The following is a 69,338-nucleotide window of genomic DNA, read 5'->3' as shown; positions in this document are numbered from 1 at the left end:
GAAGGAAGGAAGGGTAAATGGAAGGAAGGAAGATTCTAGCCAACCACAGTCTAGCCCCATGCTGTTTTCAGTAGCCCTGTGGCTGGAGCTCCTCTGTAACCCTGCAGCTCAGCAACACTCCTGGGGTATCCAGCCCTACGGCCCCTTTTCCAGGCCCAACAGGCCTCAAGGCCTCCTAGGACAGAGTCTGCCCTGCTCCCTCCCACTGTCTGTGCTCTGCACCATGCAGGGTGGGGTGGGGCAGACAGCCCCAGGCTCCCCACCATGAACGTGTGTTCTGGTTCAGTGGAAGGACCTTAAATGCACAGACAAGGACACAGCAGTAAAGGATGATGTGGCCGAACCCCCCGGTTCCACGGCGAGCAGACCCCAGGTGTGTGATCGGGAGCAGTTAAATTTCATCATTACCCTTTCTCCGATGGTGTTTTTTATAGTCTTTTTTACTACTGGCACTAAAGGTTCTGGACTCATCCTGGCGGACTGGAGGACATCACTCGTCGAGCTGACTGCTCTGTGATATAAAAAAATGACAAGTCCTGGCTTAATCTTTCTGATAACTGTGTTCCGCGCCTCCATCCATCTCCACCAAGGGGTTTGGGCGAAGCTGGAAGACAAGAGCATCCCAGCATTTAAGAATGAAAAATTAAGTGCCCTTTTTAAGCACAGCGTGGAGCTCCCTGGCTTGGTGCTGTTCTAGAGGTGGGGGGAGAGGGGCAGGGGAGGGGAGAGTAAGTCCAGCTGGGTCTCCTTCAGGTCCCGGGGTGGGGGGATGGACAGCGGGTCCCACACGGTGTCGTGGGAGTGCCAGGTGTGAGCACGTATACTTGGAAGTGTGCACATGTCTTGTGCCCCCCGGGTGGCCCCTTGTGCCTGAGCCTCTGTGGCTGTGGTTTTCTGTGTCTGTATCTGGTGGTGTATGTCTAATATGGGAGAGTGAAAATAGCCCTGCACTGCAAGTCAGGATGCCTGGGTTGGATTCCTAGCTTAACTTTATTTTAATTTTTTTTAAGAGAGCCTCCCATGTTGGCCTCGAACCTCTGGGCTCAAGGGATCCTTCTGCCTCAGCCTCCCGAGTGTCAGCTCTACTGGCTTTAGCTATGTAGCCTTTTGGCAAGTCGTTTTCCTGCTCCGGGCCTCAGTTTCCTCATCTGTAAAATCAGTGAGCTGGGATCGCCCGGAGCCAAGGTCTTCAAGCAGCACCCACTGGCTGGCTGATCCCAGGCCTGTCACACGTCTATTTTCATCTGTTTCCCTGTCTGTCCCAGGAGACCTTTGCTCCAGATGACCTCCAAGGCCACCCAGGATGTGACAACCCTAGAGCCAGGGAGCCAGCAAGACCCCTCCGGGCCCAGGTTCCCGGCCCAGCATCCCAGCTCTGGCCCAAAGCCAGCTTCCAGGTGTGGCTCAGACTTTTCTGTGCCTAGGAGAGCAGCCACCTGTTTCCTTTCCATGCCCCAGAAAGGGCCAGAAGCAGGGGCGGCCCTTGGGAACAGGGTGCAGAGGGCAAGAGCAGAGGCTTTGCTTCAAACCTGGCCTTTGATTCTAGTCTTTCTTACCAGTTGTATCGTGACCTTCTGAACCTCAGTTGTCTTGCCTGTAAAATGGAAATGAAGGGGATGGTTAGCACTCCCACTGGATCAAATAAGCTGCACCTCATACATAGTAAGTGCTCAATAAATGGTGGTTAGTATCAGATGTCCCTGAAGGAGCAACCCTCCCTCCCAAGCTTTTTATAATCACCAAAAGCTCTGAACAGAATTTGCCTGTCTGCCACCCCCTAATCCCATCTCCAATGCCTTCCTCTCCCTCCCTTGGAAATCCATCAGGGGGGACAAATGGCCGTCTGGTTTTTGATGAGAGAGGGAGGGGGAGCTAGTTGGGAGACCCTGGCTGCCAGAGGACTGGCTTGTCCCTGAAGGGGCCAAACATTTGTTGTAAATAATAGTGAGAGGAAGAAAAACAAAAACCAAAAAACCTGCAAAAGGCTCCCACCTGGGCCCCAGCAGATGCAGCCCCCTACACAATCCCTTTATCACCAGCGCCTGTGGTTTGGAGAACAAGATGCCAAGCCGATAGGGCCTCGGTTATCTGAGGCAGGCAGTGTTTATCTGGGCAGTTTCCGCAGGCCAGGGTCCCCATTGGTGTGTGTGTTATCTGGGCCAGAGGGGGAGCAGCGGGAGATTTGGCCCCACTCCCCCACTCGGCAGAGTCAGTGGGAAGCTTTAGGATGGGGAGGGAGGTGGGCAATGAGGACCTCTTGTGCAGCTGGGAAGATTTGTGGTGAAGAATGGCCAAGGTCCCCGCAGGCCTCAGGCCCAGGCTTCCTTACCCTGGGGCATTTGGGGCTGGTGTGAACTTGCCCGAGAGATTCGGTGTCATGCCCATGCCAATGGAGGTCAGTAATCTTATTTACCCTGTGTGCGGGGGGAGCCATCCCATTCTACAGACAACGAGTCCTGGACAGGTCGTGTCACTTGGCTAAAGGCACCCAGCCAGTAAATGGCAGAGCCAGGATTTGAACTCTGGTGTGCCTAACTCTAAAAACGCTGGCCTTCCAAAACAAATCCTATGACCTGAGCAGAGTGGACCCCAGTCCCTTTCAAAGGAGTGGCACATACATTCTCAGAGACTGTTTGTGTCCATTCACTCTACAATCCCACGCCAGACTTGGAGACTGGGAGTTTAATTAAGCTTTATCTTTTCCCCCATTTTACAGATGAGGAAACAGAGACCCGGAGAGATACAGTCCTTGGCCAGTCAGCCAAGTTGGAGCATAGCTTGGACTTTGAACCCAGTCTCCCAGCTCCCAGTCTGCCTGCAGCCCTGTCCCTCTCCACCCCCAAGCCCTGACCAGAATTCTCTTCTGTACATCCAGAAGGGCTTTCCCATTCCTCAGACTCTCTGAGGCAATTACAGTCCCTACCACTCATGTGGCCCTTAATCATTTACTGCCCTTGCAAACAGCCTGTGGTCAAAAGCAATAAAGTTCGGACTTGGACAGATCAGACCTCGTGTGGCTGTTGTTTGTGCACACGGCCCACCTCCTTTACTGACTGGAAGAGCTCAGAGGGCAAGAACCAGGTGGCTAGAGGTTTCCGTGTTCTCCCTGCCCTGCTGCCACACTGAGGGGGTTTGGCGAGCGAATGCACACGCTTGGACCTGGTGCTTGGCACATCAGCTGGGGAGGAGGCATAGGGTCAGGGACACGGGAGGAGCTGGCTCCTTACACTCTAGAGGGCCAAGGTTAAACCCAAGGCCTGGCCCAGCCCCATTGGCCAACCCTGGCATCCTACATGTTAGTGACTGGCACCACAGCCACTCCTCCTCTCTCACTCCACCTTCTCCTCTCCTCTCTCACTCCACCAACCAGTCATTTCCAGCTCCCATCAGTTCTGCATCTGAAATACTTCTTTTTGGTCAGGCCACCAGCTGCACACCCTGGACTACTCCACCAGCCTCCTGATTGGCCTCCCTGCCTCCTGATTGGCCTCCTTGCCTCTGGTCTACTCTCCAGTTGCAATAAGAGTGATCTGAAAATGCAAACTTCAGCTTGTTCCTCCACTACTTAAATGTTCCTGGGTCGGCCAGGCACGGTGGTGTGAGCCTGTAATCCCAGAGTTTTGGGAGGCTGAGGCGGGTGGATCATTTGAGGCCAGAAGCTCGAGACCAGCCTGGGCAACATGGTGAAACCCCATCTCTACTTAAAATACAAAAAAATTAGCTGGGTGTGGTGGTGCATGCATGTAATCCCAGCTACCCCGGAGGCTGAGGCACAAGACTCACTTGAACCTGGGAAGTGGGGGTTGCAGTGAGCTGAGATTGTACCACTACACTCCAGCCTGGGCGACAGAGCAAGACTCTGTCTCAAAAAAATAATAATAAAATAAATAAATGCTCCTGGGTCATAACTCTCCTATGACCTGGTCCTAGCCCACCTCTCCAGCCTTTCTGCTGGTGCTCTTGGCCACTCTGAACTCTGGGTTCTTCAAAATGACCCCCACACCTTGCCCTGGGTCATGGCACGTGCTGTTCTGTCAGCGGGAGGAACAGTCCTCCCTGCCCGGGCTCCCCTCACTGGCCGGCTCCTCCTCCTCTTCCTGGTCTCGCTTGGCATCACCTCCTCCAGGAAGCCTCCCCTATCCCCTACTGAGGTAGGTGCCCACTTGTCCAAGCCAGCTTTTGCACGAACCTATTATGGCCCCGAAAACACGGATGGGGAAGTGCCTGTCCTCTGTCTCTTCCATTAAACTCCAGGTTTCATGCAGGCAAGGGCTGTGCTGCTGTTCACTGAGGCTGCTTCTCAGTTAGTGTTTGGGAAGGAGCACGTGCTTGACATCGCCTCTCTTTCCTGATTCCTTTAACCCCTCAAAGGAACTCAAACAGAGAGTCCCTGGTGCTGGGGAACAGAGCGCATGGAGCCCACGCCTCTGCCCCTGGGTTTCCTGGGTGGTTCTGAACGATGATCTTCCCCTCCCAGTCCTGGGGCCTGTGGCTACCCTGTCCACTCCTACCACCCTCCTGTGACCACAGTGCAGCCCGCTCCCCAGAGATGGAGTGGGCAACAAGGCTCCGGCTTGGGCCTTCCTCTACGGAAACTCTGAAGTCACTCCACCTCCTGGTGGAGTCAGGGTGAGGAGTACCAGAGGCCTTCTGGGGGAAACTTGGGGCCCTGGGGCCGGCGGAGCATTCCCCAGGCCTCCCCTTCTTCCCACCCCCCTCCTGGGAGCCTCACCAGCCACTTCACTGCCTTCCCTGGCCTCCCTCTCCCCTGACTGCTGGGCCCTGGCAGAGGGCGTGGGACCGTGCATCCTGGTATGTGTATCCAGCTGCTGCTCGCCACAGCTGGCTGCATCGGCCTCACCGAGCCAGGGAGGGCACGCTCTGCCCCCCACCATCCCACCTCCCTCATTCCTCCACCCCCAACCCCACTCCCCGACCCCGACCCCCCTGCTCCATTGAATGCCCAAGATTGGAAGAGGGTCAACAGAATGTGGGGCCATTCATGGGTGGGGGCAGGATGTAGGTGTTCAGTGCCAGCCCCCGACTTACATGGTCCCTTCCTTGTTGGACACCCTGAGCCCCAGCTCTCCTGGCTGCTCCCCTCAGGACGGTGAGAGGCAGCAGCGTTCTCCCTTCTGGGGCCTCGGTTTTCTCTTCCGTTCAATGGAAGATAGGCTGCTTTGGGAAGGCCCTCACCTTGCAGGGAAGAGCCTAGAAAGTACAGCGAGGATATATGCACTTCACTGAGCAGCTCAGGGCATTGTGGGAGAGGCTGCAGGTGGGGGAGGCGGGATTAAAGCCCTGCTTGGGGGAGATTATGCCTGAATTGGGAAGGGGAGCAGTGAGAGGCAGGGCGGGCTTCGATTTGTGGGTAGAGTACAGAGGAGGGAGGCTCAGAGCACCTGGCCCAGGGCTGCAGGGATAGCATGGGATTGCCTGTGGCTGCAGACGGTACCATTCTAGATGAAGCGGCAGGGCGGGCCTCCGAGGGTCGGCTGGGGGAGCTTCCCAGCAACCTACCCACCCTAGCAGGCCGGGACCCCCGCACAGGACACCCATCCTGCCAACAAGCCAAGAAGCATTTGCGGAATGCTACCATGTGCCAGGGAAGAGACAAGTCCCCACACTTGGCCGTCAGAGAGTCCAGCACAGCAACAGGAACTGCCGCTGGGCAGCAGTCATGAAGTGGCCCAGGGAGAGGGCACGCCTGCGGTGCCAGGCCCCGTTTCCACGCCCGTTTCCTGCACTCATGGCATTAGCTCCTTTCTAACTCTCATGACACCTCTCTGAGGTATGTGCTATTGTCTTCATTCCCATTTTATGGATAATGAAAGTGAGACACGGAGAGGTGAAGTTATTTGCCCAAGGGCACACAGTTGAATCCCCAGGAGAAAAGCCTGAATCCAAACTTGGCCAGCTGGCTTCAGGGTGTTCTTCTCAGGCCTATGCCACTGACCTCCTCCCCAGGAGACAGGGAAGCTGTCTCCACATTTTGCGGATGAGGGAAGCAAAGCTCGGAGTGGAAGTGGTATAAGTGCCTCCTGTTACCTGTGGCACGCTCTAGCATTCATGACCTAGAGGTCAGGGTGCAAGGTTTCTTTAGGAGTGGTGAGTTTCCTTTGGACAAAGGTGCCTGAGCCAGCTGAGTCAAGGTTGCCGGAAACATGCCGCACATTTTTGTGCGTGAGTGTGTGTAAATGTATGAATGCTCGTGTGCACTGTATCTTATAGGCCTCAGCCAGCTCCCAAAAGCCTCATGGGGATGCCTCCGCCCTGCCCCAGGCATGCTATTCTCGGGACAGACACAAGCCCATCTGTCCCAAGACCCCTGTGCCCAGCTCCTGCAGCCTGGCCTAACGCTCCCCACCCACCCCCACGCCCCAGCCTCTGCTAGTGCCATCTGGCGGGTGGCAAGATGCCCACCCCCGGGGAGTGGGTGCCAGGGGCCAAGAGGGGAGCAGCTGGGAGGTTGAGCTGACCCCACAAGCAGCAGCACAGCCCCAGGCTCTGTCTGGGGAGCTGTAGCAGGGTCACTGCACCTCCTAACCCACGAGAGACACACTGCGAGGGTCTTTCGCTGGCCTCAAGACACAAGGAACCAGCTCGAACTGTTTACCATTGGGAATTCCCATCTCTGGGGACTCACCCCTCCCCCATAACTCACTCCAGAGAAGGAACGCGGGGTGCAAAGTCTTCCCGAGCACCCCCACCCAGAGCACTTAGCTCCCGCCGCTGCCACTGTCTGTTTCGCAACAACGGTTCATGCTTTTGCAGCTCTTATTTCGTGGCAGGCTCTGTTCTCAGTCCCTTTCTGTTGATTGACACCTTTAATCTTCACGCAACTCTGTGAGATAGATGTAATCACTACCCCCATTTCACAGATGGGAAAACGGAGCTACGAAGTGCTTAAGTAACATGCCCAAGGCACACAGCTGCTAAGTGGCCGAGCTGGGATTAGAACCCAAGCAGTCCAAGTCCTTCACATTGATTTTGCGCCTCCCATGGACCAAGCACTGTTCTGAGTGTTTTACATGAAGTAGCTCATTTAATCCTCACAACAGTGTTGCTATTGTTTCCATTTTACAGGTGAGGAAACTGGGGCACAGAGAGGTTGCATGACTTGCCTAAGGTGACACCAGTAAGAGGAGGAAATAAGTAGTGGGATTTGAACCCAGGCAGTCTGGCTGTTCACAGGATCCCAAGGTTCATGGGTGAAAGGTTCACTCAGTAAAATGCTGTAAGAATAGATGGAGATGGGCTCATTCGGCCTCCGCTCTTGTCTCTCCTCTCTGCATTATCCCATTCTCGGTAGCCACAGCCAGGGAGACAAGGCGGAGGGAGGAGAGAGCATCTGTGAGCTGGGCAGGCGGGCAGGCAGGCAGGCGCGGGCAGAGGCTGCACATGCTCACAACGTCTCTGCTGTGGCCAATTAAACAAATTGCAGCAAAACAGCATTTTATTAGTATTTGCCCATAGCAGTCTGGAGCTGCAATAAATTTCCTCCAGGCTGCGGCACTGGAGAGGCAGGCGGAGGGGTGTGTGTGAATGGGGGAAGAGATCGGTGCCATTGGAGGGGCATGGGGAGCAGGGTGTGGGAGGGAGACTTGGCATGTTAAGCAGTGGATGGTGGAAGAGAAACATCAGGAACGGCCCTGGGGGCTGTTGGGTATCAGAGTGGCTGTCTTCCCAAACAACCGCTCCGCTTCATCATAAGCACAGTGAGTTATGAGGCGGTGTTGTGCGCTGCACACGAGCAGCGGGGACCATGAAGCTGCCTGTCCTGGTTAGGCGGGGGGTGGGCAGGTGGGTGTGGGCAGGGAAGCCCAGTGCCTGGCTGAGGGTCCCCCCAAAACTCCATGGCAGCTGCCCTGGGTTCAGCCCTCATGATGGGATACCTGGGTCGCTGAAGTGGCCGCCTAATTGGTCTCTCCTCCTCCAATCTTGATTCATTCATTCACTCAAGAGGTATTTATTAAATGCCTGCTGTTTGCCAGGTCCTGGAGTAAACTGTCTGTAAACTATATCATTCTTCTATTTAAAAAACGTTTCCCTGCTGCTTTCAGTATCAACCCCAAGCTTCTGAGCCCGGTGTTCAAGGCCCTTCCTACGCAGGCTTCCTCCTCCCTTTCTAGCTTGTTCTGTGGCCACTCCCCTCCACCTCTCTGATAATAATAATAATGATAGCAGCTAACATTGATCAAATGCTCACTATGTGCCAGGCACTGCTCTACGTGCTTTATCATGTACAGTCGTGTGTTGATTAACGATGGGGATATGTTCTGAGAAATGCATTGTTAGGCGATTTCATCACTCTGTGAGCATCAGAGAGTGTGTTTACACAAACCTACCTGGTAGAGCCTATGACACACCTTGGCCGTATGGCATAGCCTATGCTCCTAGGCTACAAATCAGTACAGCACATTACTGTACTGAATACTGTAGGCAGTTGTAATACAATAGTAAGTATTTGCATATCTAAAGATAGCTACACAGGCTGGGCACAGTGGCTCATGCCTGTAATCCCAGCACTTTGGGAGGCTGAGGTGGGTGGATCATGAAGTCAGGAGATCGAGACCATCCTGGCCAACATGGTGAAACCCTGTCTCTACTAAAAATACAAAAATTAGCCAGGCATGGTGGTACATGCCTGTAGTCCCAGCTACTCGGGAGGCTGAAGCAGGAGAATCGCTTGAATTTGGGAGGTGGATGTTGGAGTGAGTGGAGATTGTACCACTGCACTCCAGCCTGGGTGACAGAGTGAGACTTCATCTCAAAAATAAAATAAATAAATAAATAAATAAATATTTAAAAAAAGAAAAAGAAAGAAAGAGGGAGAGAAAGGGAGAAAGAGAGAAAGAAAGGGAGGAACTGGAATGCTGGATGCAAACCAGGCATTCTGACTCCGCTCCCGCACAGCAGCCCACTGTTTCTTACACCCAGCCTTCCTCACCCCTGTGTGCTGTGCTCATGCTTTGCTTCTGCTGAAAACGCCCTCCAACCACTTCTCTGTCTGGCAAACTCCTACTCAACCATCAAGACCCCTCTCAATACCCCCTCTTCTCTCTGGTTCCAGGTAAAGAGAGCTGTTTGCATCTCTGTGCCTGCATAGCACCTGGAGATGTCACCCCTATGGCACTAATTGCACCCCCTTGAGGAGTTCTTGTGCCCTGCTGAGCTCCCTCAGAGCAGAACCTTCTTTGCATCCTTGGTGCCTCGCCCTGGCATTGGACCAGGATGGGCTGCCTGGCGGAGGTTAGGGGCAGTAGGCATTGAGGCTTAGCTGTAGAGTGAACCTTCACCTCCTCTCCATTCTGGAAGTCCTTGGGCCTAGGCCCTCCCTCCCTTCAGACCTCAAACTAAGGATCCTGATGGGAGATGAGGCTGGAGGAAGATAGGAAAAGGCAGGACTCTGGAGGGTGGCCTGGGGAGGAAGTGGCATTAACCCCTCAACCCCCCAGGGCCTTCCCAAGGGCATGGCGGGGTCACCTGATCCTGGGACCTATCTTCTGGCTTTGGGCCCAGCCAGTCAGGCTGTTCCAGTTGAGAGCTCTCAGCCACAAACGTTTTTTGGTTTTGTTTTGTTTTAACTTAAACTATATTCCCTCCTCTCCCTACCCACCTCCAGGCCCGCCATGGGTAACTTAAATCAAACCAGTCCCCACCAATTGCTTAGGGGTATGGGGGGACTAGTCTGATCTAAGTTTGATCTAAGATGATGGCATTTACAGGTGCTGTGCAGGCACAGAGAGAGAAACAGCTTCCTTTACCTGGAGTAGGATGCTGAGGGATCCCCTGGCCAGCCCTCCTCCCATTGCTAGGGAGGTTTCCATATGTAGGAGACCAGCAAAGGGCATGGGAGGCAGGACACCCCCTACACTCACTGTGGACTGCCAGGGCATCTAGGACTCAGGCCACATTGTTCTCCCAACCTCCTGGAAACAGGCAGCCACTCAGCTCCCTCCTCCTCTTCTCACCTCCCTCCCTTCCCCTCCCCGCCTCCCCCAACTCCAGTCCTTTTCCTCCAGGAAAACATCCTTCTTTTCCCCCAGTTTTAGTGAGATGCGTTGGCAATTAAAAATTGCATATATTTGGCTGGGCACAATGGCTTACACCTGTAATCCCAGCACTTTGGGAGGCTGAGGAAGGCAGATCACTTGAGGTCAGGAGTTTGAGACCAGCCTGGCCATCATGGTGAAACCCGTTTCTACTAAAAATACAAAAATTAGCCAGGTGCGGTGGCGCGTACCTATAGTCCCAGCTACTTGGGAGGTTGAGGCAGGAGATTTGCCTGAACCCGGGAGGCGGAGGTTGCGGTAAGCCAAGATCGCACCACTGCACTCCAGCCTGGACAACAGAGTGAGACTGTCTCAAAAAAAAAAAAAAAAAAAAAGCATATATTTGAGGTGTCTAATTTGATGATTTGATAGATGTATACATTGTGAAATATTCACCATAATCAAGCTAACACATCCATCACCTCACAGGTACCATTTTCTTCTCTTTCTTTTATTTTGGTGGTAAGAACACATAAGACCTATCCTCTTAGCAAATTTCAAGTATACAATACAATATTTTTCACTGGAGTCACATTGCTGTACCTTAGATCTTCAGAACTTATTCATCTGATGTAACTGAAACCTTATACCCCAAGACCGACATCTCCCATTTCCCCCTTCCTCTAGTCTCTGGTAACCACAATTCCACCTACCTCCGTTTCCATGAGTTTGACTATTGCAGATTTCACATGTAAGAGAGGTCGTGCAGTATTTGTCTTTCTGTGTCTGGCATAACCTCCTCCAGGTTTACTCATGTTGCTGCAAAGGGAGGATTTTCTTCTTTTCAAAGGCCAATTAATATTATCTATATCTGTATCTATATCTCACATTTCTTTATCCATTCATCCATCGACAGACAAAATGTTCTTACTTTTTCTTTGGGTGCCTTCCTTGCTCATGTCTGAGCCCAGAGGCTGACACACAGAAGGAATTCAGTGAGTATTAGCTGACTGCATGAATGAATGAAAAAAATTCCATTCAAAGGAGACATTGCTTTCCACCCCATAGCAGAGAAGCAGAGCCTTAGAGTTCCCATCTTCATCTTGTCATTAAAAGGATCATTATTTTGCTGATATCTAGCCATTCTGCCCCAAATCTTAATTTCTGAACCCCTAATGTTATGTAAATCTTCCTGGCCTCACAAGAACCGGGCAACCAACTACCTCCTCTTGCTCTCAGCAAAACTGTACTAACATCCCAGGAAATACACCCTCACCTGGTCAACCAAGCAACATTTATTGAGCACCCACTGTATACAGGGCTTGTTGCTACGAGGGCCACAGACAAGGAGGTCCTATCACTGTCACTGCCCTGACTGCCTACGAGCCTGGAGGGGCTGAGTCACATGGGCTCCAGTAGGGGCAAGTCCACAGGGTTTCCTAAAGAAGGGCACAGACACAGAGGAAAGGAACACCAAGAGCAAGTCTCTCTCTTTCTTCCTTCCTTCCTTCCTTCCTTTTTTCTTTCTTTCTTTCTTTCTTTCTTTCTTTCTTTCTTTCTTTCTTTCTTTCTTTCTTTCTTTCTTTCTTTCTCTTTCTTTCTTTCTTTCCCTTTCTTCCTTTCTTTCTTTTTCTTTCTTTCTTCTTTCTTTCTTTCTTTCTTTCTTTCTTCCTTCTCTTTTGTCTCTCTCTCTCTCTTTCATTTTATTTTTATTTTACTTCAAGTTCTGGGATACATGTACAGGACATGCAGGTTTGTTATGTAGGTATACATGTGCCATGGTGGTTTGCTGCACCTATTGACCCATCCTCTAAGTTCTCTCCCCTCATCCCCCACCCCCTAACATACCCTGATGTGTGATGTTCCCCTCCCTGTGTCCATGTGTTCTGATTGTTCAACTCCCACTTATGAGTGAGAACACGTGGTGTTTGGTTTTCTGTTCCTGTGTTAGTTTGCTGAGGATGATGGATTCCAGCTTCATCCATGTCCCTGCAAAGGACATGATAATCTCATTCCTTTTTATGGCTGCATAGTATTCCATGGTGTATAGGTACCATATTTTCTTTATCCAGTCTGTCATTGATAGGGATTTGGGTTGGTTCCATGCCTTTGCTATTGTAAATAGTGCTGCAGTAAACACAGGTGTGCATGTGTCTTTATAATAGAAGGATTTATATTCCTTTGAGTATGTACCCAGGAATGGAATTGTTGAGTCAAATGGTATTTCTGGTTCTAGATCCTTGAGGAATCCACAAACTGTCTTCCACAATGGTTGAACTAATTTACAATCCCACCAACAGTGTAAAAGCATTCCTATTTCTCCACAGCCTCACCAGCATCTATTGTTTCTTGACTTTTTAATGATTGCCATTCTAACTGGTGAGAGATGGTATCTCATTATGGTTTTGATTTGCATTTCTCTAATGATCAGTGATGTTGAGCTTTTTTTCATATGTTTGTTGGCTGCGTAAATGTCTTTTTTTGAGAAGTGTCTGTTCATATCCTTTGCCCACTTTTTGATGGGATTTTTTTCTTGTAAATTTGTTTAAGTTCCTCGTAAATTCTGGATATTAGACCACATTTCTTTCTTCCTTTTCTTTTTCCTATATATTCCTGTATTTAAGTGTCTTCTAAGGAGCATATTCTGCTCTTATAAGTTTTCAAACAATATTGGATTGTTTTTACAGAGAAGGCATGGCACCCATACATGGGAGAAGGTGGGGTAGAAGCGTTCTCCTTCTCAGTCATCTTGGGAGGTGTGGGACCATTGATTCTCAGACAGCAAGGCAGGGAGGCCAGGTTCAAGGCCTTGGATTATTTGGGTGGGAGCAGAGGTGATAGACCAGGGCCATAGGGCCCAGAGAGCATGGCTAGGAGGTCACATCCCAGCCTGGCTCAGCCACCCAGGGTGTGGGGACCCAGCCGGGGCTGGTTGAAGCAAATGGGAATGAAAGCCCCATTCTCCAATAAATCAAGTCTAGGAGTCCAGCATTGCAGCTTCCACCATTGACAAATCAGGGGGTGGGGATGGGGCAGGGTGTCAACAGAGTCCTTGTCCACTCTGGTTCTATCTCTGCACCATGGCTAGGATGGCATTAGAACATAGTGAGACGACTGTGACTGGCTGTGAGTAGCGGGAAAAATGTAAATATATATCAGGTGTGGCCCGTTATGTTTACAAAGCAATTTCACATTCCTAAGACAACTTGTCACCACAGCCCAATGAGATGTTGTTAGACTCATTTTATAGATGAGAATCCCGAAGTTCAGAGAGGTCATTTGCCAGCGATCACGTGACTGGTGATGAGCTGAGTCTTAACCTAAGTCTTCTGATTACAAAGAGTGTCTTTTCCTATGGAGTTTTTGGGGGCAAGGAGGACAAAGAAACAGGTCAGCTCAGCTTCTAGGCCCCCAGACTGCTGCTGCGGGGGAGAGCAAGGAAAGAACAGGGTGTCATGAGTTCAGTGGTCCTACTGCAGAACACACTGCGTCCAGGCTGTCTTCCGGGACACACTGACTTTCAGTCTTGCACAGGAATGACATTCGGGGCCTACGAGATGCTCTCTTGGGCTTCCTGTGGGCCTTAAACTGTACAGGCTTGAGATGGGCCAAAGCTGGTAAGACTCTCCATGTTGAGGACATTTAAACTCAGAGAGACAAAGCAATTGGCCCAAGGTCACACAGCAAGTCAAGGTCTGGGCTGAGATTAGGAATCTGAGTATGTGACTCAGAGGCCCTTCCTTTCTGGGTCTTCTCTGAGTCACCATCCGTCTTCCTGCCTTCTTTCCCATCTCTCCCCGCAGGGGCTGGGGCTGGCAGTTTTGTTGCATGTTTTTTTTTTGTTTTTTCTTTAGAGATGGAGTCTCACTCTAGCCTGGAATGGAGTGCAGTGGTGCAATCTTAGCTTACTGCAGCCTTGACCTCCTGGGCTCAAGTGATCCTCCTGCTTTAGCCTCCTGAGTAGCAGGGACTACAGGCATGCACCACCACGTTGGCTAATTTTTTATGTTTCTTATAGAGACGGGGTCTCATTATATTGCCCAGGCTGGTCTCAAACTCCTGGCTTCAAGCAATCCTCCCGCCTGGGCCTCCCAGAGTGCTGGGATTACAGATGTGAGCCACGGTGCAAGGCCGGAAGCTGGCAGTTTCTGAGCATCAGACTCTGCTATTTTCCTTCCTCTCTAGATAACTGGGCCTTTGTAGAGCATTCCCAACCCTTTTCCAGAGAGAACCTCCAAGAGTCTAGCCTAGGCCCTAAGTGGCAAGACTGGCTAGAAGTTTGGGCCAGAGGTGGCAGGTTCCTCTAAAGACCTGGCTGGGTAAGTCCTCCCTCAGGGGCCCCTAATCTCACCTCCCTCCTTGTTGGAATAACCAGTGGTATCTGGACCCGTTACTGGATACCTCCCCCTGCTGGGGTGTGCATGCCCCCACAGGCACTGGGTGGGGGTGAATGACAGACAGTAGCAGGCCCCAGTGGCACACTGAAGATAACTGCTCTTGACAGATGAAGATGCAGCCCAGGCAAAAGCTACATCCTATTTGGCTTTTAATTTGGAGGCCCCGAGAGTGAATTCGGAAGCTCCCACTCTTGTCCTCACGTGCAAAGTGGATCTGACTTTCAGGAAATGACCTGAAGTGAAACCACATTACTCATCAGCACGTCTCTCAAATTCACAGCCTTCACGCTCCCGCCCCCATCCCTGGAGGGATCAGGATTTCCGCTCACTTGTTCCTGTCCCTTCACACACATACCTTTATCTTATCGAGGGGCAGCTGGTGTGGCCCAGGTCCCTGGTAACCTCAGGAGTGAGTGGGGTGGAGGGGACGGGGGAGAGCAGATCTGGGCTGCAAGCTTGGAATTGGGAACTTCACCTAATCCAGGAATCTGCAAATGATGGCCCATTGGCCTACTCCAGGTGGCCTGCCCCTGTTTGTATATGGCCACGAATGAAGGATGACTTTTTTAAAGGTTGAAAAAAATCAACAGGAGAAATGTTGTGACATGTGACACTTATATGAAATTCAGATTTCAGCATCCATAAATAAAGCATTTATGGAGCACAGCCACGCCTACTCATTTATGTTACGTCTTTGGCTGTTTTTGAACAACCACAGCAGAGTTGAGTAGTTGAGACAAAGAGTTTATGGCCCATCAATCCTAAAATATTTACTACCCTGGCTCTCTGTTTTTTTTGTTGTTTTTTTTTTTTAATGGAGTCTCACTCTGTCGCCCAGGCTGGAGTGCAGTGGCACAATCTTGACTCACTGCAACCTCCACCTGCCAGGTTCAAGCGATTCTCCTATCTCAGTCCCCCGAGTAGCTGGGATTACAGGTGCATACCACCACACCTGGCTAGTTTTGGTATTTTCAGCAGAGACGGGGTTTCGCCATATTTGCCAGGCTGGTCTTGAACTCCTGACCTCAGGTGATTCAGCCGCCTTGCCTCCCAAAGTGTTGGGATTACAGGCGTGAGCCACTGTGCCCGGCCTACCCTGGCTCTTTGCAGAAAAAGTTTGCTGATCTCTGATCTAAACTCTCACCTCCCCATGTTGAAAGCATTTAAAAATCAGTGGGTGGGCCGGGCACAGTGGCTCATGTCTATAATCTCAGCATTTTGGGAGGCCAAGACAGGAGGATCACTTGAGGTCAGGAGTTCGAGACCTGGCTGGCCAACATGGTGAAACCCCGTCTCTACTAAAAATACAAAAATTAGCTGGGCATGGTGATGCTCACCTGTAATCCCAGCTACTTGGGAGCCTCAGGCACGGGAAGAGAATCACTTGAACCTGGGAGGTGGAGGTTGCAGTGAGCCAAGATTGCACCATTGCACTCCAGCTTGGGTGACAGAGTGAGACTCCATCTCAAAAAAAAAAAAAAAAAAAAAGTCAGTGGGTGGCTGAGTGCGGTGGCTCAGTCCTGTATTTCCAGATCTTTCGGAGGCTGAGCCTGGAGTTCCGAGGCTGCAGTGAGCTATGATTGCATCACCTCACTGCAGTCTGGGTGACACAGTGAGATCCTGTCTCTAAAAAGAAAAATTAAAAATAAAAAAATCAAAAGCACTGGGGCGGGAACAGGGGAGGAGTTGTCCTGAAACCCCATCTGCACCCCCACTAGGCAGGATGAGGGACCTCTGCTAACTCTCCTCCCATCCTCACATCTCAGAGGGTGAAATGAAATGCGATCATCACACATTCAATGTGCACACCAGGACCAGCTCTACGCAGCCTCTGCTGCAGGTAGAGGAGATGGGAAGATGACTTAAGACCTGCTCTCATTCCCAACCTCCCGCAGCCCACCGAGTGCAGGGTTAAGCCCAGGGGGCAATGGTGAGTGCCCCTGGCCCTAAGTTCAGGGCGTTCACAGTCTGGGGTGAGAGGTCTAGACAGAAAGGTAAGCAGAAAACTACCCTGTCCTGTGATAGGTGTGACCTGTGGAGATCTACCTCAGGAGCTGAGGCAACAGAGGGGGTGGGTCTCTAACAGCCTGAGGCATTAGGGAAAGCCTCCTGGGGCACTTGTAAGAGGGCTTTGAAGACTCTGCCCAGAGCCCCCAGAGATTCTGGCTGCATCTTCTGCGGTGGATCCTAGCTTGGGAAAGTGTGTAGAGTTTCCCAGGGGATCCCAACATTCAGCCAGGGCTAAGTGTCTAAAGAATTAGCAGGAATTGGCCAGGCTCAGTGGCTCACGCCTGTAATCACAGCACTTTGGGAGGCCGAGGCGGGCGGATCACCTGAGGTCAGGAGTCCGAGACCAGTCTGGCCAACATGGCAAGACCCTGTCTCTACTAAAAATACAAAAATTAGCTGGGCATGGTGACGCACACCTGTAATCCCAGCTACTTGGGAGGTTGAGGCAGGAGAATCGCTTGAACCTGCTGGAGGTAGAGGTTGCAGTGAGATCGCACCACTGCACTCCAGCCTGGGTGACAGAGCGAGACTCAAAACTAAATAAATAAATATAAAGAATGAGCAAGAATTGGCTGGGTGAAGTGGGCAGGAAGCAGTCCAGACAGAGGAGGGACAGCCAGCGGGAACGGCCAGGGGTCCCGGTATAGATGGCTGAGCTACCCGGTTGGTAGGTCACTTGGGCCCTCCCCACGGCATGCCCCCCACCCCCAGGTCCTTCTCTCCGCTGCTCCTCCCAGAGGAAGACCTCCCTCCACCCTGATAACCCCCTTATCTCTCCAGGAAAAGTGCTGATCCCATCAGATTCATTCACAAACTGAGCCAATTCCGGGGCTCAGGAAAAAGAATGTCCCTTGGTGTTAAGATAAGGAAGGAAATGGTAATCTACACATCATTAGGTCAAATGCCCTCCCACCTCCCTCCCCACACCCAAATCGTGCTGTGATTTAATCCCAGGGCAAGGAGCTCCCCAGGCACAGGTAAGCGGAAGCCTTGAGCCTCCATTTCCCCTAACCCCTCAGGAATGAGGCCTGAGAGGTGGCAGTGGGGCTAGTCCAGGCCTCATCTTCCTGCCTGGCCCTGCTCTTGGTCCTCCAGGCGCTGTCAGAACTCTCCGGACTCACACGCCCTATCTTTGATCGCTCAGGTAATGGCCTGGCCTGCTCTCTGTGGAGACAGGGAATAGAGTTAGCACCCACGCTCTGGGAGCCCTGACAGCCCGTTTAACAAGGTGTCCAACATCCCATTTCCTCTGCACTTCCTCTCGCTTTAATCCTTTTATGTGAAACCCACTCAGGAGCAAGCCCTGTGAAATTGATGCCTCTCTGTACACATGGCCTGGCTCGCTCCCTGTTTCTCACGGAGCACAGACCCCTCCCATTCCAGACACTAGGAATAGCCGGGCCTGGCGTGGGGGGAGCCTGGTGCCCCAGAGGGTCACCCCCAAGCTCTGGAGGGTGGGGTGCTGATGAGGCACCTCAGAAATGGCTTAGAGTTGCTGGCCCCGGGTTGGGGCTTCTTGGAGCTGCAGCTCAGGACTGACACCCAGGCCACCAATGGACTCCCCTCCTCCCTAGTTCACTGCCCCTCCTGGACTAGAAAGAAAGAAGGAAGCTCCTGGTGGCTCCAAGGAAACCTGTGACCCCATGCCTGCCCCCCAGACCTATCCCCTCCAAGAAAAACAAATCATTAACTTTTCAGCTTGAACACCCAGGGGCGGGAAATGAGAGTCCTCCAGGCCATCCCAGCCAGGGCAGGAGATGAGATAAGGCCCAGGCTATCTCCGTTGATGGTGGGGAACATAAAATGCTAATGAGAAAGGAGAGGGACTGGAAAAGGAGGGTGGCCCAGCCCCCCACTTTTTCTGGCTTGGCTTCCTTCTGACCTTCTAGCCAGCCCCCTCCTCGCCATCAGTTCCATCTGCCCTTCCCTCACTTGCCTCATGAGAGTGGGATGCCTCAGTTTCCCCTGGGGAAAATGAGGCCCAGACTCCTCTCTGGCTAACATGGGAGAGAGCCTGACACCCTGTAAGCACCAGCCTCTCTCCCTTGGCTCCTCGAACCTGGCTCTGCTGTGGACATGTGACAGGTGAGGGCCATACCTGGGCAGTTGGCCGTGATGAGCAAAGGTACTTTGGCTTGGAGAGGGGGGCTGTGGCAGGGGCAAGGGACCAGATGGCCTGCAGCTCTCCCCACCCCTTTTCCTCCCTGGGGCCCAGGGCCTCACAGCCCAGCCCAGATCACAGACTGGTGGCTCTGCCAGTCTTGCCCCTGCCCTCTCCCCTCTCTGTCCCCACGGCCACCTGGAGACACGGAGCAGGGCCTGGCCTGTTGTCAGCGAGCAGTGAGGCAGAAGAGGGCAAGGGATTTCCAGGAGCAGAAAAACCACACAGACAAATGCGGTGCCGAAAAAGGGACCGTGAGATGGGAAGGGAGATAGAGAGACCAGGAGAAGGAGGGGATGCGAGAGAGAAACAGAGAGAGAGGAAGATGGAGCAGCCTCTAAGGAATGCTGATCTTTAAAGCTGACTGATAAAAAGCTTGTTCCAAAGACAAATTCTTTCAAACCAACAGCTCCAAAGAGACTTTCCGTCATTCTCCCTATCACGGCCTGGCCCCTTCTTGCCAGGAAGAAGATGAAAGAACATCTTCATCTGCCCTCCGCCTCCAGAGTCCTAACCACCTTCCTCCTCTCAGCACTGCTATAGCCAAGCTCTGAACCTCCCTCCCTGGGAGGCCCTCCCCCATCCCCCACTATTCTGCACCCCTGCCCTGCTGTCCCAACACCCATTTCCCACTCCCCCCACCCTAACTTCCTGTTTCTCTGGGTCAAGGGGTCCTCTGGTCCCTGATTCTCTTTCCTTCTCCCCACTCTTGTTTTCCCTTCTGCACTGTCATTGCTTCTGACATCACCACTGCTCCCCACCATGGCTCCTGAGTGATGGCTCTAGGCTTTCTGCCTTGGATTTCTGAAGCAATCCTATCAGCCCAAGCTTCTTGCTGGGGAAATCGAGGCCAGGAGGGCACCTTCATCTCATCTCCTCCTCCATCCTTACTATCCCAGCCCCTCAGAGGCTCTGGGCACCGGGCCTGGTCCCTGCCTGGCCGTGAGCACCTAAGCTGGGTCTCCTTTCAGGGATAAGGGGTGGGCATTCTCTCCTCACTCTCTCCCACTTCCCAGCTACAGCTGAGTCCAGACACCTCCCCACCACACTGCTCCAGCCTCTCCCTGCTCCCCACAATTAGCTCTACCCGTGCCCACATTTGAACACATCCTAGATGAATCCCATCCCGAATTGCTTAACAATAGCATCCTGGCCCAAGATCCAGGAAAGAATTCTGTCTCTTGGTGTTCCCATTCAGGGTCTCTCCCCTGTCAAAATATCCACTCTGTTCAACATCTCTCCCTCTTCCTCTGGAACAATCCCTACTTATTCTTCAAGACCCTACTGACCTGCCACCTCCTCTAGGAAGTCCTCCTGACTCTCCCAGCTGCTCCTTCTGAGCTCCATTTGCACAAAATAGCAGCATGTGCATTGACCCCTGATAAGACTGAATTCCTTGAAAGCATCAACTTCATCATTTTATTTAATAAACACGTATTGAGCACCTAGTTTGTGCTAGGTGTTGGTTTGGTTATACAGAGATTCATTCATTCAACAAGCATGTATTGAGCACCTAATATCTGCCAGGCTGGGGATATAAAGGTGACCAAAACAGACACAATTCCTCTTCTCCTGGGGCTTGGACTTTAGTAGGAGATACAGACGTACCAGTTACCATGTAGGATGGTAAGCGGTGTGATGGGAGGAAGTAATGGGCACTCCAGACCCTCAGGGAGGGCACCTGACACAGCTCGGAGGGTCGGAGAAGCTTCCTGGAATGGGGCTGAATGGGATCTATTCAGGTGAAGCAGAGGGGAGAGGAGGTCCTGGGCTTAGGGCATGGAAAGTATGAGAGAGCATGGCTTAGATGGAGGCCACCAGGAGGTGGGTAAGTCCTGCCTTTGGCAGGAGTGGCAGATGGGTAGAGGTGAGGAACCATATCTGAATCATCATCTTCCTCCAGCCCACGGTAGGAGCTGGGTTAATGTCTTTCTTTTTTCTTTCTTTCTTTCTTCTTTCTTTCTTTCTTTCTTTTTTTTTTCTTTCTTTCTTTCTTTCTCTCTTTCTTTCTTTCTTTCTTCTTTCTTTCTTTTCTTTCTTTCTTTTTTAGAGATAGAGTCTCGCTCTGTCATCCAGGCTGAGTGCAGTGGCATGATCACAGCTCACGGCAGTCTTGAACTCCTGGGCTCAAGCAATCCTCCCACCTCAGCCTCCAAATAACTGAGATTATAGGTGTGTGCCACTGCACCAGGCTCAGGTAAATTTCTTGCCATTGAATGAAGGGAGTCCAGCTTATATACACTAATCAAGTGTCTGCCATGTGCGGGGCACCAGAGCTTGGGATAGAAGACAAGATTTACAAGGATAACAATAAAGAACAAAAGCCAACATGAATAAAGCTCCTCACAGGTTGTGGGTCAAGCACTGTGCCAGGGTTTCCTAGGTGTCACTTCACTTATTCCTCATGGCCACCCTGTGTGGGATGATTTCTATGATCCCTTGGCCTGGTGGGCTCAGAGAGGTGAAGGGAACTTCCCAAAGCCACACTGGAGCCAATTTTTTTTTGAGACAGAGTTTCACTCTTGTGGCCCAGGTTGGAGTGCAATGGCGCCCTCTCGACTCACTGCAACCCCCACCTCCTGGGTTCAAGCGATTCTCCTGTCTCAGCCTCCTGAGTAGCTGGGATTATAGGCGCCCACCACCAGGCTCGGCTAATATTTAAAATATTTTTAGTAGAGATGGGGTTTCACCATGTTGGCCAGGCTAGTTTGGAACTCCTGACATCAAGTGATCCACCCGCCTCTGCCTCCCACTCCCAAAGTGCTAGGATTACAGGCGTGAGCCACCGTGCCCAGCCTGGAGCCAATATTGGAACACCGGCTCAATCGCAGTCCAGTAGCCTCTCCCCAGACAAAGCAGGGACTGGCCTTGCCTCCTGCAGAGACCCTGGCCCCCCAGCCCTCTGAACTGCTGCCTTCCGTCCCCTGGGAACTGCAGCCTTCCCGGGAAACCCAGCACATCTCCCTCCCTCCTCTTTCTTTCCTCTGCCCCCACAGCCTGAATACTTCAGTTCCTCCCTGGCCTGTCCCCTCCCCTCAAAGAAAGAAAAAATGGAGAGAAAATGGATCTTTAAAGATACATGTATCCATCACTATTATTTACATTCTAATGTGCGTCTGTGGCTCGGCTCCAATGGGGGAAATGTAAATCAGGTGGACACCGCTCCCGAAAGCCCTAAAGAGCTTGGCTCCCCCAAATTAGAATAGAAAATGCTCTTTTAAAATGCACCTTTAATATGTAAAAGCCCGCCGACCTGGGCTCTAAATAAACCAAACTTGAACCAGATGCCAAATAGAGTAGATGAAGGACAGGTGCACAGAGGGTCCCAGGCTGGGGAATGAGGCCTAAACAGCTATTTATATTAATGCAAAGAAAGTTCAACATTCTTTCCCTTGATATATGCTGCAGTGGGAGGTGGTTTTTGTCCCACCAGCAAGAATAAAACGCACAGCTCATGATGGGCAGGGTCACGTGTGCAAGATAAAAAGCTCTGGGTATAATATATGTCTCCAGCGTGCATTCTCTGCAGGCTTTGCGTTAGATCTGTGGATGACAACAAGAAAACACTTACTCAAGGTTAGACTCCATTCGCCAGGCTTCCAATCACAGCTGTCTGTCCTGAGGGAATGCAGCTGCCTCCAGGCTGGGCTCCTGGGGCACCCACTTGCCTTGGTGTTGAGACTGCGAGTGGGTCCTGGTTGGGGCTGGAAGGGGGCTGTTGGCCAGGGCCAGGGAATGCCTGCATGTGCCAGCAAGAGGGGGAATGTGTGTCCTTTTCACTGGGGACACCCTGACCATCCAGACTCCCTGAAGACAGGCTCACAGCTGCCTAGGCAGTTTACAAAGCAGGCTTATGTGAATGAGGGAAGAGGTAATCTTTAGTTTTTTTCTGGATGTGTTACATGAATTCCTGGTCTCTTCTTTGCAGATAAGTCAGAATTCATTTATTCATTTAGTAATTTCATGAAGGCAACATTCAGTCATTCAACAGAGTATTACTAAGACCTTCTGCAGGACCATAGGGAGGCAATCGAGTATAGAGGTTCTGGAGGATCTAGAATAGGACAGTAATAGTGATTGTTCGAAGAGATCAGCTCTGAATGGTGCTTCGCCCAGTGCAGGGCAGTGGTAGGCAGTCAATAAATATTGGCCTTCTCATCATCGTTGTTGTTAGACAATGTGTTGGGGTGAGGAGAGAGATGGAAAGACGACAGAGATGCTGCTAAAATGGTTACTCTCTACATCTACATCTGGATAGATAGATAATGCATCTTTTTTTTTTTTTTTTTTTTTTTTGAGATGAAGTCTGGCTCTGTTGCCTAGGATGGAGTGCAGTGGCATAATCTCAGCTCACTGCAACCTCCACCTCCCGGGTTCAAGCAATTCTCCTGCCTCAGCCTCCTAAGTAGCTGGGATTATAGGCGTGCGCCACCACACCCGGCTAATTTTTGTATTATTAGTAGAGATGGGGTTTCACCATGTTGGCCAGGCTGGTCTCGAACTCCTGACCTCAGGTGATCCGCCCGCCTTGGCCTCTCAAAGTGCTGGGATTACAGGTATGAGCCCCATTGCCCAGCCAGATAATGTATCTTATAACATCATGATATAGGCCTTAAATATACACAATACCATTTTAAAACATTTTAAAATCAGTATCTCCTCAGGAGGAGACGTGAGAGGAACAGCGTTTTAGACAAAGGGAACAGCGATGGCTTGTGACAGAGCTGATGTGATAAGGGAATGAAGAGAAGCTCAGTGTCTCTGGGGCCTGAGATGCGAAAGAGGGTTGGGAGAAGAGGAAAATGTGGTTGGAGAGAGGTAGACAGAGAGCGTAAGCTCACTGAGGGCCTTGTAGGCCAACCTAAGAAGTTATATTGCATTTAAGAAGAAGTTAAGTTACATTTATTCTGGTGAGTAGGGGAAGCTTACACATTGAAGAACTGTTTTCCCTGATTGGGGTAGTGTAGGCATCTGACCTAAAGGCAGCTAACCCTCACACTGGCTCAGTGAATGGTCAAGGAGAAAATAAACAAACAAACAAGTTCACAGGATAAGCCTGGGCAAAAAGATAAGCTGGACCAATCAGAGGCTCTTTCTTGGTGGATTAGTCAGGACAGGAAAGGTTATGCTGTGGTGACAAACATCATCAAAATTTCAGTGGCTTAACACAACAAAGGTCTACTTTTTGCTTAAAAAAAAATCTTCTGTGAGTCTGGGCAGCTTTCTAGGGAAGCTGCCACCATGTGATGACAGAGATTCCAGGCCACCTCCACCAAGATATCTTCCTATCAACATGTGCTTCCATGGTAGCCGAGAGAAGACATGGAGAATTGTACCTTGGCTCTTCAATACTTCCACCGGAATGACACATACCACTTCTGCTCACAGTTCATTGGTTCACACAAAACACAAAGGCCATGACTAACCTCAGTGGGGTGGAGAAGACCATCTTGTTGCGTGCGCAGAAGGCAAGTAGAACTCAAAATAGCATCCAGTGCTTGCAATGCCTATCACCATTGGGAAGTACAGAAAGAGCTGGTTTTCACTGGGAGAAGAAGCTGAGAAGAGACTGAGAAGAAGAGTTTCCATAGACACCTACTCAGGAGGCTGAGGCAGGAGGGTGGCTTGAACCCAGGAGTTCAAGGCTACAGTGAGCTGTGATTGCACCACTACACACTTTTGTAATGTTCCTCCTGGCTCTAAAACTTGGAGACTCTCAGATTTCACAGAAGTCTTGTGACCTCCAGGAGTGGGGTGGAACACTGGTGGTACCAAGGAAGGGGACAGGGGCCCAGACAGAAGTTGGTCCTTCTCTAACCAAAATTTCAATACACCTTGGAAAACAGTTTGATTGGCCAATGGGGCTGGTAGTGGGAGACACGGGTGCTATTCCAGGCTCAGGTCAACATCTTCCAGTAGATCTTGATTCATGTTAGAAACCTCTGGATGGGGCCAGGCGCGGTGGCTCACGCCTGTAATCCCAGCACTTTGGGAGGCCGAGGTGGGCGGATTACCTGAGGTCAGGATTTCGAGACCAGCCTGGCCAACATGGTGAAACCCCATCCCTATTAAAAAAAAATACAAAAATTAGCTTGGCGTGTGGCACATGCTTTTAATCCTAGCTACTCAGGAGGCTGAGGTAGGAGAATCGCTTGAACCTGGGAGGCAAAGGTTGCAGTGAGCCGAGATCGTGCCACTGCACTCCAGCCTGGCCAACAGAGCGAGACTCTGTCTCAAAAAAAGAAAAGAAAAGAAACCTCTGGATGGTAGAAAAGGGAGATGTGGGTGGAAGAGGCAAGGGCGGGGCTGGGTTTAGAAGGCCTGAGCCCAAAGACTTAATTCCCCTGAGGCCTGAAGCCAGTGGCAACAGGCTTGGAAGGGCCACAAATAGCAGTCAGGGCCAGGATTCTCCCACTCCCATGGGTGCCAGGGCCCTGGCAGACGAGTGCAAGGCAGACATAGATCCTTTCTAGGGCATTTGGCCAGCAAGGCAAATACCACAGTCCTCTGCTTGGCCCGCAGAGGAGGAAGGGTGGTGGGAGCAGGGGTCATCACCCCGACCCCTCATCCCCTCAGACACCTCCAGATTGCTTCAGGGTTTGGCTCCCTAGGGATATAACTGATGCCACAAATCACAGGGTGGCAGGTCAGGGTGGCAGGTCAGGCTAGTTCTTTACAATGTGGATGGGAATCCAGGAGCCAGGAGCGGGGTCTGGTGGGAGGGTGAGGGAGGGGGAGCAGCCCCTGTGCCCGGCTCACTCCTGAGGGGTCACAGTGAGGGCAGGGAGGAGCCTTGTGCTGGGGGTGCGGGAAGCAGGGAAAGAAGAGGGGATGGAGGAGGAAGAGAGAAAAGAAAACAGTGAAGGAGGGCCAGGTGTGGTGGCTCATGCCTGTCATCCCAGTGCTTTGGGAAGCCAAGGCGGGTGGATCGTCTGAGGCCAGGAGTTCAAGTAACACAGCTGGGCAACACAGTGAGACCTTGTCTCTACCAAATAATTTTTATTTTTTGTTTATTTACTTATTTTTTTGAGACAGAGTCTTGCTCTGTTGCCCAGGCTGGAATATAATGATGTGATCTCGGCTCACTGCAACCTCCATCTCTTTGTTTCAAGCAATTCTCATGCCTCAGCCTCTCAATGAGCTGGGACTACAGGCACCTGCCGTCATGCCTGGCTAATTTTTGTAGTTTGTTTGTTTGTTTATTTGTTTATTTATTTATTTTTGAGACAGAGTCGCGCTCTGTCGCCTAGGCTGGAGTGCAATGGCACGATCTCGGCTCACTGCAACCTCCACTTCCCAGGTTCAAGTGATTCTCCTGCCTCAGCCTCCTGAATTGCTGGGATTACAGGTGCCTGCCACCACGCCTGGCTAATTTTTTGTATTTTTAGTAGGGACGGGGTTTCACTATGTTGGGCAGGCTGGTCTCGAACGTCTGACCTCGTGATCTGCCCGCCTCGGCCTCCCAAAGTGCTGGGATTACAGGCCTGAGCCACTGCGCCTGGCCTAATTTTTGTAGTTTTAGTAGAGACAGGGTTTCACCATGTTGGCCAGGCTGGTCTCCAACTCCTGGCCTCAAGTGATCTGCCCACCTCAACCTCCCAAAGTGCTGTGATTACAGGCGTGAGCCACCGTGCCTGGCCTACAAGATAATTTTTAAAAATTGGCCAGGCGTGGTGGGGCACACCTATGGTCCCAGCTACTCAGGAGGCTGAGGCACGAGGATAGCTTGAACCCAGGAGTTTGAGGCTCCAGTGAGCTATGATTGCACCACTGCACTCCAGCCTGGGCAACAGAGTGAGACCCTGTCTCAAACAAAGAAAAGAAAACAGTGGAGGAGAAGGAAAAAGAGCGCAGGAAAAAAGGAGAAATCAAGGGAAGATAGAAAAAAAAGACGAAGTAAAAACAAAGACGAGCAAGTCAAGGGGCAAGAAAGGAAGAAGGGAGGAGGAAAACTGTGATGGGGAAGGAGGAAGCTGAGAAAAGAAGGGAAGGAAAAAGAAAGAGTGGAGGATGAATTAAGGGAGGAGGAAGAGGCCAAGGAAAAGGAGAATAAAAATAAAGGTGAAAGGAGACAGAGAAAAGCACAAGGAAAGAAGAAGAGGAGGAATTGAAGTGGGAGAGAGAGAGAGAAGGGAGAAGCAAAGCTGCCAGGCACTTCCTGGGCCCTGGGAGCTGAAATGCAGGCACCGGAGCTGCCAGGAGGGGAGCTGGGGCAGGGCTGTTACGAAGAGCACAGTAGGCGCTATGAAGATCTATTGGGCCCCGCAGTGCCATTGTCTTCAGAAGGAATTAAAAACAAATTGCTGAGGGCCAGCACATAATTTAAAGACTCACGGCAATTTTATGACTTGCTAATGTTCCTAATTACATGCCCGTGAAAGGCTTAATTAATTGGGGGATGTAGCAAAAAGTGGAGCCTGTGTTTGTTATCATGGTTCCACTGCATTGATTTTAGTGCCTATGGAGAATTTAGGGCCTCTTTATTTGCACAAAGAAAATGCAAGTCTCTCGAAAAAATGCACATTAAGATCAACCCCTCGCTGCTATCTAATATACTTTCCTCTACTTAACCAAAGCGCTTGTAATCATATTTTGTAAATGTTGGTGCCGTTAATTGCATTGTGAGGGAAAATAGGTTCTGCTTGGCTGGTTGTGGAGAATTTTATAAAGTTCGTTCCTGGTGCCCCATTCCAGGGGACTCTTCCCAGGAAACTTGCGGAGAAGTTGGGAAGCCCAGCCTGGGAAGCTGGCACGGCTGCCCTGAGATTCTCTGCTCCTGGCCGTGTCTTGACTGCCACTCCTGCTGCCAGGGCCCTGATGGCCAAGGGGAGTTGAGCCTGTGCAGGAGTGGGATTGAGGGCAGTGGGCATGGGAGGAAGCCTGCAGATGGATGTTCCTCTCAACAGCACTGGAACAGAGGACATTTCTGGTGTGGGCCCAGCCACACCTTATCTGTGAGGCCTTAGGTAAGGCCCTTAGCTTCGCTGATCCTCAGTTTCTTCATCTGTGACATGGGGTGGTGGTGCCCACTCTGCTGACACCCTCAGATTGCTGTGATGATCAAACAAGAGAATGGAAGTGAAGGGAGGTCCTGATGTCAGGCTTGTGGCTGTTTCCATCAGCTGCTGTCTCTGCTTTTCCTTCCTCAGGGCACCACAGAGAAGTTCTCCTTCCAGCTGGGAGCTCTGTGTGACAGGGGTGACCACCCACACTCTGCCTTTCTTTTTTTTTGAGATGGAGTCTCACTCTGTCACCCAGGCTGGAGTGCAGTGGGGCAATCTTGGCTCACTGCAACCTCTGCCTTCCGGGTTCAAGAGATTCTCCTGCCTCAGCCTCCCGAGTAGCTGGGACTACAGGTACGTGCCACCACACCCAGCTAATTTTTTATTTTTTATTTTTTTTAGTAGAGATGGGGTTTTACCACGTTGGCCAGGCTGGTCTCAAACTCCTGACCTCAGGTGATCCCCACCCGCCTTGGCCTCCCAAAGTGCTGGGATTACAGGCGTGAGCCACCGCGCCCAGCTCACACTCTGCCTTTCTACAGGGAGGGGCACAAGGAGGTTCAGCTGGAGATGGGCTGGGTCCCTGAGATCCAGGGGAGGAGCAGTTCCTGTCACCGTCTGAGAAGCTGTTCCTGACGCTGCTCCCTCCCTGAGAATGGGCACTCACCTTTCCTCTCCCCTCCCACTGGCCCAGAACTTTCCCCACAGGTTGTCATTGTCGGTGACTGCAAATTCCTTCAGGACAGGGACCAGGCCTCTCACCCTCCAGCCCCAGTGTGTCCCTAGAATCTGGCACCTTGGGAGACACTCAATAGCATTTTACTGAATGAATCAGTGAATCAATGAAATCACTAATTTGGGCAATGGGGCTGAGTCACAGTGGGCTAACCAGGCTCAGCTTCTTATTTCTTCCTCTCTGGCTGAGTTCGCTGATCAATGGTCTCTTCCCATCTACCAATCTCCACCTCACACACACACTCCTCAGGGACCCCTCTCTGGGCAAAGAGGGTCTTCTTCCAGAGAAGATCGGAATAGTTGGGACCCTGCCACCATGCTTCCTCCCTACAATCCATCCCTACATGGTGACCAAAGGGACCCTTTAAAAAATGCAGATTAATGGCCGGGCGCAGTGGCTCATGCCTGTAATCCCAGCACTTTGGGAGGCTGAGGAGGGCAGATCACTTGAGGTCAGGAGTTCAAGAACAGCCTGGCCAATGCAGTGAGACCCCCATCTCAACTAAAAATACAAAAATAGGTCGGGTGTTGTGGCAGGTGCCTGTAATCCCAGCTACTTGGGAGGCTGAGGCACGAGAATCACTTGAACCTGAGGGGTGGAGGTTGCAATGAGCCGAGATCACGTCACTGCACTCTAGCCTGGGTGGCAGAGAGAGACTCTGTCTCAAAATAATAATAATAAAATACATACAAATGCAGATCAACTTACGTCAAGTTCCTGATTAAAGTCCCCCACACCACTTCCCATAAAAGCCTCTCACGGGGCCTACAGGGCCTATCACTGTGGTCAGGCCCCTTCCTATCTCTGGCATCTCATCCTGTATTGCCCTCCCTTAAAATCACCCACACTGCCCAGAACACTGTTTTCCTTCTGTTCTTCAACAGGCCAAGTTCAGTCTGGCCTTGGCCTTTGCACTTGCTGTGTCCTCTGCCTGGGATACTCTTCTCCGTCTCTTTGCATGGCTGGCTCCATCTCTTCATTCAAGTCCTATCTCAAGAGTCTTCCTCCAAACCTCTTCCCTGACCACCAATCTCATGTCATTTCTTTTTTAAACATGGGAGATAGACAAATTTTTGGGGTTCTCTGTTTGATGACTCCACAATATGAAATCCACAGGCTCCCCATCGGGTGCTCACTGTTTTGGCAGACGCTCACTCATGGTTGTGTATTTCCTTGGGTGATGTGTGGTTTTGAAATGCGGGCTCAGGCTCAAAGAGCTTTATGTAGGAGAGTCATAGACACCTGTATTGAAGGTTTGTCTCTCCAGAGAGGATCTGTATTTATCTCAATCCTAAGGCTGTTACCAATGTAGGTCTGTTTTAGTTCACTTATTGCCTTGGGTTTTTCTGCTCTCCATGGGTGGTGTACAGCTGAGACCCACCCCATATGAAGACAGATCGATGGTTATAGAATTCCCAGGAGAGGCTTTTATATTTTCTTTTTCTTTCTTTCTTTTTTCTTTTTTTTTTTTTTTTGAGATGGAGTTTTGCTCTTTCACCCAGGCTGGAGTAAAGTGGCACGATCTTGGCTCACTGCAACATCCGCCCCCTAGATTCAAGCGATTCTCCTGCCTCAGCCTCCCGAGTAGCTGGGACTACAGGTGCCTACCACCATGCCCAGATAATTTTTGTATTTTTAGTAGAGACGGGGTTTCACCATGTTGGCCAGGCTGGTCTCGAACTGCTGACTCTTTGTGATCCGCCTGTCTCGGCCTCCCAAAGTGCTGGGATTACAGGCATGAGCCACTGCACCCAGCTACAGTTTCTTTTTCTTCATATGTGTGGTTTTGTTTTTTTTGTTTGTTTGTTTGTTTTTGTTTTTTGTTTGTTTGTTTTTGAGACAGTCTTGCTCTGTTGCCCAGGCTACAGTGCAGTGGCGCGATCTTGGCTCACTGCAACCTCCGCCTGCCGGGTTCAAGCAGTTCTCCTGCCTCAGGCCCCCGAGTAGCTGGGACTGCAGGCACCCACCACTATGCCCGGCTAATTTTTGTATTTTTAGTAGAAACAGGGTTTCACCATGTTGGCCAGGCTGGTCTCGAACTCCTGACCTCGTGATCCATCCGCCTCAGTCTCCCAAAGTGCTGGGATTACAGGTGTGAGCCACCTCACCTGGTCTACATTTTCTTTAAAAAAATTTCATTTTAGAGATGTGGTCTTGCTGTGTCATCCAAGCTGGAGTGCAGTGGTGCGATCATAACTCACTGCAGCCTTGACCTGGGATCAAAAGACCCTCCTGGCCAGGCACAGTGGTTCACGCTTGTAATCTCAACACTTTGGCAGGCCAAGGTAGGAAGACTGCTTAGGGAGGCCAAGGTAGGAAGATTGCTTAAGTCCAGGAGTTGCAGACTAGTCTGGGAAACATAGTGAGACCCCATCTCTACAATTTTTTTTTTTAATGAAAAGAGAGAGAGATCCTCCCACCTCAGCCTCCGCAGTATCTGGAACTACAGGCACTTGCCACCACGCCTGGTGGCTTTTTCATTTTCACTCGAGTCCAGGTGAAGACAGGAGCAGTCTTCTTTGTTTTGACTCCTGGAGATTTCCCTCAATTTTTTGCCACTTGACTGTACCTGTGGTAAGATGTTTGTTATATTTTTTTACCCGGCATTTCTAGGTGTTTTGTATTGGAAGGTTGTCTGCAGGGTGTCCAGTCCATTGTATTGCTAAGGAATGGAGGCCTCTCAGGCATTCTCAATCATAAGTCCCACTTCTATTGTCTTCATAACACTTGTCATACTTGAGATGATGATTGTCATTTGTTTACTTGTTTACTCCCTGCATCCTCCTGCTGGAATGGAAGCCCCATGAGGGCAGGAACCTGGTTGCCTTGCTCACTGCTGTCCTCAGCACCTAGAACAGCACCTGGCTCCCGCAAATATTAACATTGGTTGAGTGATGAAATAAGTTAAAAAACCTGGGTTCAAATTTCAGCTTAGCAACTTGGGCAAATTACCTAGCCTCTCTAAACTCAGTTTTCTCATCTGTAAAATGGGAATAGTAATGTTTACCCTTTCTTTAAGGGAGCTTTATGAAGATTAAATGAGATATTTGTCAAGAACTCCCTTGAATCAGTGCTGGACACTCAATAAGTGGTAGTTACTATGACTGATGACTTCCAGGTCTTACGTGGTCCCATCCCACCCACCTCCCAGGACTCCCACCAGGATCAATTGGAAAGATGGTTCTGCCCTTCCCATCTCCTTGCAAGAGCTGAGTGGCCCTCTCTAACTTCACAAATGTGAGGGACCACGTTCTTTCCCTCCAGCACGTAGCGGGCCCACCTGGCTCCTGTGTGGTTCACAGTCCCTCCTCCCTGCCACAAGGAAAGTCCTTGGCTTTGTGGGAGGTGGAGGCAGGAGATGAGAGAATGGCCCATATATGCACAGATAGCTGTGGGGGAGAAGGCCTGGGAAGAGAGGCCTGAAGGGTGGACAGCTGCCTGCAGAGGGCTTAGCCATGTGGGAACTTGGGGTTCCTAGCCTGGCTGTGCCACTTACTCTGGTGGTCTTGAACAAGATATTTAACCATTCTGTGCCTCAGTTTCCCCATCTGTAACACAGATGGCTACTTATAGAGTGGCTACTTTATTTTTTATTTATTTATTTGAGATGGGGTCTCACTCTGTCACCCAGGCTAGAGTGCAGTGGCATGATCTTGACTCACTGCAGCCTCCATCTCCTAGGTTCAAGCATTTCTCGTTCCTTAGTCTCCCGAGTAGCTGGGATTACAGGTGTGCACGACCACACCCAGCTAATTTTTTGTATTTTTGATAGAGACAGGGTTTTAACATGTTGCCCAGGTTGGTCTTGGACTCCTGAGCTCAGAAGATCTGCCCCCTTGACCTCCCAAAGTGCTGGGATTACAGGCATGAGCCACTGTACCCAGCCTTAGAGTGGTTACTTTATATAACTGTTTTCAGAATAAATAAGTAAAGTGCTTAGAAGTGAGCGTGAGATTAATGTGTTAATTATTATTACATCTATTTTGTTCACTGCTGAATTTCCAGTACTTTGCACAGTACCTGCCTATAGTAGGCACTCAATAAATGTTTCCTGAATGGATGGATGGACAGATGGATGGTGGATGGATGGGTGGATGGATGGATGGGTGGATGCATGAATGGGTGGATGGATGGATGGACTGGCTAGCCTGAGAGGCGGGGAGAGTATGTCCATCAGATCCCTCAGATGTGTCCTATTAATTTTGCTAACAATGTTAACAGAATTTAGGTAGACCCCGCCACATCATGGACTCCTAGAATGCTGGGAGTGGAGGGTCCTGAGAGATCATCTCAGCCAGGTGTGGGTAGCACAATCCCCAGGGGCTTCTTCAAATGCCTGCTCTCCCTTCCCTTATGGAGATGAAGTCACCTTGGCTGGGTGTGGAGGAGCTCCTTGTTGGCTCTGATAGCTCTGTCTGTTGACTCTCCTTCATCTAATCCACCAGCCTCAGATTTCAGAGAAGGAAATGGAGGGTCAGAGAGAGACAGCAATTTGCAAAAGGTCCTGCAGAGAGTTGTGAAGGAGTTGACTCAAGCTCAGGTCTTCTAAGCCCTGGTTGCATGCTCTAGTACCACTCTGCTTCTCTGCACCCTCTCCACCAGGCTGAAGCAACTTGACTATTTACAGTCTTTTTAAAAATTTATTTATTTATTTATTTAGAGATGGAGCCTCTCTCTGCTGCGCAGGCTGGAGTGCAGTGGCATGATCACAACTCACTACAGCCTCAAACTCCCCGGCTCAAGCGATTCTCCCACCTCAGACTCCCAAGTAGCTCAGACTACAGGTGTGCACCACCATGCCCAGCTAATTTTTTCTTTTTTTGTAAAGACAGGTTCTCACTATGTCACCCAGACTGGTCTGGAACTGCTGAGTTCAAGTGATCCTTCCACCTCGGCCTCCCAAAGTGCTGGGACTACAGGCGTGAGCCACTGAGCCCAGTCTTAAAAAATTAAAAAAAAATTTTTTTTAATGAAAGAGGGGTTTATATGATAAGGATACACAGAATACTTAAGAAACCATGGGCAGGAATGCAGCTGGCCTGGGGAGGTGGTGCCTGGGTTTAGGCCTAGGAGGCATCAGAACCTTCTCTCCATTTGTGTCTCTCTCCCTCTCTCTCTCTTTTTTTGGGGGGACATGGTCTGGCGCTGTTCTCTGTTGCCTAGGCTGGAGTGCAGTGGTGCAATCATAGGTCACTACAGGCTTGACCTCCCAGGCTCAAGGGATCCTCCTGCCTCAGCCTCCTGAGTAGCTGGGACTACAGGTATACACCACTGCGCCCAGCAAATATTTTTTAATTTTTTGTCAAGATGGGGTCTCACTATGTTGCCCAGGCTGCTCTCAAACTCCTGGCCTCAAGCAATTCTCCTGCCTTGACCCCCTAAAACACTGGGATTACAGGTGTGAGCCACCATGCCCGGTCTCTATATCTTCTTAAATTGTCTGTCACCATTCAGAGCCTCCCACCCCGTTCTTATTTTCTAAATTAGCTTTTTTATTATGAAATATTTCTCATACAAAGAAAACTATAAACAATAATATAATGATCACCCATGTATCTTCTACTCAGCTTTGTTAAATCTTAGCATTTTGCTATCTTTGCTTCAGATATATATCTTTTTAAAGAAACAAAACATTATAAGTATGATGGAAACCCCCTGTATGTTTCCCCCAAGACTCATTCTCCTCCCTCCCTTCCCAGAGGTAATCACCCTCCTGAATTTAGGATTTATTCTTTTGATGCAAGTTTTAACTACAGATTATAAATACGTAAGCATTATATTGTATGAGTTTGCATACTTCTAAACTTTATATAAGTGGCATCCCATATATAAACTTCTGCACCTTGGGTGTTTTGTTCAGTATGTTTTTGGGTTTTATTCTTGTTCCTACAAGTAGCTCTGTGCCATATTTATTGAATGAAGAAATATGCCTCAATTTGTCCTTCATTTCTTGATAGGCTATAATAAGCATCCCTGTATATTTCTCTTTGTGCACACATACAAGGGTTTCTCTGGGGCATATAACTAGGAATGAAATTGCTGGGTGACAGGTCTATCAGTTATCTATTGCTGCATCATAGACCTCCCCCAAACTTAGTGGCTTAAAACAACATCCCTTCTATTTGCTCACAATTCTATGCATTAGAAATTCGGCAGGGCACAGTGAGAACAGCTTGTCTCTTTCCACAATGTCTGGGGTTGCATCCTGGGTGACTTAAACATCTGAAGCAGCTCAACGGGACCCTATGCGTGGGCCTGTGGTTCTAGCTGTCAGATGTGTTCCTCAGTTTTCTTTTCGATAGCCTCTCCATGCGGCTAGCTTGGGCTTTCTCACAACATGGTGGCCTCAGGATTCTAAGAAGTAGTGTCCCAGAGAACAAGCCACCCTGTGCAAAGTGCTTATTAAGCCTCTGCTTGCCTTACTCTTGCTAATAACCCATTGGTCAGAGCAAGTCAATGGCCATCCCTAGAGTTAATGTGTGAGGACGTGGATACTGGAAGGTGTGAGTCACTGGGAACTATCAATACAACAATACGTACAAACATTAACAGTTTCTGAGATATTGCCAAATGGCTCTCCAAAGAGGGTGTATCCATTTATAATTTCCCAACTCTTTTTTTTTGAGATGGAGTCTGACTCTGTTGCCCAGGCTGGAGTGCAATGGCACGATCATGGCTCACTGCAACCTCTGCCTCCCGGGTTCAAGCAATTCTCCTGCCACAGTCTTGTAATCCCAAGTAGTTGGGATTACAGGGGCACACCACCATAATAAAAATAAATTTTTATTTTTTTTTTTAGTAGAGATGGGGTTTCACCTTGTTGGCCAGGCTGGTCTCGAACTCCTGACCTCAGGTGATCCACCTGCCTCGGCCTCCCAAAGTGCTGGGATTACAGGCGTGAGCCATTTCACCCGGCCTAATCTCCCAACTCTTGAATAATCTCCTTCCAACAGTGTTAGGTTGTTCTACGTCCACACCAATACATGGGTATCGTCAGACTTTCAGTTTGCCAGTCTAATGGATCTGAAATGATGTCACACTGTTGTTTGTCGTTCTTGTGTTGCTGTCTGTTTCTTGGGGTTTTTGTTTTTTTTTTTTTTTTTTTGAGCCAGGATCTTACTCTGTCACCCAGGAAGGAGTACAGTGATGCCATCATGGCTCACTGCAGCCTCAACCTTCTGGGCTCGAGTGGTCCTCCTGCCTCAGCCTCCTGTATAGCTGGGAACACAAGTGCATGCCACCACGCCCAGCTAATTTTTTGAGTTTTTGTAGAGATGGAATCTCCCTTTGTTGCCCAGGCTGGTCTCAAACTCGGGTTCAAGTGATCCTCCTGCGTCAGCCTCCCAAAGTCCTCGGATTACAAGCATAAGCCACTGTGCCTGGCCTCACACTGCTGTTTTAATTGCACTGTCCTGAACTAATGGAGTGGATCATCTTTCTCTATTTGTTGATCATTTATTTGGGTTTCCTCTTTTTTGAATTGCCTGTTCCTATCTTTTCCCATATTGCAGTCACTATTTTTTCTTTCTTATATTAATTTATAGTTTGTGTTTTTTGGATCCTTAATTTATAAATGTTTAACCTGACCATGGAGGGGATATCTTCTCACTCCCAACCACCTGGAACAGGATACTGTTACTGAGGACCTTGGGGCACAGACTTAGGTGGGGAGTTTGGGGCTCTAAGGTCCTTTGGGTTCTGATTCTACCTGGCCTCAGCATCTGTCCCACCCTCTGGGTGTCTCTTCCAGAGTTAGAATGTGGATGGGGAGACCCAGAGCCCCTCCATCACCATGGCCCATTGACACTGGCTGCCTTCCTTTCTTGCCCCTTCCCTTCCCATGGCTTCAGATGGGTCTTCTCTTCCTCCAGCAGAGACGGCCACCATTGGTCCTCTGGGAAAACTGGACAATGATCTGAGCACAAGGTGAAAGAAAACTGGGAAATCTTTGCAGCTCAGAAAACTGGGAAATCTTCATGTCCTGCTGATCCTACATATATCCTGTGCACTAGACACTGACCCTGAGCATACTCTATCTTTCCTGCCTCTGTGCCTTTGCTTATGCTGTTTCCACTGCCTGGATGCCCCTACCTCTCACTAACCTCCCCTGCCCGGATCCTCCAAGGTCTACTTCACTGCCCTCTCCATGAAAGTCCCCCTTAGGTGGCCCTCCCATGCCCGCCACGATGTAATCTATCTCTCTTTTGACATCATCCCATAGGATTTTTCTTTGTATTTGTTCCTTTTTACAGACCCAAATATGGGTTCTAGAGAGGACATGTTTTCTCAATAGTTAAGACTTAGTGGTTTAGGGTCCCTCCCCCCTCCAAAAAAACAAAACCCAAACCAAAAAGTTCAGTTTTGATAAACTTAACCAGAATTTTGCAAGCAAAAAATCTAGAAAGAAGTGATGTCAACTTAGCATGATCACATATCATGCGGCTATATAAATGTCAATTAAAGTGAAATGAAATTAAGTTTATCTCCTGAGTCACACTGGGCACGATTCAAGTGCTTCATAGCCACATGTGGCTAGTTACTATCATATTGGACAGTACAAATACAGAATAGTTCCATCATTGCAGAGCGTTCTATTGGGCCACGAGCGGTGGCATTCATGCCTGTAGTCCCAGCTATTTGGGAGGCCAGGAGTTTGAGAACAGCCTGGGCAACATGGTTAAACCCTGTCTACACACACACACACACATGAAAAATTTAGAAAGTTCTATTGGACAGAGCTGATATTTATTAGCTCTGTTTCACAGCTTCATATTGTTTCTATTTTGAAACACCTATATCAGCGGGAGAAAACAAAATTTCTTCATTGTTTAGGCTTCCAAAGATCTAAATATTACCCTGGTCCCAGCTCAGCCACTAATTTGTTGTGTGGCCATAAGAAAGTCACTATCTCTCTGGGTCTCAGCTTGAGGGAGCTGATGTAGAAGGGTCCTTCTGCCTCTGCCACGCCTGTTCCGCCCGGGAGAATTGCTTATTTATGTCCTGGCAGGAAGAGCAGGGGAAGGGGTGGAGAGGGGAGAGAGGCGGAGGAGGAGAGGAGGAGATCATTAATGGCTCCCAGGTTCTTGCCTTTGATCAGGTTGTCTGGAGCGAGGTAAGCGGCCAGGAGATGGGGTGCTGAGAGGAAGCGGAGGGCCAGGTGAGGGTTCAGGTGACAGAGGCTTCAGCCTGCGCTGGAGTGGGGGAGGTCTTCCGCTCTGCCTCTCTCCACCTGGGAAGGAGCGCATGGGGGCTGGCCCCTACCACCCCTCCATTATTCTAAGGGGGAACTCAGTGTTGAGACAGGGGTATTCCTGTTCTGTGGGTTCTCCAGTCCTTGCTGCCAGAAATTCAAAGGCAAAGTGAGAGTTGATGTGCCTGGAGAAGAAGAAAACTGAGCTCCCTGGCAGACACCTGGCTGCCTGTCCATCCTACCTGTGAAGAGGAGGGGAGGAAGGAAATTAGCGCACGTTGAAATAAGAAAGGGGCGACGTTTTATGAGATGCTGGCTTTGCGGACTGAAGCATATCACTGGATTAGTGGCCAGGAATTGGGAATTGTCTTCTCTTTAGGGTGGTAGGACTCTCCAGTGGGGAGACAGCCCTGGATATGGGATCGGAAGGTTTCCAATCCTAACTACTGGGATAGGTTATTTAACTTCTCAAAGCCTCCGTGTCCTCATCTGTAAAAGGGGACCCAGGACACAATGATGACTGTGAGGAAGAATGAGGCCATCCCTATGTGTGAAGACATCTGGCAGATAATAGATGCCCGATGCATGTTTGGGAGTCCTCTGAAATCTGTGTTTGTGCTCTGGTCCTGACAGTTGTCCCCAACCCAGGGTCCTAGACTTCAGGTGAGGAGGGGGCCAGGACCCTTTGATCTCCCAACTGCAGCATCAATGGAGGGCTGAGTGGGCTGGGTGGGGTGGGGGTACTGGCGTCTGGGCCTGATTGGCACAGACCCAGGAGTCCAGATTTCAAAGGCAAGCTTCAAAGGCAGGGTTACGTGAATGTGGCTTCTTTTGTACCTGCTCAAGGAAGGAAAACAAACCAGTGCCCCCTCCTGCCCCAGGATGGCAGCTCAGATCCTGGGAGATACTCCCTACCCCACCTTCCTGCCCCAGGACGGTTAGTTTGATCTCTTCATCCATCCGCAGGGTTTTTGTCTCATCAAAGCAGTGATAAAGGAGCCAATTGTGGTGGGCCCTGCCCGGTCTCACCTGTGGCCCAGGGCACCCCACGGAGGGGAGCCAGCACCGGCACCGGAGGTTATGGTGACATGGGGTGGGGGGAGGAATGAGAGAAGGAAATCCAGGAGGTGCAGCTTTCATGGAAAGGGGAGCGGCAGCAGCGGTGAAGCAGAGCTAGCAGGGAGAAGTTTGAGGTTCAGGAAATTGACTGGGAATGTGGTATGGGCGGTGCCCATGGGTGCTGCTGGAGCCTGTAGGCAGGAGGGAGGCTGAGAGGGACTCCCCTCACCCTCTTCCTTCCTCCAGCTCTCAGAGTAGGCCAATTACCTGTCACCAGTCTGAGAGGGTCCCACCTCCCTCTGCTGGCTAGACTCACCCCTGCTGGCCCAGGATGGGGGGCGCTGCCAGTTCCTGCACCCCAGGGGTCAGCCGCGCCAGCATCTCTGTGATCTCAGCACAGCTCAACACTGCATCTAGGTGACCCCCCACCCCCGCGCTGTGCCTTGGCTGGGCCCCAGCAGGGGAGAGGGGTGAAGGGAAGGAGAGTAGTCCAGCCCCTCCCACAGTGGAGCTAAAGCTCTTCCAGTGGAACAGGCCGGGGCAGGAGGCCGCTGGAAGATGAAGGACACACTTATTCTTGTCAAGTTTCCCACGCCTTGGCCTGAAATCCTGGGGCCTCAACCATGTGGATAAACTCTGCCCCTTGAAGAAAAGCCTCCACCACCTCACCTGCCTCCACCCTTCCCAGAAGTTTCAAAAGCTCAGGAACCTTGGATGAGCAGGACTCTCTTGGGTTTGGTTTCCCGATCTTAGGTGTCAAAGTAGAGCACCAGGTGTAAATTCATTCACTCATTCATTCATTCACTCATTCACTCATTCATTCATTCACTCATTCACTCATTCATTCATTCATTCACTCATTCATTCATTCCTTCAGCAACATTTTACTGAGCACCTCCATGTGTTAGGCATCCTTACCGAAAGTCTGCAATTTAGGCTTTTTTTTTTTTAATTTTTGACTTTTTTTTTTAATGGGGTCTCACCTTGTTGGCTAGGCTGGTCTTGAACTCTTGAGGCTCAAGCAAACCATCTGCTTCAGCCTCCCAAAGTGATGGGATTACAAGCATGAGTCACCGTGCCCAGCCTAGGCATTCTTAAATACTTGAGCAAATGGAGAGTCTGTGAGGTTAAGCAACTTGGCTGAGGTCACACAGCAGCTGAGGGGCAGAGCTCTTTGCACCAGTTTTTGCCCCTGCCCCACCAACTCCCAGCTGGAGGCTGAGGGAGGAGGGCTCTCCCAGCCCGGCTGGGAAGGGGCCTTTGTACTCCCTCTGCACCTGCGCCTGAGCTTGGTAGACCTGTCAGTGCCTGGTGTCTGTTGCGCTGCCTGGGCAGGTTGTAGTCTGGGCTGTGCTGTGAGACACTGAGTAAGCCCTTCCTATGGGGTGCAGCTGTATTGTTGTTACCTGGGCCACACTTCCTCATCGGCAGTGAGGTGGGTAGACTGGCTAGGTGGCTGCACTTGAGTATTTAAAGAAGACAAATGCCTCTTCCCCTACCACTCCCACCTATCCCAAGAAATTCTGATTCTATTGGTCTGGGCTGGGCCGCATGCCTCTGTACTTTCGAAAGTTCTCTAAATGAGTTAGGTGTGCAGCCAGGACTGAGAACCTCTCGAACTAGATGATGACTACTTCTGTGAGCTAAAAGTGGCAGCCCAGCCCCTTCCCCAGGCTTGAGACCATGGGCACAACTCTTCGCCATCACAGCCACTCATGGCCTCTGAGTCTCTGTTCTCAGGGTCTCTTTAAGGAGTTGTGTGCTGGGAGCCAGCCGAAGGCCACACCTGCTAGGTTCTGATGGTCAGAGGGACTGGCCCTGTGAGCCAGGTGTCCTGGAGGAGGCTGTGGGGAGCAGGTGCTTTAGTAGGAGTCGGCGGAGGAAGGAGGAAGGGAAACTCTCAGGCCTGGGGCAGGGAGCAGAGGGACTGAGGTCCTCCTTATTCTGGAGAGAAGCAGCTCCTCGGTCTGACCCTTTGGGGCCAGCAGGGGCAGGGACGGGCATCAAGACCATGGTGCCTCTGGGGAAGGTGAACCTGGTGCCCTTGGCCACCTGCCCTCCATCCCTGCACACAGCGTTCTCACACTCACGTGGGAGGGGAGGGAACTAGGGGCACCTTGACTCTCCTACCAGAAAGATCTGCTGACAAAGACAAACCCCCACCCCCACCCTCTCTGGCTGAGGCTGGCAGGCGCCTCAAGCAGTTCAGGTGGGGGAAGGCCCCTCCCTCCCACCTTCCCCTGTACCCACAGCCACAACCTCTCAGGCCTCAGCTCTCCCAGAGTCTGTGTGCGCCGCTCAGATTTGGGGGCCCCAGGCAGCGGGAGGAAGGCCTTTGAGACCTGGGCCTGTCCTTCCTCTTTTCAGATTTCAGCTGGAGCAGGGTTTCTCAAACTGTGATGGATAGACACGTCACTCCCAGCTCCTGTTCAAGCAAATTCTGATTCAGAAGGCAGGGCCTGACACTCTGCATCCCTAGCAGGCTCCCCTGGGGTGCTGTACTGCTGGTCTGTGGACCACACTTTGGGCAGCAAGGAGTTAGAACACCCACACAGGTGTTCTCTGAGCCCAACCCTCTCATGGGCCTGGCAAGCAGCTGGCACCCACCAGGGTAGGGCCAGGCTGGGCCAGGCTGGGCGGACAGCCACCATCCCCTGGTACCCCTAACGAACAAGTGGTCCTCACTAGCCTGGCACGTGGCACCATTGACGGCTCAGTGCCCAGAATAGGGAAAACATAAAATCTCATTTCAAGCCCCAGTGATGGTTTGGTTCAGCTTTCCTACCTTTTTAGGAACTTAATTCCATGCGTTTTTCTTAAATGCAAGGCTGCAAGGCACCTGCTTAAAATGATATTTTCCCCTCTGCATTTGAGTAGAGACAGGCAGAGGGAGGGAAATGCTTTTTTTCCCTTTTTCAGGCTGTGTGTCACTCTGTCTCTGCTGTGTCTGTTTTGATGTCTGTCCATGTTGGCTTCTCTTATCTCTGTTTCTATTTTTCTCTGAAATAGTGCAGGGTTTTGCATCTGTACAGACCTGAGTTGGAGTCCTTCTTTTGCAACAGTTGATTAGCTCTGTGACTTTGGGCAAGTCTCCTAACTTCTTTGAGTGTCAGTTTCTTAATCTCTAAAATGGGCTCATTATTAGATGCTTGTTGGAGTGGCTGTGAATATTTTTATTTGAAATCATAAACACGAATATCCTTTGTAAGGTGAAAAGGATTGGCCAAGGATACAGGATCATTATAAGGCAATGATTAAGAGCACATGTGAATCGTGACTTTACCAGGTATTAGCTGTGTTGGGTGAGTGACCTAAATGCTCTCAGCCTCAGTTTCCCCATTTATAAAAAGAGGATAATTATGCTATCACCCCACAGGATTACGAACAGGGGTACACAAGATTACCTGTGGCTACTGCTCAGCACAGGGCCTCACGCGCACACACACACACACACACACACACACACACACACAGACTCCAAGTTGGGCTCATACTGCTTTTCCCCTTTAACACTATATCATGGACATGTGCCTATGTTTTTATGTATTGTTGATGCATATATCCTATAAGATGAATGGATGAAAATTAGTGGACTGCATGCTTCATTGTTGGTCATTATGGTTGTTGGGCTGAGAATCTGGAGTAAACATTTACAAAAAGAAAGAGGGCCTTATAACCATTTCCTTTCCCTTCTTTTTGGCCAAACAGGTAAAAGGCCACCTCCCTGGCCCACAAGCCCCTCACCCAAGGCTTTGGCCAGTTGGCCTCTTCACTCAGTACATCCTGCTAGTTAGGAGCACAGAATCCTTTTCCTTCAAGGGGTTCCTCTGTTAACCCCTGGTGCTGCAGCGCTGGCATTGGATGTTACAATTTGCCCATTGCTGTCAGAACTGGACAAGTGACCCAACAGGAATTCTTGGGATACTGAGGCAGATATGCTAGCAAGGAGGCCTTCTTGACATTGAGAAAAAAAGCGCAGGTAAGGGTGAGTGACTGGGGTGCCCCAGGGCTGCTGGCAAGCCCTCACTTCTGTTTCTGCTGGAGAAGGGCTGCCCAAAGGTGGAGGAGGTCTTTGGGGCATTAGGGTGAGCCCCAGCTGAGCAAGGAAAGCAGGTTCCCTTTCCACTCTTCCTCTCAGGAAGTCCCACCACTTACTAGGTTGGAGGAGACCTTAACTCATCTATCCCTCCGTTTTCTTATCTGCTTTAGGAGCATAAAAGAGCATCTATTTCATCGGGCAGTTGGGAGAATTTCATGAATCCACATCTTAAAACAGCACGTTCTGGCTGGGCACGGTAGCTCACGCCTATAATCCCAGCACTTTGGGAGGCCGAGGCGGTGGGCCACTTTAGGTCAGGAGTTCGAGATCAGCCTGGTCAACACGGTGAAACCCCAACTCTACCAAAAATACAAAAATTATCTGGGTAGGGTGGTGCATGCCTGTAATCCCAGCTACTGGCTGAGGCAGGAGAATCGCTTGAACCCGGGAGGTAGAGTTTACAGTGAGCCAAGATCCTCCCATTGCACTCCAGCCTGGGCAACAAGAGCAAAACTTCATCTTAAAAAACAAACAGACAAATAAACAACAGCACATGTCCTTCAGTGAAGGTTCAAATAATACAATATTAGAAAGTTTCGTGGTTCCCAGTCTCAGTCTATCTGTGTCCTCTCTTTGCCCCTTCAGCCTTCCCAGCATCTCATGGTCACCCACACCCCTAACAGCCTTCCCCTCCAGGAAATGTAACCTCTCCAGGGAAGCTTCCTGAGCAGCAGGGCTTACTCTGGAATTATGTAAAGAGTCGCCACAAACCTACAAAGTGCCACCCCACCCCTGCTGAAGCAATGTGTCCAGAGGCCACAGGGACACAGGGTGGGTGACGGAAAGAAATATGTCATTGTGGGCAGAGTCCCAGAAATTGGAGGTTCCCCAGCTTCAAGAATACAACCTTTGTTGTCGGGGGTGTTGTTTCATGAAGGGCCATATGAAGCAGCCTTCTACATCCCTAAAAGACCCAACGAGAGTCGGTGGATTAAATTAAAGCAGCAGAGATTTGAGTGAGATACAGGGAAGGCTCTCTTGATAGCCAGGGATAACACCCAGGAGAGGCTAGGGGAAGATGGCTGTGTTGCCCTGTCCCAGGAAGGGAGCCTGGAGAGGATTAGGTCTCAGAGCTGGTGTGGGTGCTCAAGAAACGCTGGTCAAATGAAGAAACTGGTGCAGGAGGGTGTGTGATCTCGTCTCTCCTGGTCTAGAACTCAATAATTTAATTTTGATGTGATTCCTAAATTTCCTTTAAGCTTAAAGAAAAAATAATCCATATGAGCTTGAAGGTGGCATTCAGCAAAGGGCTTCACTGACAGGGGCCCCCACCTGCACCCTCCAAGCTTCCCGAAGGCACGTTTGGCTAAGAGACAAAGTTCGAGGTGGGAAACCCGGCTGTCGATAGAGTCACTCTCTGCAATCAGGCAGAATTAATTGTATGAACACCATTGATCAAACCACTTAATACTTACAGGGGCTGAGAAAGAGCTGAAATGTAATTTCATTACCAACCTGCTCACCCCTAATCAAATTCCTAATAACTCTCTAATTTTTCCTTTAGATAAGGGCTGATAGGTGGAAATGGGGGTGGGGCGGGGGATAGACATGGAAACTTATTTTCTCTTCTTTGCTAGACTCTGTCTAGATAGATCCAAGTTAAATGCCTACTTCCAGAGCACCTTGTCGAAAGTCGCTGTAAGGGTTGTGGCCAACTTTGCGATTTATGCCTGGGATGGGGTGTGGGTGGGGGGCAGGGTGGAGGATGGGTGCAGATACCCTGAACTGCGAGTGAAGTTCACAAAAAACAGTTCTTTTTTCTTTCTCTCTTTTTTGAGATGGGGTCTCAGTCAGTCATTCAGGCTGGAGTGCAATGGTGTGATCTTAGCTCACTGCAACCTCCACCTCCCAGGCTCAAGTGATCCTCCCACTTCAGCCTCCTGGGTAGCTGGGAACACAGGCATGCGCCACCAAGCCCGGCTGCTTTTTTTTGTATTTCTGTTAGAGATGGGGTTTCACCATGCTACCCTGGCTGGTCTTGAACTCCTGAGCTCAAGCGATCCACCCACCTGAGCCTAACAAAACTCAATTCTGATTTGACTTAGGGTGATTATTCAGTGACTCAAGATCAGCAGATACATTTTTAGGCAGAAAACAAAACACATATAGGCTCCCTTGGCCCACAGCAAGGGGTGGAGGTGGGCAGTGCAAGCAGAAGTAGTCACAGGTTCAAAAATATCCAAGGATAGTAATTCCAGGAGAATGATTGCAAGGTAGGAGACTTGGTTCAAGTCCTGAGTGGGCTGGCGAAAGCTCCGTTGCAGGGCCTGCACACGCACACACAGACACATGTGCACACTACACAGACACGTATCACATGCCCACACACATGTACACAGGTGAATGTCATGCTTGCTGTTTTGTCCTGTGTCCATAGGGTGTTTGAAATGTAGCAGACCCTCAACTGATATTTGGAAAATATGCTCAGAGCACATAGGCATACATACACATGACCTGCACACATACAGGTATGTATACACATGCGTGCACACGTGGTCTCTCACTCTTTGCTCTCTGGGAGGGCAGGGAACCTGGCAGTTTTATTTGCCTCTGGCACACAGTGGGCACTTGGAGGCATCTGTGCAAAGAAGAGCTGGAAGCAACAGTCCTGGGGCAAAGCTGCCTCCTCCGCTGCCATAGTTGGATCATCCCTTAATTTAAAGCTCTGGTCAAGATTCTCGTCTCCTCGGAGGCCCTGCCTGCTCTGTGGCATTCTCCAGGACCATCCACACACTTGAATGATACCTGTTCACACTGGTGCTGTGGGCGTCTTTAGTGTGTACCTCCGTCATCAGACTCCTGTCTTCCCAGACCACCTCCCGTCCCTCGCTCTATGTCAGGAATTTCTTTAGAGGAGGGACCCTCTTCGCTATCAAAGTGGGAGCCCCTGGATGGCCCTCCCATCCCCTATCAGACCAGAAGTCACCCTATTTGAGAGTTCCAAAGGCCACAAGCCTCCCTCATCAATTCTTATGAGAGGTAGGTGCCTCCCTTCATTTTTCTAGGTTGGTGAGATGACAGCTCCTTCTTGTTTAGTTTCTGCCTGACCCCCTGAAGTCTCCCTGTGCCGAACAGATGCCAGAAAGCCTGCCCAGTGCCCAGGTGCCAGGGCTGAGCTCACAGGGTGGGTATGTAGGCAGGTGAGGGGAAAACAGCATAAATAACTAGATCTGGAGAGGTGTGCATGTGTACCTTTGTGTGTCTGTGTTTGTTCCTGCGTGCAAGAGTGCGTGTGTGGAGGTGGGTCCTGCCTTCCTGGACTCAGCCAGTTTGGGCAGTAAGATCATTGTTTATGACCCAGCCCACCATGCTCTGCCCAGGGCTCCCCCAGCCCAGCCCCAGCCCACCCCAGGGAATTGTAGCCTTGCAAGGATGTAGGAGGGGCATCCCCCGCCAACCAGGTCTTCACTCCCACCTCTCCACAGTCTTCTTTCCTGTCCCAGCTACTTTACCTGGCTTCTGAGACCTGTGAAGGAGGAAAGTAGGCGGGGAGGGGTGGGGTGAAAGGTGGGGGCAGTGGAGGGTAGTTATTTACAAAGCCTGTGCCCTGGGGACCCTTGTCCTGTACAACAATTACAGCCCCTTAATTAACTGAAATGCAGTCCACCTGTCGATGGAGGCCTGTCCCCCACTGAAGTTAGCCTGTGCCTGCCGCTGTCTAGTACTGGTTAATGAATATAAATCAGATAGTTTATAGTTAGCGAGCACGGAACAGGCTGGCAAGGGCCTGAATTCCAATGCAGAATGCCCAAGGATAGGAACATGCCCTCCATGGGCATGGGGGCCTGGACACCCACGGGGGTGGCACCAGGTGGGTAGGGGAGTGGGCAGTAAGCCAGCCTACCTTGCACTTGGGCTGTGAGTGCACACACAAGTGTGCAGTGCACACATGAGGCACACAGCACAGGCTTTCTTTGCATATACAACATTACATACCCACAAAAGTGAACAACACAGGCCCTCTACAAGATATACGGAAACAAGGAGGAAGTACAGCTCCCAGAAAACCCTGGCTCCTGCCTCTTCTGAAATCCGCAGAGCCTTAGCTCTGAGCAGCTTCTCTCTTCATGCTAGAGCCTATGCCCACTGCCCGCTGCAAGAGACAGGTGCAGTCTCACCCCCAGGCCAGCTCGCCACCTGATTCTGGGGATCAGCCCAGGTCCAGAATGCTGACTCAGTTTCCCCTCCCCAGGCTGGAGTCACTGAGCTGACTGCTGTGGTGGGGGTGGCAGTGGCTATGGAACCCTGGTACCAGGCAGGGAGGCTTCTAGAATGTGTGTGGGGATTTTACCCAAGGTCTTCACAGCTGCAGAGGAAATAGATTGACAAGGTCCTAGCCCAGGGCCAGGTTCATGGGCTGGTGATCTGTGTACAGAGCCCTGTGGTTAGAAGGTTTAATGGTTTAATGCTCTTCTGTCGCTATCTTGAAAGCCTTAATAATGTCTGAACAAGGGGCCTGCACTTTCATTTTGCATCGGGAACTACAAGTAGTGTAGCTGGTCCCATTCTCACCCCAGACATAGGGCCAATGGGAGAAGACTGTGTGAAAAGTGTGGGTATGGGGTTGTGGTGTTTACAGGGTCTCTGAACAGAGATCTAGCAATAGGGGTCACTTGTGGAAAGTACACTTTACCCAGACCTGAGGGTTCCTCCTGCTGGCTTTGTCACCTGGGGAAGGTCCCTCACCTCCCTGGGCCCCAGGTTCAGGCTTCCAAGGAGATGGCCTTTCAGCTCCCTTCTAGCTCAGCCTCTCCTCTTTGGGAAGAGTCCAGACCTCCTTGGAACCTTGGTTCACACACACATGCATGCACGCACATGCATGCACACATGCACACACACGCGCATACACGTACACACGCAACACATGCACACACCCACACACGTACGCACATGCACACACACACACGCACATGCACGCACACGCACACACGCAGGTACACACGCACACAGGCACACACATGCACACACACGCACACACACGCACGACAGAGCCAAATCTGCAACATAGAGTTGCATTATTGCCTCTGGAGAGATGGAGTGGGGTTGTCCCCACCCCCAGACAAGTCCTCACAAGCAGCTTCTAAAATCCAGAGACCAGCCAACACCTCCCCCTGAGTGGGTTTGTTTACTCCTCTACTAGCGGAGAGGGAAGGGATGGGGGTCCAGCAGCGGGGCGGGGCGGGGTGGGGGGGTAGGTAATGGCTTGGTGGGGGCAGATAAATAACTGTCATCCAGGGCTCACTGACACCCCTGCGTTCCGCCTGGCTAGTCTGCTTCTCCTGGGCTCCCCTGCTGGTAGAGCTACGGGGAGGAGGGGAGGGTGTGTGGGTTCTGGAGACAAAGGAAAATGATTCTATGACCATGGTGTGAGTGGTGGCGAGTGGGGCAGGGCCCAGGATGAGACAGTGTGGCCTGGATACCAGGCAGGGTGGCTGGGGGTGCGGGGCGGGGGGGTGGCATGCACAGGCAGAGCCCCCAAGTGGCTGAGGCTGGGTTCTGGTGCCGCAGACACAGACGAAGGCACCTGTCATGCGGTGGGGGGCTGAATGTCTGTCGCCAAGGGGGCCTCTCACACCTTGGGTGGCAGCAAGGGCCCCACAGCTGGCTAGCTCAAGGCTGCCCACAGCAGAGGTCTCTGGGCAGTGGCACAGGGCACTCCAGCCTCTCTTCCTGTGTGACAGCCCAGGAGAGGAGCAGTCACTTGGTCAGGCAGCTCTTCCATCTTGATGGCGCCAACGCAGGAGGTGGGAGGTGGTGGATGCCCAGCTAGGCCAGAGTCTCAAGCCTCACGGAGTGGGTCTTTCACAGAAGCATCTCTCAGTCCCGGCTAAGCTACTGTGAATATACCCATTCCATAGACGGAGAAGTAAAGAAAGAAGGCACTCACTCCCTGGAGACCTACAGTAAAACGAAGGTCAAAACCCAAGTGACTCCTCCCTGATTCCGGATTGGGGCCCTGCTAAGAAAGTAAACACCCCAAATCATCCCCAGTCCTCCCCAACAGACTCATCACATACACATCACATACACACACACACATACACTCATCACATACACCCAAGAGGTGGACAGGAAGTCCTTGTTCCTGTTAGACTTGAGAGAGGAGCCTGGAAGCTCCAATTCTTTGACAAGATTCCCCCTAACAATGTGTCCTGATAAACACTTTCCTGGGCCCGGAACATCTGCTGATCTTCACAGCCCCTGGGTGAGGAGGACTGGGAGGATGTCAGGAACTGAATTCACAAAGATTGCAGCCAGAGAAGGGGCCCGAAGGGGTTTGCACTGTGACTTAATTGGAGGTGAAATCCACCTTGACTCCCAGCCCAGAGCACCCCCATATCTGAGACACCCGGAGGATGCCCCAGCTTAGGAAGCTCAGCTCCCCGAGTTTGGAGTGGGGGCAGGCACAGGCAGGAGAGGTTTTTGTTTATTTGTTTCGGTGAGGATCTGGCCACCCTCCCTTCTGTGATAGAAAGGCCCAGTCCTCAATTTGGGGACACCACCTAAGATCAATCTCTAAGACACTCTCAGATGCTAAGGACTCTGTGGTCTTAATCAGGGAAGGCTCCTTGGGGGAGGCAAAATTGAAGGATGCTTTGATCAGGGCAAGGACAAGCCTGGGCAGAGATAGGAGATGTGTGCACAAGTGGCCAGCCCCTCGCTTTCCGCAGTCTCTGGGCTCAAGGGCAGCAGGCATGAAGCAGCCTCTTACCTTGATGTGAAATGAGGAATTGGGAGCTCAAGAAACCTGTGATCCTATTGAGGATACTGACAACAGCCCATCAGACAGAAAGATGGATAGCATGGGAGGCCCGTTCAGGCTCATCCCTGGCTCAGACTAGCAGACACAGGACGCCTTGGACAGGCTCCATCCAGGGCATCTGTGGGCACTGCCCCCTGGCTGAGGGCAAGCCAGCTTTGGTTCAGGCCCTTCCATTCCTCTTGGGAGCCTTGCTTAGCGCTCACTTCTTCCCCAAGGCCTCCTCAGACTGACCCCAGAATCCGCCCCCCACCCAAGCTTCCGCTTCGTCTCCTCCTCCCAGGATGCAGGGAGGCCGGGGGTACCACCAACACTCCCAGGCCATACGTGAATTCATCATCTTCGCGTCCTCTGTAGAACGTGGGAGAGAGGCGAGGGAGAGAGAATGAGAAAGAGGAAGGTGCTTGTCCACCCAGGTGTGCCGGGTAGAACTTGACGAGCCAAATTCTCCACCTGTGGGCTGGACAGAGCAGGACAAGCAGGACTGGAGAGCAGAAAGCCTAGGTTGATGTCCAGCCCAGCCACCCTGTCACCCGGAAAAAGCACCGTGACCTCAGAGGCTCTCAGTTCGCCCCCCTGTGCTGAAGCCCCCTCGGCAGGGATGTTGGGAACCACAGAGATAATATAGGGGAAGAGCCCGGCCATGGCCCTGGTTTATTATTAATTAGTTCTAATCGTAGAAGCGTCCGCTTACACATGGCGGGAGGGAGGCCCTTCTTTGGGCCATGCAGGTCCACAGTGCGATGCCAGCCCAGCCCAGCCCACGCTGCAGAATGTGTGTTTGGAGAGAGGCAAGGGAAGGGAGGGAAAGGTTGACTGCTTTTTTTCCCCTCCCTCCTTTAGCGTGGGTGACACTGGCGAGAAGCGAGCAGCTGACCCGGGTTTGAATTTAGAGTGTTCATTAATATGATATTATGCCATATGCTCCGCACACTGTCTCCCTCGAATGCAGCCGCCAATTTGCTGAGCAGCCCTAATTAGTAATGGTATAATGAGAGTATTCAGAGGGTAATGTGGTGGGTGGGGATGGAGGGACGGGACTGAGCCTGGCCGCCGGGGGAGGGGCAGATCTGGCTGCAGAGGGCTGGGGGACACTGCGGCAAGGGGTCGTCTTGACCCAGGGCTGGCCGAGGCCCAGGAGATGAGATACCTCCCCTTCCTTCCCAACGCCCACTCCGCTCCTCAGGGAACAGAGGCTCAAGGTTGTGGAGTGGGGTGTGTGGTGAGGGGGTGGACAGGGTAGAGGGAGAGGTGAGAGAGCCTGGGTGAAGGAGGAGGCAACGGGTGGTCCTTTGTTTTCAAACCAGAGGTGGATGACAGAGGAGAGGTGATGGTGGGGCGTGTGTGTGCCTGTGTGCATGTGTATGTGGTGTAGACTGTAAATCCCCTGAGTCTTTATCATGTGCCAGGCACTCTGCTGGCCCTTCAGAATTACCCAGCCAGGTGGTATAACTAATGCTATTTTTCAAATGGGGAAACTGAGGTTTAGGTAGATTCAAAGGTCAGTCAACTGGTGAGGGAGCAGAGGACTGGCAACCAGGACTGGCAGCTTCCAGAGCTGGATAAGCTTGCCTTGGCCATCATTGGCTGCTGTGGCCACGGAGGGGAAGGGTGGAGAGCACAGCGTGGGGCTGGGGATGGGCACAGGGCAGGAGCGAAGTGAGCCACATGCTCCTCATTCCTCCTTCTTCCTCTGTGCTTACCTGTCCCTCCCTTCCCTTCTCAGGCTGTAGCTTCCCAGCCCCCATCCCCAGGGGGAGACAGTTCCCAGGACTCCTATTTGAGGGGCCACTATATGTGAGGACCAGGATGTGCTCCACACCTTCAGCCATAGTCATGCCAGTGGCACCTTCAGCCTGGACATCTCCTGAGTGTGGGTTCGTGGGTGCGCAAACCTCAGAACCTCAGAACCCTGGTATTGTTCTCTCCCCTCTCCCTCTCAGCCTCCCTAAGCCTCATTTTCCCCATTTTTCATGCATCTCTGGGCTCAGGAAAACATCTGCCCCTTGCCACAGGCGAACCCCAACGAAGGACTGGGAGCCCCATGGGGCACGAAGTATTTGTGCCTCAGATTCGGGCTGCCCTGACCTCTCTGAGCCTCCCAAGGCCAACGGTGTCGGCAGGAGCAGGTGGGTGGACCCTAAAACCTGCCTTCTTCAGAGCCTATTGCCAGTGCCCCTCTCAGCCCCCCTTCTTCCCAGGCACGGCTGGGCAGTGCTCCCTCCCCAGGGGATCACAGCTCTCCCGCAAACCCACGCTCAGGAGATGAAATATTCATCACGTACATATTGGCTCCTCCAGCGGCTTTTAGGGAAAGCAAATGAGACTGACTCCGGGAAGGAAATGAGTGTGAGGCATGGGGGTGGAGGGGGGCGTGGCTAGGACAAGGGTGGGCAGTGCCTCCCAGCCTCCCTTTTCTGGATTCCAGCTTCTGGGACTGGGCTGCACCTTGCATTCCTGGTGCCCCCAACCTACCACATCCCTGCCTTCCAGCCACCCCATCTCTTCTCCTGGAAGACAGGAGGTTCATAGTTTTCCTCTAACATACCCAGGCAGAGCTGCAAGGCATGGATCCATCCATCCAATAGTCACTCTCAGCCAGGTGCGTTCCAGAGACCTAGCTTATAGGGCCAGACAGGAACCCTCAGGGAGGACACAGGCAACCAACAGGCCACAGACATATGAGACCGTGTCAGGTGGTGTCTGAGGGAAACGAAATATCTATTTTAGCTTGGTGGGCAAGGAAGGCCTCTGAAAAGGTGGCATGGGAGCTGAGATCTGGATGGCGAAGACAAACTTTCCAGGCGGAGGAAATAGCAGTGCAAAGGCCTGGAGGAGGGAATGAGCTTACAGCGTTCAAGGAGCAGCCAGAGTCCAGTGTGGCTCTGATCCAGGGGGGCGAGTGAGTTTGAAGAAGATCTCAGGGGCATGATCACACAGTCTCACAGGCCACAGAAGTCTTGGGGTTTATTCTAAGAGCAAATGAAAGCATTTGGGGGCAGCAGAAAGAGCACTGGATTTGAAGCCAAGGACCTGGGTGTGAGCTTGATCAGGTCACTTAACCTTCTAGCCTCAGTTTCCTCATCTGTGAAATGGTGATGGGGAAGTGCAGGCCACAGGGCTGTTACGAGGATTAAATAATGTCATTTATGTGAAAGTCTGCCACTCTTCAATGTTGGTAGTGAAGCAGTTCCTTCTGCCTGTCCCTGGGTAGTCCCCCAAATGTCTGCCTGGACAATACCAAGTTGCAGAATCTCAGAACCCTGGCATAGAGCAGGGCTTTAGAAGTCTGTCACTCAGTGAGTATTTATTGAGGAACTATGTGCCTTGTGCTAGGCTTGGTGCAAGATGCAGCCGTGAACAAGATAGATTCAGAGTGTGGACTGGAGAGATCTGGACCAGCCCATTTCATAGATAGGCAAGGTCAAGGCCACACAGTGCTGACCAGAAAGAGAACCCAGGCCCCCCGACCACCAGTCCAGTGTTCTCCCCAAGATGCAGACAATGGGTGCCCTTCCTTTCCTTTGCCTGACATTTTCTCCCACACTAGGGCTTGCTTGGGAGAGAAGGCAGCTCCCTGTCCCCGTGGCCTTGCTTGGATGAGGAGGAATTCTGAAGGGACCAGGATCGGCTGTGATGGGCCTTGAAGGATAGATGTGATTTGGCTGTGAGGAATGGAAGGACACTGGGCAGAAGGGACAGCAAAGCCCTGGAGACAGACAAGTGTTGACCTGCATGTTAAATAGCAGGCGGGGCTCTCAGAGAGGAAGAAGAGGCCAGCATGCCAGATCTGGAAGGGCAGGCGGGCGCCATTTCTCCAGCAGTGGGGGCCGCTGGAGCTGTAAGTTAGGGAGTGGTGCTGGCAGGATGCTCCTGAGAGAGCGCTGGCAGCTCAGGGCGACTGCATCAGAGGTGGGAAATGGAGGTAGAGAGACCTCTGAGCAGCCTAGTGCAGTGGCCCGCGTAAGTGCTAGCAAGGACTCCACTAGAGCAGCAGCAGGGGCAAAGAAGAGAAAGGAGCCATTCGAGAGGCTTTCCAGAGGAGGAGGCCACCAGCCACCCTGATGGAGTGTGGGGAGCAGGAGGGAGGGAGGAGACAAAGAGCTTTCAGAAGATGGGAGATTTAGCTGTCCTTTATTGATTCCACGAACATTTCCTGAGCACCTGCAGAGGGTCAGGCCCTGTGCCATTCAGGCAGGAAATTGAGCAAAATTGTGCAAAACCTGAAGGCTCGTGATTTGTGCTCTTGTTGGGATGGGAAAGGGGAAATGGGGGCGAGGGGTCGTTAGGCAGCTGGCACCACTCTCAGAGCCTTGATTTTGCTCTCTGTGAAATGGACAGCTCTGAGGGCCAGGGAAACACCGGCTGGGCTGGGCGCTTCAGGAAGGTGCTTCTGGATAGATACCACCATGGAATTCTGGAGACTCAGCCTATGGAAATGAGAAGGGAGTGGGTGAGGAGAATGGGACTCCCCTTTGAGGCTGGGGAAGCAGACCCACGTAGGGGAGGGAGGAGCCTTGTTGGGGGTTGTGTTCCTCTCAGGATTGTGGGGATGGGGTCTCAGGGCCTCCCACTTCCCACCTGGGGAAAAAGACCCAGAAAAAGAACACCCCAGGAGCAGGGAATCTGGCAGTGATTCTTTCAGTGACAGCAGCAGCAGCAGTAGCTAATGTTTCCCGGGTCCGTTACATGCATTAGGTCAGCCAATCCTCACTGTGTCTCTGGAAGCAGGTGCTGATAGCGTTCCCATGTTCCAGATGAGGACACTGAGACCCAGACTGCTGAGAATATTCACAGAGCCAGGACTGGAACTCAGGCTGCCTGACTCCACGTTAGGCACATTAGCTCTTCTCAGATCCCCTCTTCTTCTTCTTCTTCTTTTTTTCTTTTCTTTTTTTTGAGACAGAGTCTCCCTCTCTCACCCAGGTTAGAGTGGAGTGGCGCGATCTTGGCTCACTGCAACCTCTGCCTCCCAGGTTCAAGCAATTCTCCTGCCTCAGCTTCCTGAGTAGCTGGGATTACAGGTGCCCACCACCACACCTGGCTAATTTTTGTATTTTTAGTATTTCACCATGTTGGTGGGGCTGGTCTCGAACTCCTGACCTCAAGTGATCCTCCTGCCTTGGCCTCCCAAAGCACTGGGATTACAGGCATGAGCCACTACCCCCGGCCTCAGGTCCCCTCTTCTGATAACCCATCCAGGACCTGCAGCCCACCTGCCCTGCCATCCTCTCTAGGGCCTGCCCCACACCAGCGAGCCAGTAACCGCACCTTCCCACTGCAGTGAGAGGGCAGCAGAATCCAGGGCGCCTTTCTGGGAGCAGATAGCTTTGAGGAGAATGCTGCAGGAGAGGTCAAATGTGAACTGGCCACGATGGGGGCACGGAGGGGATCCCAGGAGTGCCTTTGCACCACCTGAGCAAAAGTGAGGTGTTCCCTCCCTGTGCTCTGGGGCTGGGGGGGCTGAGCCCCGAGGGGCCCCCTTTCTTCTCATCCTGTTACCAGTTTTCCAGGAAGTTTGGAGTCTCCCCCTGCCCTCCCCCACCTACCAGGGTGAAGGTTTGTGGGGAATGTTCTCCCGCAGAACTCGGCATGAAATAAATTCCATTCTTACTCTGCAAATGACACTGCACATAAATATTCAGTAAATTAGCAGCACGCTTTTATAGATTTATCAGTCATTGCAGGCACAAAATGACAGGCAATGTTGTAGCTGAAATATTAATGCTGACAAATTAATGATTTCTGAGTAAATGATGTCATTTTTGCACCGTTTCATTAAAATTTACTCACTTCTGCTTCATTTCTGGACCTAAAAAAATTAAAATCATTTCCTTCTCTCTTTCTTCTTTCTTTTTAGTGTGGGATTGGTTCCCAAACCTGAGAGGGATATAAATTTTCCCCAGAAGCACCCCAAAACAGAGGTGGGAAGCCAGGCAGGGCTAGCATTCCTCACCCCAAGCTCTAGGGAGGGGCTGGGGAGAGACCCCTGCTGGGTCCCAGAGATGGTTCTTGGGCCTCCACCATTGGTCTAGCTGGAACATAGCAAAACAGTGTCTTTGGGTCAAGCCTGGATTGGGGTGGGGGGTTATAGGGGGAAGTGGGGAGGAAGCTTGGGAGGGGGTGTGTCCTGGGAGGGCACCTGGGAGAAGAGGGTTTGGAAGGAAGTCATGCACCTGTCTTTGCAAGCTTTAAGTGCCTCCATCATCCTCATCATATTTGGCCTCCTTCTTGCAATAAATGTGGGGAATAATCAATTCTCGCAACCTCCCATAGTAGGTAAAGGGGAAATGCCAACTGTGTAAATATGCCCGACAACCCCCCTCACCGAGGCTCTAGGGAATGGACAGATGACCACTTACTCGCAGCGTGACCTTGGGCGAGTACTGTCGCCTCTCTGAGCCTCAGTTTCCCCTTCTCTGACGATCTCCTCATTTCTCAGGGTTCTTGGGAGGATGAATGTAATGGCATGGACAAGGCACAGGACAAGTTCCCCAGTCGGACAGCCCCTCCAGACGCAGCTCCCAGCTGCTCCCCGCACACGGTCCCCGGGAGGGCGAGAGGGGCTGCGGGGGAGGAGCAGCGAGGCCCCTGCCCGCCTGGATCGGCCCAGGTGACCCGGCCGGACCCTGAGGAGCTGGGGGCACCAGGAGCAGACGGGTCCTGGAGCCCCGCGCCCCCGGCTGCCTCGGCGCGCTCAACGTGGCCAAAGGCAAAGCAGTTCGCTCGGCCCGGGCCAGCGCCGCGGGAATGGAGCGCGGCGAGGCCGAGAGGCGAGGCGAGGCGGACACAAAGGAGAGGCGAGGGAGGCGAGCGCGCGGCGCCGGCGCCCTGGCCAAGGCGTATCGGACAATCTCCGGGCTAATTCGTGTCAGGGCCGGCCTCCTATCTCCCGCCCGGCTCCCCGGCCGCTGATAAAATTGAAGTGGAAATGAAGTTGGATGCTCTGGAGCACCCGCGCGGCTGTGGGGGTGGCGGGGGCTCCGTCCGGGGCAGCTGCGCCCTCCGCGGGCGCCCTTGGCGCTGCCCTTGGCCAGGCCGCGGGGATGGAGCGGGAGAGCCGGGCGGGGAGGGGAGGACGCCGCCGCGCAGACCCCCTGCCCGGCGGTTCCCGATCCTGTCCCCGTCCAGATGAACATTTACCCAGCAGTGGGAGCGGGGTGGAAATGCGGGGAGCGGCCCGAATGCGGGAGACGGCAAGGCAAGGACACCCTCGTTTAATGAGCGCTTATTAAGTGCCAGGCTCGGAGCCAGGTGTTTAAAGTGAGTTATGCGCTCAGTTACCCCTCCCCCCACCATATGAGGTGGATCGAGTGATTGCTTCCATTTTTACGGATGCTGACTTGGACACCCAGAGTCTCAGCCGGCCCAGGGACAGCTAGCAGAATGGCTGCATTCGCACCCAGGCTCTGGCACACTGCAGCTGCGGCGCGTCACCACCGCACTAGCCCGCACTTGGGAGCGCCCCGAATAGGCAGAGAGATGACACAGAAGCAGGGCCGGGCGCTGGCAGTTCTGCAAGCCCGTTAGGACGCAGGCCTTGCAGCCATTAGGTCCATCCCCTGAGCTCAGAACCGCCTGAGGGGTGGATCTTACTCCCAGGTGAGGAAACCTGAGGCTGAAAGGTGGTGGAGGGAATCGAGCTGGGAACCAGGGGAGGCGGACTGCACTGGCCCGCTGAGTTATCTTTCTGACCCCCAAAGTCCAAATCAGCTCGAGATGAAGTCTCCGCTGCCCTGTACTTTCTTGAGGGAGACCAGTGGGGGCCTGGAGGTGATGACTGGCTCTTGTAATGCTATTCGGCCATTATTCACGTATATTATTTTCCATTTTATTTATTTATAAATTGGCCCCTGCCTACTTCACCCCTATCAGTGTCTGCCCGCTCCTGACTCTCTCTGGCTACAGCCTCACCGCCAGTCTAGGCTTTCAATGGTTCCTTTCTGCCCCAAAGCCTTCACACGTTTTCTTCCCTCAGCTTCTCTCCTGGGCAGCTTTTTCATCTCTCCATTCTCATGATCTTTTTAATAATCCTTTTAATGGCATTGATATACGTTGATATACCAAAATGTATAGACTTTATTTTTATTTAGTTGGACGTGGAATGGTAGCCCAGTGTGGACAATTATTAGGTCACAAGAGACGTCTTAAAAACATTCCAGAGAATTACCATATACAGAACGTTATGGTTCTCAGCTCATAATGCAATAAAATTAGAAATCAACCACCAAAAGAGAGTTACCAAAACCCTACATGTTTTGAAATGAAAAACTTGACCTCGGCCGGGCGCAGTGGCTCATGCCTGTAATCCCAGCACTTTGGGAGGCCAAGTGGGCGGATCACGAGGTCAGGAGATGGAGACCATCCTGGCCAACATGGTGAAATCCGTCTCTACTAAAAATACAAAAATTAGCTGGGTGGGGTGGTGGGCGCCTGTAATCCCAGCTACTTGGGAGGTTGAGGCAGGAGAATGACTTGAACCCGGGAGGCAGAGGTTGCAGTGTGCCGAGACCACGCCACTGTAATCCAGCCTGGTGACAGAGCAAGACTCCGTCTCAAACAAACAAACAAAAAACAAACAAACAATAACTTCACCTCAACATTATCTGTGGGTTAAAAAGAAATCAACAAAAATTATTAAATATTTAGAATTGAATGATAATGAATGCACTTAATGTCAACATTTACAGGGTGCAGTTAAAGCAGTGCTTACAGGGAAATGTATAGACTTCAGTGCGTGTATTGTGATCATTAGAGCTCTTACTAGCTCTGCATTCTGTGCAAATCTAGAGTAGGCATCTTCTGTTATTTTTTTCTTTCAAAGCTCTTGTCACACGTACAATTGCCCCTTGGTATCTGTGAGAGGTTGGTTCTAGGACTCCCCTCGGATACCAAAATTCGAGGATGCTCAAGTCCCTTGTATAAAATGGTGGAGTATAATATTTACATATAATCTATGCATATCCTCCCTTAGACTTTAAATCAAGTCTGACTACTTATAACACCCAATACAATGTAAATGCTATGTAAATAGTTGTTATATTACATTGTTTTTTATTGCTGTATTTTTTTTTTTTACTTATTTATTCTTGAGACAGTTTCACTCCGTCACCCAGGCTGGAGTGCGGTGGCGCAATCTTGGCTCACTGCAACCTACACCTCCCAGGTTCAAGCAATTCTCCTGCCTCAGCCACCCCAGTAGTTGGGATTACAGGTGCACACCACCATGCCTAGCTGATTTTTTTGTATTTTTACTAGAGACAGGGTTTTACCATGTTGGCCAGGTTGGTTTTGGACCCCTGACCTCAGGTGATCTGCCTACCTCGGCCTCACAATGTGCTGCGATGACAGGCGTGAGCCATTGTGCCCGGCCTATTCTTTTTTTTTTAAGAGTATTTTTGATCCATGGCTGATTGAACCTGTGGATGCAGAACTTGCAGGTACAGAGGAACAACTGTATGTATTTATTTATAAGCATACTTCTTAGTGTCTGCTCCCCTGACTAGACTGTACACTCTATCAGGGTAGGAACTGTAGCTGTTTTGCTTGTCACTGTATTGCCAGCGTTTAACACAAAGCTACACACATAATAGGTGTCCAATAAATATTTCTTAAATATGTGTTTGTCTAAGAAATATGTGTTTATTATTAATGAAGTCACACCCTATTCTCTTTAAAAACGGATTTGAGATTGTCTGTAATAAATACATATAACATGTTAGGCCAGGCACGGTGGCTCCCACCTGTAATCCCAGCACTTTGGGAGGCCAAGGCAGGCAGATCACCTGAGGTTAGGAGCTCAAAACCAACCTGGCTAACACGGCAAAACCCCATCTCTACCAAAAATACAAAAATTAGCCAAGCACGGTGGCAGGCGCCTGTAATCCCAGCTACTTGGGAGACTGAGGCAGGAGAATCACTTGAACTCGGGAGGTGGAGGCTGCAGTGAGCCGAGATCGCACCATTGTACTCCAGCCTGGGTGACAGAGCAAGACTCCATCTCAAAAGAAAAAAAAAAAAGCCATATAGGATGCCAGTTAAAAGGACAGCTTAGCAGCAGGATGAGAAAATTGGGAGAAGAAGTGGGAGAGTCAGTAACTGAGTGTGTATTGTGGGGCGGGGGGGCGGGGGCAGCATTGGGAATGCTAGTTCCCAGGTAACCTTCGCTCCTCCCAGGGCCAGGCTTGGGGGCAGCTAAGAAGGTGGCAGGAGGAGGGGGATAAGGTACTGGTTGAGAAGTCAGACTGAAGAGGTTGAGTAGATTCCCTGCAGATAGTAGAGGAGGGATGTTGGGGGTTGACCTTTGGGAGTGGAGAACAGGGCTCTCACACCAAGTAGGCGGGTGGTGGGGAAAAAGGTGGAGGTGAGAAGCAGAACATTTTTGTTCATTCATTCATTCATTCATTCATTCATTTCACAGTCTGAGGGACTATGTGAATAGAGGCTGCAGAGCTGGGTTAGAATGGACCAGTGGCTGCATTGGCTTTGAGCTCCCAGCACCAAGGTCTGGTGCCCTCTGGGGTAGCTGGATGGGCCCCTTCTGTGCTCAGCAAAGGACAAGAGTCTAGTTCCACAAAACACCCAATTCAGTTTTAGTTCAGCTCAACCGTCCACCTAGCTTGACTTTCTGGTCCTCAGTTTCTGTGTTCACAATAGCTCCTTCTTGAGAGGACACTTGATACTATTCTTCTCACTGAGTGGGACAGCTTTGATGAGCCATTTTTATGGCTCTTTTTAAGTGCATTGCCAAAGAGTTATTTTCAAAGAGGGGTTTACCTGAAGAAACCTCCACCTGGAGCGAGAAGACTAGTATCGGAGTCCTGGCTCTGTCACTTTCCAGTTGTGTAACTTTGGACAAGTTGCTTTCCCTCTCTGAACCTCAGTTTTCAACTGTAAAAATGGGTATAAAAAGAGTAATGTCTGCCTCACAGGATAAATAGCATAAATATAGGTAAAAAGCAATGAACTTGTGTGTGTGTGCATGTGTGTGTGTGCTAGGAGGGTGTGTAAACTATAAAATCTTATGCAAATATCAAATTTTAGTATTATTCAAGGTCTCCCCTTTGCCTGTAGTTCCTCCCTGTGTCCACCCCCTTGAGATCCTTTGTGAATCCCACCATAAACTTTGCATACCCTCTTCTCCCCTGGCTGAGTCTAAATTAATTTCTCCCAATGGTGTCTTCCAGCCACACCATATAAGGACCTCTCTGGGGCCCTCTCACTAGGTGCCCTGTATAGGAATTCCTTGTGCTTGGTCTGCCCTTTCTGAACTACATATCCATGACATTTAGAGTTAGAAACTGAAGAAAGTGACCTCGACTTAACATTTCTGGATCCCTAAGATCTAGCATGGTGCCCTACACATAGCAAGAGCTCAAAAAATGTCTGTTGGCCGAGTGTGGTGGCTCGAGTCTATAATCCTTGCACTTTGGGAGGCCGAGGCAAGAGGATTGCTTGAGGCCAGGACTTCAAGACCAACCTGGGAAACATAGGGAGATCTAATCTCTATAAAAAATTATAAAAAATTGGCCAGGTATGGTGGCATGCATCAATAGTCCTACCTACTTAGGAGGCTGAGGCAGGAGGATTGCTTGAGCTCAGGAACTTGAGGCTGCAGTGAGCTGTGATCACGCCATTGCACTCCAGCCTGGGCAACAGAGACCATGTCTCAAAAAAAAAAAAAAAAGGCTGTAGTACTAAATGCTCTTAAGCCTTTGTTAATTTATCCAAACCAATATTTTCCAGGGTAAACATTTTTTAGAGTTTTGTGAATTACAGAAACAGTAAAACACATTAAATACAATTTTGAGGTAAGAAAAAAATTATCTAGAATCCTACCACTAGTAGTCAATGCTTATTTTCATTCTTGTTTATTCTTTTCCAGTCTTTGTTTTTATGCCTGAAGATTTTACATTGCTGCTAATATCACGTGTTTCATGTTCTTTTTTCCATTTCACATTATCTCAAACATTTGTGTACTTTCTACATTTTCATAATGATGTTTTTAATGGCATAGAGTAGATGTACCAAAATTCATATGTTTTTCCCCAATCACACATGGAACTGTTACTAGAATTACGTATTAGATCACAGAGGAACTCTCAAAACATTCCAGAGAATCAACATTATACAGAACATGTTTTCAGACCACAATGCAATAAAATTAGAAATCAACCACAGAAAAAGCAAGCTATCAAAACCTTCTACGTTATGAAACAAAAAACCCCCCAAACTTCTAAATAATTCATAGTTAAAGAGTAAACCAATGTCAATTAATTAAATATTTAGAATTAAATGATAATGAGGCCAGGAGTGGTGGCTCACGACTGTAATCCCAGTACTTTGGGAAGCTGAGATGGGTGGATCACCTGAGGCCAGGAGTTCAAGACCAGCCTGGCCAACATGGAGAAACCTCATCTCTTCTAATATTATGAAAATTAGCCAGGCATGGTGGTGTGCACCTGTAATTCTAGCTACTCGGGAGGCTGAGGCAGGAGAATTGCTTGAACCTGGGAGGCGGAGGTTGCAGTGACCTGAGATTGCACCATTGCACTTCAGCCTGGGTGACAGAGTGAGACCCTGTCTCAAATAATAATAATAATAATAATAATAATAATAATAATAATAATAATAATAATAATGAAAAGGTTAGAAATTCGAAACCACTATATATGTATACTGGAATTAAACTTTTCTTTAACCTTTATTTTAGGTTCAGGGGTACATGTGCAGGTTTGTTATACAGGGAAACCCATGTTACGGGGGTTTGTTGAACATTTAAGTAAACAGATGGGACCCAGAGTTTCACTGCTCCCAGCAAGTGGTTGTAATGGGAGGTTATACATAAGCAAAGCATTGAACTTGAAGTTGAATGATCCATGTGGTAATGGATGAGAGGTGGAGACAGCAGATGAACTTATGTTTAGCTCAATAGAAATACAGATGATTACATATAGAATTTTGTATAGATATGTGTGGATAAATGGTCAGTATACACACATATATTTCTTCGCCTTGCCAACTGAGGGCCTAGAAGCAATGACCACCAGTAGCAACAATCACACCTAGTGCTCAGATCTTGGTTTCTAATACCATTCTCCAGTGAAAAGAACCAGGGTTCTTGGAAAAACGTCTGATTCTAGGACTAGACAGGAAATATACAAGATGAGCCTGGAGCATCTTTTAGTGCCAAAAAATAAGGAAATGCTCAGATATAAAACAACTCACATTGATGAGGGTATGTCTAAGACACACAGGAGCCCACCGAAAGTGCTCCCAGTGGCCAAGGCTGGAATAATTTGAGCAACAAAATAAATAACACAGTATTGGATTATAATCCAAAGTAAATAAATATCCATGAATCCATACTGATACAAATACATGGTTGAATAAATAAATTAATGGGGAGAATAGACAAGCCTCCTGTGCAGAGGAATTTCAATTATGTAGAGGCTCTGCCTTCCAGGAGGTGGAACATAACTTCCTATTCCTTATGTGTGGGCTTAGCATAGTGATTTTCTTCCAAAAAGTACATTATGGGTGGGGCGTGGTGGCTCATGCCTGTAATCCTAGCACTTTGGGAGGCCGAAGCGGGTGGATCACTTGAGTCAGGAGTTCAAGAACAGCCTGGCCAACATGGCGAAACCCTGTCTCTACTAAAAATGCAAAAATTAGCCAGGCCTGGTGGCAGGTGCCTGTAATCCCAGCCCCTTGGGAGGCTGAGGCAGGAGAATTGCTTGAACCCAGGAGGCGGAGGTTGCAGTGAGCTGACATCGCGCCACTGCACACTAGCCTGGGTGACAGAGCAAGACTCTGTCTAAAAAAAAAAAAAAAAAAAGTACATTATGGAAGGGGTGATGGAGGAGGAGTAACTTTACAGTAGAGAAACCTGACAAGCACTACCTTAGCTGTGTGATCAAGGTTAACATCAACAGCGATATCCTATCAATAGTATAAGCCCTTGGTATGATGTCATGAGAATGACACTTTACTTCTGTGATCTCCCTCTCAAAAGAACCATAACCTTGTGGCTTGCACCTGTAATCCCTGCACTTTGGGAGGCCAAGGTGGGCCGATCACCTGAGGATCACCTGAGGTCAGGAGTTCAAGACCAGCCTGGCCAACATGGTGAAACCTCATCTCTACAAAAATACAAAAATTAGCTGGGTGTGGTGGCCAGCACCTGTAATCCCAGCTACTCGGGAGGCTGAGGCAGGAGAATCACTTGAACCTGGGAGGCAGAGGTTGCAGTGAGCCGAGATCGTGCCATTGCACTCCAGCCTGGGTGACAGAGCGAGACTCCATCTCAAAACAAACAAACAAACAAACAAACAAACATACAAATATAACCTCAGTGTAAACATGAGAAGACTATCAGATGAATCCCAGTTGAGGAACATTCTACAAAATACCTGACCAGTACTCCTTAAAACTGTTAAGGTCATGAAAAACAAGGAACACCGGAGATACTGTCACAGACAAAAGGGGCCGAAGGAGACATGATGATTAAATGTAACGCAGCATCCTGGATGGGATCCTGGAATCGAGAAAGGACATTAGGTTCCTTCAATCCCATCCATGTTGTTGCAATTGACAGGATCTTCCTGAGGCAGGAGGATCATTCTTTTTTGTGGCTGAATAATGTTCCGTTGTGTATACATAATACATTTTCTTTATCCATTCCTCTGTTGATAGACACTTAGGCTGATTCCATGTCTTGGCTATTGCGAATGGTGCCACAATAAACATGCAACTGTGGGTGTCTCTTCAAAAGACTAATTTTCTTTCTTTTGGATATATACCACTAGGGATTGCTGGATTTTACATTGCTCCTTTCTCTCCTGGATCTCATATAATAAATAAAATAATAAATATTCCAAAAAGAAACAGGAAAAGGACATCAGGTAAAAACAGAGGAAATCTGAATTAAAGTATGGGTTTTAATTAATAATAATGTATTGGAGCTGGGTGTGGTGGCTCACGCCTGTAATCCCAACACTTTGAGAGGCTGAGGTAGAAGAATCACTTGAGTCCAGGAGTTCAAGACCAGCCTGGGCAACATAAAGAGACCCCATCTCTTAGCCAGGTGTGGTGGCGTGTGCCTGTGGTCCCAGCTACTCGGGAGGCTGAGGCAGGAGGATCACTTGAGCCCAGGAGGTCAAGGCTGCAGTGAGACGTGATTGCACCACTGCACTTTAGCCTGGGTAACAGAGTAATAATAATAATAATAATAATAATAATAATAATGTATTGTGGTTCATTAATAATGACAAATATATCATACTAATATAAGATGTTAAGTAAGGGAAATTGAGAGGGGTTATATGGAAACTTTCCAGTTCCTATCTTCATAATTTTTCTTTAAATCTAAAACTATTACAAAATGAGATGCTTATTTTAAAATGATAATGAAAGTCTTGGGTAAAATTTCTAAGGAGCAGTTAAAGCCGTATTTCGAGGGAAATTTATAAACTTAAAATGCATGTGTGTTATAGTCATTAATACTGTTCCCCAAACATTCCCAGCTCTTTGCCTTGTGGCACATGATAGGCCTGCATTTCCTGGTCTCTTTCAGTTACATGGGGCCAATGAGTTGTGAGCTGAAGTGAAGTGTGTCACTTCTAGGAGGACACATTTAATGATTGGTACAAGACCATCCAGCACTCTCTTTCTCTCTTCCATGGCAATCACCAACATTTCAGATAGTGGCTGCTCCATTAGCTGAGGTCCTAGCATGGACATGACAAAGAGCACAGCCCCTGGCCAACCTGTGTTGGGCCAGCAGCATGAAGGAAAGGCTCCACGGAGCAGAGCTCACCTTGCAAGGTTATGTGCATAAAATATAAACTTTGTTTTTTAAGTCACATGATTGTTGGAACTCTCATAATAGCAGCTTGGGTTCTTAACATCCTAATTAACACAGGAATAGATAAATAAACCAATAAAACAGATCAGAGGACCCGAGAACAGATTTCTATCTATATATAAGAATGTAGCATATGTTAGAGATGTCACCACTAATCATTAGGGAAAAGAAAGACTATTTAATAACAGAGCTGTGACATGTCATTAACAAAAGTAAAATATAGATGTTTTAGTGACCTAAACATGAAAAACAGTTAGAAGAAATTATAAGAAAATATTTTTCATGACCCAGGATAGAGAATGATTTCTCAAACAAGAAAGACACAGTAAGAACATCCTATAAAATAAAAAAATAGATTACTTAACTTTGCTAAAATTAAATCTTATCTCAGGCAAAATATACCATGTGCAAGATTAAAAGGTGAACAATTTACTGGGAGATATTTGCAATATATAATGTATCTATCAGAATATATAAAGAATTTCTATAATCTGTAAGAAAAAGACAACCCAACAGAAAAATGAGAAACATATGAACAGAAAATTCATACAAAGGAATATTCAAATAGCCACTAAAGCCATGAAAAGAAAAGTGAGATACTATTTTTTGCCCAGTCCACCAGATTGGGAAAAATTAAAAGGCCTAACAATATAAAGTGTTGCCGGATGCAGGGGTTCATACCTGTAATCCCAGCACTTTGGGAGGCCGAGATGGAGGATTGCTTGACCCGGGTGGTCAAGGCTGCAGTGAGCTATGATTGATTGCACCATTGTACTCCAGGATGGACAACAGAGCAAGACCCTGTCTCTAAAGAATAAATAAATAAAATAAAGTGTTGATGAGGGTATTGAGAAAATGATAGCATTATTACAAATAAGCAGCAGCTAATAACATTTAAAAATGTACATCCTTGCCATGATCATGCCACTGCATTCCTGCCTGTGCGACAGAGTGAGACCCTGTCTCTAAAAAAAAAAAAGAAAAAAGAAAGAAAGAAAGTACATCCTCTATGAGCTATTCAAAAAATCCCATTTCTAAATATATTCCCTGGAGAAATTCTGTCATGTGCATATGCCAGATGTATATTGCATCGTTGTTTGCAACTGGCCAAATATTAAAAACAATCCAAATGACCATCTATAGGGGAATGAATTAATAACATGATATGTTTATATGATGGGATATTATACAACAGTTTTAGAGGAATTAACTAGATCTACATATATCCACATGCATAGTTTTAAGTTATATAATGTTGGGTAGATAGAAAAAAGATTCAGAATGATATGAAAAGCATATCACTCATATACATTTTAAAATGTAAAAATAGCATGCATTATTTGTGGATACATATGAATGGATGGAAACATTTTTAAAATATGAGGATTTACCTCAAACTCATAATAATGGTTCCCTCTTGGAGAAAGGGTATAGAACCAGGGATGGCCATTAGAAGGGACTTTAGCTATATCCGTAATGTGTAATTTCCTTAAAAGAAAAAAAATAACAGCAAGCATATGTGACAAAAATATGAACTTTGTTAAATGTATCAGTCAAGGTCCAGTCAGGAGACAGAAACCACACAGAAAAAAGTAATATAAAAAGCAATTAACTGAAAAAATTAATAAAAGGTGGTTACCAACTAAGAGGGGAAAAGGTACCTTTAAAGAGGGGTAGCAGACATGGGGGGCAGTTACTACCTCTAGGGCTCAGGAAGCACACCCAAGGAACCATGGCACTTGGGAGAAACCCCCAACCCATGTCTGGGAGTCAGACCTTAGAGAGGGTGGGGCTGTGGACCATGTGGAGAGGTTCACCGAGGTGCTTCAAGCCAAAGCTGGGCCACAGCTGACAGGCCAGGGCTGGCAAGCAGAAAGCCAACCACAGGGGTGCCAGTGTAAATTGCCAGAGGGTAAGCACCACTGGGTCTCCCATACGCTGCTGGCAGCTGTGTCCTGGGAACAGGAATTGAACTCAGGAACCAGGAAGAGAAGCCCATTCTTCTGCTGTGCCTCGTGATGTTCCTCTAGAGCCCTCTATCCACAAAACCAGTGTGCGTAGAGGAGAAGTGTTTACAGGGTCCAGCTGCAGTAACATGAAGCAGGCAAATGATGGCAGGTTTGGTGCCAAGAGGCAATACATTGATTACTGGCACATTAATGATAAATGGTAAGAATATAGGTGTTGCTTGTATTATTCTTTATTTCTTTAGCGCTCAAGACTCTCAAAATAAAATGTTAAATGATTCCAAGTTAAAGAATTTTTTAAAAAATATTCTTACTGGTTAAAAAGTTAACCAGTAATGGAATAAAAACTTATTCCAGGCTGGGCATGGTGGCTCACACCTGTAATCCCAACACTTTAAGAGGCCTAGGTGGGCGGATCACTTGAGGTCAGGAGTTCAAGGCCAGCCCGGCCAACACGGTGAAACCTTGTCTCTACTAGAAATACAAAAATTAACGAAGCATGTTGGTGCACGCCTGCACTCCCAGCTACTTGGGAGGCTGAGGCAGAAGAATCACTTGAACCTGGGAGGCAGAGGTTGCAGTGAGCCAAGATCATGTCACTGCACTCCTGCCTGGGTGACAGTGAGACTCTGTCTCAAAAACAAAACAAAAAACTTCTTCCAAAACACTAGGGAAGAAAGGTAAAAGGGACAGCAAAGATTAGAAGATCAGAATCTTTGAAAGCAAAATTAAAAGTCAACCAGGAGGTAAAACTAAGGGTCATTTGTTTCTGCCAAAGGAATTATTTCCCTCTATCAATAAGGCAAAACCAGTTAAATACAGAAAAAAATGTAAATGGACAAAACCTACATATTAAAAAAAAAGACTTAAAGATTGAGTCAAAAATCTAAAGTCAAATCATGTGATGTTTATAAGAGACACCCCTAAAACAGCGACAGAAAAAAATTTACCCTAGTAGGATGAATCTCCCCATGACAAGTCTATCCTCTTTGGTGCCCTTTCTTTCTTCCCTTCTCCACCTATCGAAACCCTTCTAATAGATAGATGTATTTGTACATGCCTGGAATCTCTCTTGAAGAATAAGCAAGAAGCTGATAACATTGGTTGACTCCAGGGAGGTGAACCGGGTGACTGACTGGAGGATAGAGGTGGGAGGGAGATTTCACCTTTTGAATTGTGAATTATGTACATATATTACTTTTTTTTTTTAAAGAACAAGCCAAACAAACTAAAAATGAAACCAAACTGTATGATCCTTAAGTGAAAGCCATCCCCTTTCCTCAAAAAATTAAAAATAGAATTATCATGTGATGCAGCAATTCTGCTTCTGGGTATATGCTCAAAAGAATTGAACGCAGAATCTTGAAAAGATATTTGTGGCAGGGCGCAGTGGTTCATGCCAGTAATCCCAGCACTTTGGGAGGCCGAGGTGGGCAGACAACTTGAGGCCAGGAGTTAGAGACCAGCCTGGCCAACATGGTGAAACTCCGTCTCTACTCAAAACACAAAAATTAGCCGTGCATGGTGGCGGGCACCTGTAGTCCCAGCTACTTGGGAGGCTGAGGCAGGAGAATGGCTTGAATCTGGGAGGCGGAGGTTGCAGTGAGTTGAGATCGCACCACTGCACTCCAGCCTGGGTGACAGAACAAAGCTCCATCTTGAAAAAAAAAAAGAAAAATAGAAAATATTTGTACACCCATGTTCATGGCAGCATTAGTCACAATAGCTAAAACGGGGAAGTAATGCAGGTATCTATCAAAAGATGAATGGATAAGCAAAATGTGGTAGGTGCATATGATGGAATACTATTCAGCATGAAAAAGGAAGGAAATCCTGACACGTGCTACAACATGGATGAGCCTTGAGGATAGTGAAGTAAGTCTGTCCCAAAAGGACAAATACTGTATGATTCCATTCATATGAGGTACTTAGAGTAGTCAAATTCATAGAGACAGAAAGTAGAATGAGTTGCCAGGGCCTGTGAGGAGGGTGGGGAATGGGGAGTTGTTTAATGGATACAAAGTTGCAGTTTGGGAAGATGAAGAGTTCTGTGGGTGGATGATAATGATGGTTTTACCTAATATGAATTTACTTAGT

The 69,338-nt window shown here is 49.7% G+C and overlaps 1 long non-coding RNA gene across 1 annotated transcript in view, besides 10 other annotated features; it reads left to right on the top strand.

Moving 5' to 3' along the window:
- The window catches only part of LHX1-DT (LHX1 divergent transcript), a 74,988-nt gene extending 71,983 nt beyond the window's left edge, over nucleotides 1-3,005 (top strand). Inside the window, exons 2-3 of the long non-coding RNA NR_135671.1 lie at nucleotides 1,560-1,662; nucleotides 2,717-3,005. This is a non-coding gene — a long non-coding RNA (LHX1 divergent transcript). The remainder of the gene's footprint in view (nucleotides 1-1,559; nucleotides 1,663-2,716) is intronic.
- Nucleotides 1,742-2,714: an enhancer, noted in NCBI's record as "H3K4me1 hESC enhancer chr17:35219226-35220198 (GRCh37/hg19 assembly coordinates)". NCBI's record gives its function as "activates a minimal SCP1, AML or CMV promoter by ChIP-STARR-seq in primed H9 embryonic stem cells {active_cell/tissue: H9 hESC(primed)}" and the evidence as "EXISTENCE:reporter gene assay evidence [ECO:0000049][PMID:30033119]".
- Nucleotides 5,572-6,103: an enhancer, noted in NCBI's record as "H3K4me1 hESC enhancer chr17:35215835-35216366 (GRCh37/hg19 assembly coordinates)". NCBI's record gives its function as "activates a minimal SCP1, AML or CMV promoter by ChIP-STARR-seq in naive H9 embryonic stem cells {active_cell/tissue: H9 hESC(naive)}" and the evidence as "EXISTENCE:reporter gene assay evidence [ECO:0000049][PMID:30033119]".
- Nucleotides 13,683-14,882: an enhancer, noted in NCBI's record as "P300/CBP strongly-dependent group 1 enhancer chr17:35207061-35208260 (GRCh37/hg19 assembly coordinates)". NCBI's record gives its function as "activates an origin of replication core promoter dependent on BRD2, BRD4, P300/CBP, MED14 and CDK7 cofactors, with strong dependence on P300/CBP, by STARR-seq in HCT116 cells {active_cell/tissue: HCT116}" and the evidence as "EXISTENCE:reporter gene assay evidence [ECO:0000049][PMID:35650434]".
- Nucleotides 27,189-27,856: an enhancer, noted in NCBI's record as "H3K4me1 hESC enhancer chr17:35194089-35194756 (GRCh37/hg19 assembly coordinates)". NCBI's record gives its function as "activates a minimal SCP1, AML or CMV promoter by ChIP-STARR-seq in primed H9 embryonic stem cells {active_cell/tissue: H9 hESC(primed)}" and the evidence as "EXISTENCE:reporter gene assay evidence [ECO:0000049][PMID:30033119]".
- Nucleotides 36,987-37,487: an enhancer, noted in NCBI's record as "H3K4me1 hESC enhancer chr17:35184457-35184957 (GRCh37/hg19 assembly coordinates)". NCBI's record gives its function as "activates a minimal SCP1, AML or CMV promoter by ChIP-STARR-seq in naive H9 embryonic stem cells {active_cell/tissue: H9 hESC(naive)}" and the evidence as "EXISTENCE:reporter gene assay evidence [ECO:0000049][PMID:30033119]".
- Nucleotides 37,488-37,988: an enhancer, noted in NCBI's record as "H3K4me1 hESC enhancer chr17:35183956-35184456 (GRCh37/hg19 assembly coordinates)". NCBI's record gives its function as "activates a minimal SCP1, AML or CMV promoter by ChIP-STARR-seq in naive H9 embryonic stem cells {active_cell/tissue: H9 hESC(naive)}" and the evidence as "EXISTENCE:reporter gene assay evidence [ECO:0000049][PMID:30033119]".
- Nucleotides 47,010-47,515: an enhancer, noted in NCBI's record as "H3K4me1 hESC enhancer chr17:35174429-35174934 (GRCh37/hg19 assembly coordinates)". NCBI's record gives its function as "activates a minimal SCP1, AML or CMV promoter by ChIP-STARR-seq in naive H9 embryonic stem cells {active_cell/tissue: H9 hESC(naive)}" and the evidence as "EXISTENCE:reporter gene assay evidence [ECO:0000049][PMID:30033119]".
- Nucleotides 47,516-48,021: an enhancer, noted in NCBI's record as "H3K4me1 hESC enhancer chr17:35173923-35174428 (GRCh37/hg19 assembly coordinates)". NCBI's record gives its function as "activates a minimal SCP1, AML or CMV promoter by ChIP-STARR-seq in naive and primed H9 embryonic stem cells {active_cell/tissue: H9 hESC(naive and primed)}" and the evidence as "EXISTENCE:reporter gene assay evidence [ECO:0000049][PMID:30033119]".
- Nucleotides 50,637-51,349: an enhancer, noted in NCBI's record as "H3K4me1 hESC enhancer chr17:35170595-35171307 (GRCh37/hg19 assembly coordinates)". NCBI's record gives its function as "activates a minimal SCP1, AML or CMV promoter by ChIP-STARR-seq in primed H9 embryonic stem cells {active_cell/tissue: H9 hESC(primed)}" and the evidence as "EXISTENCE:reporter gene assay evidence [ECO:0000049][PMID:30033119]".
- Nucleotides 51,350-52,062: an enhancer, noted in NCBI's record as "H3K4me1 hESC enhancer chr17:35169882-35170594 (GRCh37/hg19 assembly coordinates)". NCBI's record gives its function as "activates a minimal SCP1, AML or CMV promoter by ChIP-STARR-seq in primed H9 embryonic stem cells {active_cell/tissue: H9 hESC(primed)}" and the evidence as "EXISTENCE:reporter gene assay evidence [ECO:0000049][PMID:30033119]".

Source organism: Homo sapiens, chromosome 17 (genome assembly GCF_000001405.40).
Source record: "Homo sapiens chromosome 17, GRCh38.p14 Primary Assembly".
In the NCBI taxonomy this organism is placed as follows: Eukaryota; Metazoa; Chordata; class Mammalia; order Primates; family Hominidae; genus Homo; species Homo sapiens.
The sequence above is the reverse complement of the archived record's forward strand: the minus strand, read 5'-3'. Positions and strand labels throughout refer to the sequence as shown.